Source organism: Pleurodeles waltl, chromosome 9, assembly GCF_031143425.1.
Source record: "Pleurodeles waltl isolate 20211129_DDA chromosome 9, aPleWal1.hap1.20221129, whole genome shotgun sequence".
Taxonomy (NCBI): domain Eukaryota; kingdom Metazoa; phylum Chordata; class Amphibia; order Caudata; family Salamandridae; genus Pleurodeles; species Pleurodeles waltl.
Window position 1 is genome coordinate 1030955733 of NC_090448.1, and position 72089 is coordinate 1031027821.

Sequence of the window (72089 nt, forward strand, 5' to 3'; positions counted from 1 at the left end):
GATGCAAGTCATTGTGGAAATGAGCGAGGGCATGTGTTAGTCATAAATGTAACAACACCCGTAAAGTGGACTTCCAAGATTTAGGGTCACGTAGACACCACATGTGACATAGCATGCACCAGATGGATGGCAGACGCTTGTTCATGTCAATGGTCCACATTTTCTACATCCTATGTCCTAGAGTATTGGTAAGAGCTTCCTAGGCACTAGTTGGTGAATCCCACAGTGAGTCATACACATGCATTGAGGAAGTGGGTACCATGTTGTTTGCACAGACAGACAAGGGTGAATCTCAAATGTATGATGACACCACAGTTGAGGCCATAGAAGTGAGCCCCAACTATCAAGTGGCTGTGGTGGACCAGCATACAAGACAGCATGTGTCCACATATTTCCAGTGATCAATTGCACATAGGTGTCTTGTTCATGTGTGTGGTCCAATGATGATCCTGTATATTGTTTGGGGTGTAATTTGTCACAGTTCGGTCCAGGACTCATCATGAGTCAGTGGCAGCTATTCCTGTATCTACTGAGTATCCTGGTTGATCAATGTGAGTAAAGTGGATGTGGACATGTGAACCAACATTTGGATGGTCCCACCCTGTCACTAAAGACGTGTAATGAGACAGTCAACAGGGCAACCTTGGTGTGCTGAGTGAGATAATGTCTCAGGTGTCATGTTCCGGCAGGTGTCATTACAACATTTGTACACAGATTGGCCTCTGCACTTCCCACTGCATCTGGGAACATCATAGCCCCTGTGCTGATTATTCTCGCAGCTATTCACCACACACGGCCCATCACTATGTTGTGAGCACTGTGATTCTGAGTGTGAACTGTCATGGTCCTGACATTTGTGTATTTTTCATGGACATTATCAGAGGTTGCTTGTTGTGCTGAAAGCCCCGTACCCAATCCCTGCCTATGGCCCTGGGAAACTGTCACACTTTGTCATTCATGCATAAATGCAACCCAGACAAGGGATGGGCCATGAATTTTGCTTTTCCCAGAGGATTTAACTCAAATGGTACAGTTAAAAGGCAGATGATGCTATACAATATATTTGTATATGCATTGAAGAAGCCCATGCCCAATACCCCCTGATGAATGAGAGGTTTGCTAACGCAAGTGTGGTACATATGTAGACACAGGGATACTTTAGTGTGGCGCACAGACAGTTGCCAGTCAGGCTGACAGAATGCAAGGTGTTTCAGGATCTAGCTACTTGACAAGTTACATAATCAGTGGTCTGACTAAGACTGTTTGGAGGACAAACTAGAGAGGTGACATGTCAAACTGTGTATGTCCTGTGTTTTTGAAGGTGACAAATGAACCCAATGGCTGTGTTACACGGCTTAATTAGTATCAATGCTTAATGGTGTATTTGACATAATGGCAACTCCTATGCTGTTCCAGGCATCAGCAGGGGCAGTGCTTTTTGAAATGGGTAGTGTGCATGGAGGTGATCACAGGTGTGGGCTGCATCTGTTTCTCACCAGTCCTGTAGGTGAGACTTGCATTCTAAGGGCCAACAGACATTTTCACAGGGGAAGCAATCTACATGTGCTAACAGGGCTTTGAAACTAGAAGACAGTGTATAAATTAACCTGGTGTCCATGCAGTCAGATGTTCTATGACAATGGCATACCATAGGAAATGGCGTAGCACACTGGTTTGCTAATGTTGGTCTGTGTGTGTAGAGGAGGGAATATCAGGGTACACATCTTAGTATTCCAGGGGCCTCTTCCGACAGGTGGGTTGTGACCAGGTGCATGGGTGTGTCAGGAGTTAGGAAATGGTCTGACATGTACATGGAATGTCATGTGTGCAATGCTGCTCATGTGTGTGGCACTTGTGCTGTCTATGTTCTGCTTCTATGGGACTCTGGTCACAGATATTCCTTGCAAATATTGGATGCAGTTGGACTTACTGCTGTCAAGGGTCTTGTCAGGCATTCCTGTTACTGATGCCAAAGCACATTGACTGCCTTATGTATGAGGCTTGTTTTCCCCTTATTGAGTGATGGTGTCTTAGTTGTGTACCATATGCTGCGTTGGACCTTATTTTCAACATGTATGTGTGAAATAGTTGTGGTCCTCTGCTATAGGCCTTCAAAGGAGAAATGTACATGATATATGTCATTAAGAGTGTGTGTGTATGTGACTTTTGTATGTTAGGCATCATATTAGCTCTGGGATGTTCTGTGTCCTACTCAGTATATCAGCAATGCTCCATGAGGCAACACTTTTATTCTGATAAGTAGAGATGAAGGTGTGCAAAAAGGAATAGCCAGACCATTATATGGTGATTAGAATAGGTGTTTATTTAAATTTTTTAACTAAAGTGGTGAAGGTGATCATATTCAAAAGAAATTGTTGACGATCTGTTGCCGCCTGCGTATACCAGCGGCCGTGTTCTGTAGTTCCCCCTCATGTTGCAGGCCAGCATCCTCCTCTTCGTCCTCTTCAGGCATGTGTGGCTCTGGTTCCAGGAGGGGAATGTTCCTTTTGATGCAAATGTTGTGCAATATTGCCCATGTTGGGATGATCGTACAGACCATCTCCAGGGAATATAGGAGGCTACCACCAGTGATGTCGAGGCACCGGAACCTTGACTTGAGGATGCCAAAGGTCCTCTCGACAATGCTGCGTGTCCTCCTATGTGCATCATTGTAGGCACGCTCTGCAGCAGTACTTGGGTTGCCAAATGCTGTCATAATCCATGGCTGGATGCCATACCCCTGATCAGCTGCAAGAGAAAATGATTGAGGTCATGTTGATGTAGCTGGCACTATTGAAAGGACTTTTCACGGCAGTAGTTGTCTTGTGTTGTCTGTGACTCTTTTGTGTAATAATGTAGCATCCTATGCTTGTAGGATGTACCATCCTGTTTTGTTTCTTGCTGCTTCTGCAGTGTGTTAGGGAAGCAGATGTGGCGGGGTGTCAGTCCAATGATGGCATCCAGTACTTTGGGCAAAAAGGCAGAGAATGATGGTTGTGATATTCCGCCAACCAGGGTACCAGTTGTTTGGAAAGAGCCACTTGCCAGCATATGAAGTACGGCAAGGAGCTTGGTTTCTGTTGGGATGGTGTGGGGTGTCACCAAAGTGGGGGCCAACTGCGGTTCAATGTTGCGCAGCAGTTGCTGAATGGCCTGCCAGTTCAACCGGTACCTCTGGATGATGTTGTGTTCCCTGAGGCCCTGAAGGGTGGTTCTGGGGTGGAATATCCTCTCCTGCCTTCTGCGCTGCCTTTGGGGTCCCAGCTGGTGTTGCTGTAGCTGCTGTTGTTGCTGCTGGGCTCTGCGTCTGCGTGCACGCTGGATTAGAATCACCTCCATGGCTCCCTGTTGCTGTTCTGCTGCTCTGCTGCTCTGCTGTTTGTTCTTTGTGTTCTGATTAAATACAGGTGTTTTTGCCCCATTTTAATGCCTGCCCTGAACCAGGCGTTAAATTTTGACGCAAATCGGGCTGTGCGTCATTTTCGGGCTCCGCCTCCCGGCTGTGCGTCATTTTTGCCCGAAAGCATAAATACGACACACAGCCGTTTAAGCCATTTTTGGGACAGGAACGCTTACCTTGCATATAAATAACCCAAGGCGGGTTGCCGCATTCAAAAAATGACGCACACGGCAGAATTTTGTCATCCGCGGGCTTGGGCATCAAAGTTTAAATACGGGGCAACGTTTGCGCTGATTGTGCATCAACATTTTTGACACACAATTGGCGCAGACGGAGTATAAATATACCCCTTAGTGCTCCAAGGATACCATCATCTGTGGAAACCAGAGAGTCAGCTCTTTAATCCATCCTATGTCCTATTTGAATGCTAGAGTACTAACGTCAAGATTAACACTACAAGAGGAATCTTATTTTCTTATACTTTCCAAAATGCAATGCACCAGAGCCCAAAGATGTCTAGCACGTTAGATGAAAGATCAACAAAAAGATGTCTTAAAAAATGTCAGGAAGGATCCAAATCGATACATTTTTCCCAAGAGGAAGATACAATTCTACTGTGCATGGAAAAAAGACATCTAATTGATTACCTGTAAAAACAAATCTCCTGAGGTGTCCACTCCCATATATAAGTACCGTCAGATCAAAGAAAAGTGTTAAACAACCATCACTGGCTCAAACAAAATAAGCAGAGAAAGCCAAAGGAACAACAAAGAAAAGGTGTGGCCTTTTAATAGAAGAGAAAACACTCCACTAGGCCTAAACTGGACAGTCACAAAGGACGGTGGAGCCAGATCGTGAGTTACCTTCGTTCTGCACACAAGGACAGGAGTTGTTCCACAGGCACAGCAGAGTGCAAAGCAAATAAAGTCATACCAGACTGACATTTAAACTCTTCAGGCTAAGGAGAGCAAGCTCTCAGGATTCTGTGGAAAAAACAACAATCCTTGGCCGGAATGTATAAAGCAAAAATGAAGGATATCTAGTTACTGTTTAAGAAAGCAAAAAATATTGGTGCAGCTAGAAAAGTGGATTGCAACTTCATGGAATATATAAACGTTTCAAAATCTGTAGATGCACAACTAGGAGCCAATTATTACTGTATTGAAAGACAGTGTCCTATAGACAGATTTGAAAGGGAAATGGCTCAATTCTTTTTTTTTTAAGAGAAGAGCTTGGGTCTGCATGAAATTCATATGAGGACGATGGGTCAACAGTCCTAACATACAACGTCCATGTGGCTTCAACTGTGAATTACTCCTTCCGCTGAGAACAGATTATTGATACACATTTAAAACCTTTCAGTTGTTTTGGAAATTGAAAACTGTTGGTCTTCACTTGGATATGAAACGGAACATGGCAGAGAAATGCCTGAAGAATGGACAACACCTAGTAGTCATCCTTTAGAGTGAGACTAGGCTGGCACAGTAATCCTGAACAATATTCATAAATGGCTGGAAGATGAGGAATCAAAAAGAATGAATATTTAATCCCTAGCAATTTGAGAGCAAAAAGAAAATCACACAGACCTTTAAGTTAGAAGAAAAAGAATCCGCACATTTGTTTAAGGTAGCAAACTTTTGCATTTACTTACATTGAAGGTGTACCCTACGATTCTGGAAAACAAAATGCATAAGGGCTAGGCTGCTTCAGATATGACCCAAAAGCTAATATCACAAGAGATTAATGAGTAATCTTTTTTTTCTCTTAAATTAAATCATTAATGCTCCTGGACTGATATAAAAGGAAGTGATGGAAGACAAGAGGTCAGTCCTGTTAGGGACAAATAAGAGCCTAGTGTGGAATAGAAGGCACGCTGATAAAATGAATGGATTATTTTTTAGGCAATAACCGACTTGTCGAAGGAAAAGGCTCAAGGACTAAATATGAGAATGTCTAAGCTTTACAAATGTCTTGTCCTAAATTTGATTGGGACCATCACTCGCTAAAAGAAAAGCAGAAATATTAGAATCTCAAAGGTGTCTACCCTCTTGCTTCAATAGTATAATAATTTCTCTGTGGAGATAAAACGAGTGAAAATAAAAGTAGGCCTATTTTTCTCATCAATATTGCATTTAATTTCTGCTCCAGAATGCTTCACGAAACGTTAGAACATTTGGGTTTGAGAAGCAGGATGTGTTCAAATGATCCAACATGATTTCCAGACCAACCTGCACAAGATTAGGTCTGTATTTGTTCTGTATATCCTGCACAGTTTAGGTACCATTTTTGGATTTTACATCAGTTTTATCTGGTACCCAGAGAAAGATAGTGGTGGAGGTTGGAAGCCATGCTAAGATAAAATGGTAAATTAAGTAGTCCATTTACAATGACTTGAAGTGTGTAATAGGGATGTTTTCTGACCTCTTCCTTTGAACACACACAGCCGGATTTATATATTGGAGGTATGCACACTCCATCGCAACGGTCATAGGATATACATACCGCCAATATGAAGGTCTGCATGCCCGATGTAAATGCGGGCAGACCTTCAGTTTGGCCACGGCGGAGACAGCTCTGAACTGTGCACACTGTTTCAGTCCAGAAACTACTCAGTCAGCTCAATATGCAAAGTGAAGAAGCCACTTTTAAGCGCCAACTAGTAAGTTGAATTTTATTAACAAAGCACTGTAAGTGTCACAATATGTACAGAAAACATAACATAAAGATCAGATATTTCATTCTTACAACAAACTGTTTGCAAAGGAGCCCTCCTTGTCTAAAGCATTGTTTGAGAGATTAATTTCACACACCTTCAACCAATGCTACAAAGTCATAAATGCTATGAGTTATGTTTTAGTGTCAAGAATTATAAATATAATTTAAATGTGTATAATGCACCATCCTTGAAACTGCAAGTACTGAAGAATACCTAGCCTTGCAATGTGCCATTGCATCATTGTCATTTTGACTATTTTCTCACAAAATAAAATCAGTGAAAGCAGTAACACAGACGTCTCCTCCTTCATCTAATTTTCAGCATCCAATGCCTTACAAAGAGCCTCTGACAAGTTGTCATATATATATATATAAATAAATATATATATATATATATATATATATATATATATATATATATATATATATATATATATATATATATATATTAAGCTAAAATGCCACACGTTCCATAGACTACTCTTTATTGATGGTAAAGCAGAGCAAATGATTATGATCACTACTAGAAACTTGCCCAGAAGTGATCTTTAAACTATTGCCTGTATGATGTTAAACCTAACTACACAGAGGCTGATTAATGCAATTCATGACTGTCCTGAATCCCCTAAATAGGCAATAGTAAAGCCCCTTCTTAAAATGCCCAGTTGGACCCATCTGACTTGAACAGCTAATTAACTATTTTATACGTACAGTACTTCTGAAAGGTGTGCTCACTTCTCTGCAGGTTACAGATTAAAGGTGCATGTAGAGAGAATCAGGACAACTGTTAATAATTGGTAGATTCCTCAACCATCCATCTCTGATTTCCTACCCTATTTACAGGGGGTATTTACTATGGGACCTTATTTAGGTTTTGGCAGAATGAGAAGAGGGATGAGAACTGGCTCTACTCTTCCCCGACCAAACCTATTGTTTCTTTACTATATTTATAGATGGGGGAAACTGCAGGAATAATAACCCATAAATCATAGCTCGTTCTCCCACAGGGCTTTTCCCACAGTGCTGCTTAGTTACAGTGACAGCAATCTGTCCAATTGAGGATGGTATCACCATCATTTATTTTTCACTTGCCTTCAGAAATCAGGGGCACGGTGGAAACAAGCACTGAAAATGTTAAGTGGCCCTAATGTGCAGCAAAAAGGCTCCCTGAATGATTCAGCCATTTATATTTTGTTCAGCGAAAACAAGCTCCTACTTTGCAACAAAATATTTTGCAGAGCGAGTAGTGGGAACGTTAAACATGGTGTCCACTCTGCAATCTTCATCACTGTGAATGAAGCCACTACATTGGCAGCTCCTTCCACAGCAGAGAAATGATAGGCAGGCATATGTATCTAGATAGGATGGATGGTCCTCTTTAAGGGGAGCAAAGGACATCCTACCAGAGAACCATCTGGTGAACTGCGTCGGAAGAATTTTTTGATTTAGTGCAAAGCTTGAAACATTTGCAAGGCTTTGCAGTCCCAAGGAGGAAAAAGAGGCAACAATGTCCCACAAGCAATTGAAAAGAACTCCTAGCAGCTCAGGGACATGTTGTTCATTTTACAGAACTAAACTCCCACTGCAGACCAGATGTAGATGATGTGTGCATTTTTTTAAAGACCTTCCAACTGTGTGGGTAGAAACACTTTTGGGAAAATTCACTACCAACACAGTGAAGAACACTACAGACATATTTCTAAGATGTTTCTGCAGCTATTGAACCAAACTTTTTGCCACAACTGCGGATGAAGCACTATTCCAGATCTACGAAATGACGCATTTGCCCAAATGTGCCATTTGTTTAGGCTTTTGCCAGCAAAAGATGTGCCTTAACCAGCTGCACCACGCACACATTAAAATATGCAAGGTACTCATTCCCTTGTACAATATCACCCAAAACTAAGCAGTGATATTTTTGTGTTTGGCAATGTGTGATGCATCGATTGGATGTGGCACACAGAGCCTGAAATGCACCAGAAAATCTGCACATTGATAACAAAACCATAGGAAATGACTCAATGGCTATGGTATAAAACCCTGTGATGAACCCTTAAGAGAGATGGGGAGGTTGTTTAGGCCCCCCTACATCATTCCAGGTCATAACATCCCTATCACATCAAGTATGGTAGCTCTTCAAATACTACAGACTATTGCCCAGGAATGGGTCAACAGTGATGCAGTACTGTGCTGATAAGTGACTCGCTGCACTATACAGTGTCACATTTCTAAATACCTGGGCCCTTGTATACTGTCCATATAGTGGGCCCAATGCACTGTAACATGTACACAATGATTTTCCACATTGACATGCACTCACTAATCTATCAATGTCAGTAGTTACAGAACATCAGTGACTACTGTGGACACATTTCAATTAGCCTGAATGCATTGAACCACATTACCTGCACTTGGTAACAAATTAAAAATAAAACGTGTTGTAGGCAAGAAAAGCCAATGTGAGTAACAAGCCAGAAAACTCGGGACTGTGCTGTATGGCCTAAAATATGTTCTACACTGCCCTTTCTCAGTACTGCAGTGCTGTGTGGATAAGTGACTTGCTGCCCTGTACGGTGCCACATTTCTACATATCTGGGCCCTTGTGTCCTGTCAACATAGTGGACCTAGTGCACTGCAACATGTACACAAAGATGTTCCACATTGACATGCACTCACAAATCTATCAATGGCAGTAGTTACAGAACATCAGTGACTTCTACTGTCATATTTCAATCTGTCTGAATGCATGGGACCACGTCATCTGCACCTGGTAACAAATAAAAAATGAAAAATGTTGTAGGCCAGAAAAGCCAATGTGAGTACCAAGCCAACACAATTTAGAACTGTGAGATAAGTGTCTTCTCAATGGCATACCTATTCTCCTTATCAGTCTAGACACATCATTTTTAGGGTAGTTAGTGTTAGAAATGGGGTCTTTGGTTGACAGTCAGGGTACCCCCTGCCCAAGCAAGGACCCTCACTCTAGTCAGGGTAAGTAACACACAATCCAAATTATCTGGTAGCTTGGCACTGAGAGGTCAGGCTTAACTTAGAAGGCAATGTGTAAAGTATCTGTGCAATAAATCATACAATAACACCATATAGTACTACCAAAAACACACCACACAGTGTTTGTAAAAATATAGAATCTTTATCTGAATAATTGTAGGTCAAAAACAATCAGAATGCAATAAGTATACTTTGAAATATTACTGGAAAAGTAATATAAAATGTTTTAGAATTGTAATTTTACTGCAAAAGTAATATAAAGTGTATTAAAGTCTTCCAGAAACAACAAGTGTCTCTTGCAGGGTAAAGTACCTGGTTTGCGTTGAAAAATCCTTGCAAGGGGCCGCAGAGGAGGAGATGCATGGAAAGCAGGTAGGAGTTCGTCGGTTTCGCCCCTTCTCACACTGACTTGCATCGATATTTTCCACGCGGGAAGCCGTGCGTTGATTTCTGGCGTGCAGACTCGGGTCCTCTTTGGATTGCAGGGTTTTTGGACGCCCCGGGGTCGATGCGTGGAAAATTCTGGGCTTGCGTCGAAGTCACAAGCGCTGCGTCGATTCCAGTGGGCAATGCGTGGAAATTTCTCCCGCACGGCATGCCCGGCCTCGATTCCTCTCTGGAAGTCGGGCTGTGTCGTTCCGGGTCGGCTGTGCATCGATCAAGTGGACCGTGCTTTGAAGTTCCGGTCACGGCGCAGACGCTGCATCGATCTTCCTGTTGTGGAGTCAGGCAGCGCCATTCCGGATTCGGCGTGCAGTGATTTTTCACCGCGGTGCAAGTTGTGCGTTGTTTTCCACAGGCTGTGCGTAGTTTTTCGTCCAGAAGTCTTTTCTGGTCCTGAGACTTCAGGAAACAGGAGGCAAGCTCAATCCAAGCCCTTGGAGAGCACTTCTGCACCACAGCAAGAGAGTAGCAAGACAGCAGGGCAACAGCAAGGCAGCAGTCCTTCACAGAAAGCAGTCAGGTGAGTCCTTTGGGCAGCCAGGCAGGTCTTCTTGCCAGGATGCAGGTTCTGGTTCAGGTTTCTTCTCCAGGGAGTGTCTGTCTTGGTAGGGCAGGGGCCCTATTTTTATACCCAAAAGTGCCTTTGAAGTGGGGGAGACTACAAAGAGTGGCTCAGAAGTGCACAAGTTCCCCTTTCAGTTCAATCCTTTCTGCCAGGGTCCCAGTAGGGGGTGTGGCAGTCCTTTTTGTGAGGGCAGACTACTGTCCATTGTCATGTAAGTGTCAGGCCCTCCACCCTCCCAGCCCAGGAAGACCCATTCAAAATGCAGATGTATGCAAGTGAGGCTGAGTATCCTATGTTTGGGGTGTGTCTGAGTGAATACACAAGGAGCTGTTAACTAAACCCAGCCAGACATGGATTGTAAGACACAGAAAGATTTAAGTGCAGAGAAATGCTCACTTTCTAAAAGTGGCATTTCTCAAATAGTAATATTAAATCAACTTCACCAGTCAGCAGGATTTTATATTACCATTCTGGCCATACTAAATGTGACCTTCCTACCCCTTTCAGATCAGCAGCTGCCACTCAAACACTGTATGAGGGCAGCCCCAATGTTAGCCTAGGAAGGGAGCAGGCCTCACAGCAGTGTAAAAACAAATTTAGGAGTTTTACACTACCAGGACATGTAAACTAGGTACTTGTCCTGCCTTTTGCCTACACAGCACCCTGCCCTCTGAGTTACCTAGGGCATACCTTAGGGGTTTCTTATATGTAGAAAAAGAGGAGTTTTAGACTTGGCAAGTACTTTTAAATGTCAAGTCGAATTGGCAGTGAAACTGCACACACAGGCCTTGCAATGGCAGGCCGGAGACCAGGTTATGGGGCTACTTAAGTGGGTGGCACAATCAGTGCTGCAGCCCACTAGTAGTATTTAATCTACAGGCCTTGGGCACCTATAGTGCACTTTACTAGGGACTTATAAGTAAATTAAATAGTCCAATTGGGTATGATCCCATGTTGCCATGTTTAAGGGGAGAGAGCATATGCACTTCAGCACTGGTTAGCAGTAGTAAAGTGCACAGAGTCTAAAAACCAGCAAAAACAGTGTCTAAAAAGTGGAGGGAGGCAAGCAAAAAGTTAGGGATGACCACCCTAAGGCTGTCAGGTCTAACGTGTCCCCCCCAGGTGAAAGTCGGGAGAGCTACCCAACCGCCTGGGAGCTCTCATCGCTAAGGCGGAAGTATCTGGAGAGACCATCAGCATTGGCGTGGTCAGTCCCCGGGCGATGCTCCACCGCAAAGTCCATCCCCTGTAGGGAAATGGACCACCTCAAGAGTTTAGGATTTTCACCCCTCATCTGCATGAGCCATCTGAGGGGTCTGTGGTCTGTCTGAACCCGTAAGTGAGTCCCAAACAGGTATGGTCTCAGCTTCTTCAGTACCCAGACCACAGCAAATGCTTGTCTCTCAATAGCACTCCACCTCTGTTCCCATGGTAATAGTCTTCTGCTAATGAAGACTGCTGGTTGGTCTGAGCCCTCCTCATTTAGCTGTGCTAGAACAGCCCCTATGCCATGTTCTGAAGAGTCTGTCTGCACAATAAGGGTCATATGTACGAAAGCTTTTTCCCATAGACACAGAATGGGTAAAATCCTTTGGTACATCTGGCCCTAAATTCCTGGGAGTAGTCAGGGGCCTTGAGCATGGGGGCCATGCACATGGCTTCTTTAAGAGAATCAAACGCTTTCTGGCAAGCCTCTGCCCACCTTACCAACCTAGGTTGCTTTTTGGAGATAAGTTCTGTCAAAGGTGACACAATGGTACCATAGCCCTTGACAAACCTAAGGTAGTATCCAGTGAGGCCTAAAAAGGCTCTTACTTCAGTCTGTGTTCTAGGTGGTTCCCAGGCCTTGATAGTTTCAATCTTGGCCTGGAGTGGCTGCACCTTGACACCACCTACTAGGTGTCCCAAGTACACCACAGAACCCTGCCCAATATGGCACTTTCTGGCCTTGATGGTCAGGCCTGCCTGTTGCAGGGCCTGAAGCACCTCCTTGAGGTGGAGCAGGTGTTTCTCCCAGCTGGAACTATAGACAGCTATGTCATCTAGGTAGGCTGCGCAGTAGGCCTCCTTACTAGCTAGGACCCCGTTTACCAAACGTAGCGGGGTAATTTTTCAACCCAAACGGCATCACCCGGAACTAGTAATGGCCATCAGGTGTGGAAAATGCAGATCTCTCTTTAGCCCCCTCAGTCAGGGTGATCTGCCAGTATCCTGATGTGAGATCAAACGTACTCAGGAACTTGGCAGCGCCTACTCTGTCAACGAGCTCATCAGCTCGGGGATGGGGTGGGCGTTAGTCCGTGTGACTGAGTTGAGACCCCGGTAGTCCACACAGAACCAGAGTTCTGGCTTGGCACCGGGGGCAGCAGCCTTAGGGACCAGCACCACAGGGCTGGCCCAGGGACTACTGGATTTCTCAATAACCCCTACGGTCAACATCTTGCAGACCTCCTCCTTGATGCTGGCCTTGACCTTATCCGATAACCTGTAAATGTTGTTCTTTACAGGGGGACTGTCTCCTGTGTCAATATCATGAACACAGAAATGGGTAAGTCCAGGAGTAAGGGCGAACAGGGAAGATAACTGTTCTAAGAGCTCATTGCAGTTTCCTTTCTGGTTTAGAGTCAGGGAGTCAGATAGAATGACACCCCCTACTGACCCATCACCTTCTTTTGCAGAGAGGAGGTCCGGGAGAGGTTCACGCTCCTCTTCCATGCCCTCATCTGTGACCAGGAGCATACTGACCTCAGACCTCTAAAAGGGGAGGTTTGAGTCGGTTGTGATGGAGAACCCTTAGGGGTGTCTAGGGTTCTTGAGATCCACTAGGTAAGTGGCCTCACCCTTCCGCTCCTTAATTTCAAAAGGGCCAGTCCAGCGGTCCTGGAGAGCCCTAGGCTTTACTGGCTCCATCACCCAAACCTTGTCTCCAGGTGAGTACTCAACCAGAGTGGCCTTCCGGTCATACCACTCCTTCATTACCTCTTGACTGGCCTCAAGGTTATCTTTGGCCTGCTTCCTGAAGCGTTGGGTTTGGTTGCGGAGTGCCAGCATGTAGCTGACCACATCCTGGGGAGGGGTCTTGGGAGCTTTCTTCCAGCCCTCTTTCTCTATGCTGAGAGATCCCCTGACAGGGTGACCATAGAGAAGTTCAAAGGGGCTGAGCCCCACCCCCTTCTGGGGCACCTCTCTGTAAGCAAATAACAGGCATGGTAAGAGGACGTCTCACTTACACCTCATGTCTTCAGTCAGGCCACTGATCATGCCTTTAATGGTCTTGTTGAATCTCTCAACAAGCCCATTGGATTGAGGATTATAAGGGGTGGTAAAACGGTAGGTCACCCCACTCTCATCCCAGATGGACTTCATGTACGCAGACATGAAGTTTGTGCCTCTGTCAAACACAACTTCCTTAGGGAATCCCACATGGGTAAATATTCCCAGCAGGGCTCTGGTCACCAGCGGTGCAGTCACTGTCCTCAGAGGGATGGCCTCTGCATAGCGGGTGGCATGGTCCACCAAAAACAGGATAAACCTGTTGCCCAAGGCAGTTTTGAGGTCCAAGGGACCAACAATGTCGATGCCCACCGGTTCAAAGGGGGTGCCAACGACGTGGAGTGGGACCAGGGGAGCTTTAAGCGTTGTCCCTGTTTTCCCACTAGCATGGCAGGTGTGGCAAGCTCTGCAGAAATGATCTGAGGCTACCCTCATTCTGGGCCAATGGAAGTGGGTAACAAGCCTGTTAAAGGTCTTGTCTTGGCCCAGATGTCCTGCCAGGGGAATGTCGTGAGCCAGACCAGGTAGAAAGGCCCGGTAACACTGGGGGAGCACCAGCACACGTGCTGCCCCAGAGGCCAGAACCTTAGGCTAGCTGTAAAGGAGATCATTCTCCAAGTAAATATGGTGAGTGCCAGAGGCGTCACCTGCTGCTTGGGCTGTGGCCTGTTGCCTCAGACCCTCCAGTTTGGGGCATTCCTTCTGCGCTGTGCAGAATTCGGTCCTGGTTGGCCCACCCTCTACTTTCCAGCTAGCAAGTTCAGGCAGGTTGCCTAGGTCAGCTATGTCCTCCCCAGTTAGCTCAGGGGCCTCTTCTTCCTCAGGGGCCCCGTCCACCACCGTGAGAACATTTGAAGCGGGATTCTCCCGCCTCTTGCCATTCCTTTTTGCAGCTGTCTGGGCCATTGCTCCAGGCTCCAGATGCCCTTGACTCCCTTCCCAGGCAGCCATGGACTGTGTGGTCATGCAGACCCACTCAGGCAAACCTAACATCTCCAGGTGGGATCTGAGCTCTACCTCTTTCCAGGAAGTATGCTCAAGATCATTGCCTAACAGACAATCTACAGGCATGGCAGGACTCACAGCTACTTTCAGAGTACCAGAGACCCCCCCCACTCAATGGGAACCAGAGCCACCGGTAGGTGACTCTTGTGATTGTCAGCGACTATGACCTGGTGGAATGTATTAGGGACTATCTGCTCTGTTGACACCAGCTGACTCTTGACAGTAGTCATATTGCCTCCTGTATCACGCAGAGCCTCCACCCTTTGCCCATCAATGGTGACCCACTGCCTATACTTGGAAGTATTTGGTGGCATGTGGGCTTTAGGCACCATTTCTCTTTCCTACAGGGACACTAGGGAAACGTCTGCCTGCACCCCAAAGCTATCTGGATCTGTATTCCCCCGAGCGCTACACTTGTCAACCCAGGTGTCTGTCCGGTGGTGGACTGTGCTCTCTTGGAACACTGGGAGTTGCCCTTAGACTGCCCATGCTGGTAGCACTCTAAGCCTTTGGGGATGAATTTCCCTATTGATTTATCGAAATACCCTGCCTTTTTCCCACATCTGGAAGAGGAATGGTTGCCGCCCCCTCCCTGGGAATTCTTTTGGGGGCCTTTGGAGAGTTCCTTATCTGTAAGTTTATCCCCCCTCTTTCTTCTGTTGGGAACCCTGCCCACCTTTGTGGGTGTCCCCCCCAGATACCCTTCTGGACACTATGGTGCTAACTCAGAGGTCTGCCTCCTCAGCAAGCTTCCTGGGATCAGTCAGCTTACTATCTACCAAGAGCTGGCACAACTCTGTAAATGAAATACTGAGCATATGCTCTCTCAGAATTAAGTCATATAACCCTTTGTAATCATCCACTTTGCTGCCCCGCACACAACCATTCAGTGCTTTATTGGAGAAATCAAAACAGTCAACGCAGGTCTTTGTGGAAAGTTTGGTACTGTCCCTAAACTTCTGACGGTATCTTTCAGGGGTCAGTCCAAAATTGGCCAGTAAAGCGGCTTTCATGAGAGGATAAGTATAGTGATCACGTGGGTCTAGTTTAAGGAGTGTGTCCCTCCCCTCTGGGGGTACATAAAACCACAAAGCCGCCCCCCCCATTGCCCTTCAGGGACCCCATGAGTCCTTAGTGCAACTTCATAGGCAGCCAGCCACTTGTCAATATAATCTCCCACCACAAAACTGGGCACCACACTCTTGGGTATACAAACCTTTTTCTCTCCAACAGGTCCTGTATGTATGCTGCCACCATCACTGCTGGACTCAGACTGTCTCGCCTTGACCTCCAGCTCCTTGAGACTCAGTTCATGAGCTAACAAAAGTTTTTTCTCAGCCAAGGCTCTCTCAGCTGCAGCTTCAGCTCTCTCAGCTTCAATCTGCTTGGCTGGTCTTTCAGCCTCAGCTTGTTTGGCTTCTCTTTCTGCCCTCCTTTCCTCCTGTTGAGCCTCAATTTTTTATTTTGCCATTTTCAATTGAAACTCTCTCTCCTCTCTCCTTTCCTCTGTGGTCAGGCTTTGATCAGAGACACAGCTCCCTGATTTGGCAGGGGGCACAATTGCAGTGGTAACATTATCCATTAATGGAAAGAAATCCTCTGAGGGGCCGTCCTCCGGACCCTCCTCCTCAGCATCCTCCTCTGAATGGGCTTCTGCCCAGGCCCTCAGCGCCATTTGAAATTCCTCCTTCCTGAAGGCACCTTGGGTGGATACTCCCATATCCCTGCAAAACCCTTTCATCTGTTTGACAGTATGGGCCAGATGTAGGTAGGTAAAATTTTGCGAATCGGAAATAGCGACTCCATGCGAATCGCTATTTCCGACTCGCAAAGTCAAATTCAAGAAATATTTGCGATACCAATTTGCGAGTCGCATCGCAATTTGAGACCTTCACTTTTAGCGAGGTCTCAATTTGTGACCTCGTTAAAAGCGAGATCGCAATTTGCGAGAAGGGTGATGACATCAGAACCAGGAAGTCATCAAATACACCTGGGAGGAGGGAGGACCACACCCATTTCAAACTGCTGTGCCACTCCCAGGAGAGAGGAGCTGCAGCAACAATGGAGGAGACAGGCAGTGCTGGCAGGAGGAGGAAAGTGAAGTTTTCCGACAGAGTTGGAGGTGCTGACTGAAGAATGCTGCCTGCACCACGATGAACTTTTTGGGAAGGCAGCAATGAGTGTCCCAGACACTCAAAAGAAAAGGATATGGCAGCAGATCCAAGACAAGATCAATGCCATAGGGGTGAGCCACGCACCCTTGAGGAAATTCGGAAACTGTGGTACGACTTGCGCTCCAGGACAAAGGAGAGGGTTGCGGAGCACATGAGGGAGATGAGGGGCACCTGAGGAGGCCCATCCACCGTCCCACCACCCACAGCCCTGGAAAGCATGGTTGAGCAGACCCTGGAGCCAGAGGCTGTCATTGGCATGGTAGAACTGGACAGTTCACCGCCAGGGACATCCAAAAGTGAGTACCATGAGATATGCTTTCACACCCACAAATGCATTATACACACTATCCCAGTACACAGCAGGCACCACCAAACTAGCTCCATTCCAGTCTAGCAACCTCTAGAATAGTGCATTATGGGCAATGTAGTACAGTAGTCAGAATATAGGCAAATGTTTATTATAAGGCATAAAACAGATGTGAGACACTGACAATGTATCCCCTATGTCCCACAGGTCTCCCACAAGACACCCCCAGCAGCGACATCAGGCAGGGAGCATAACATGGGCCAGACACACTGCAGGAGGCTGCTGGTGAAATTGCAGGGGCCAGCAGGACACCACCAGGGTCCATAGAGGAACAACCGCAGGACATGGGGGCAGTTGAACAAAACACCAGGGCACAGCCCCACAGAGAGGCGCATAGAGCCAGCAACTGGACGAATGCACAGACGCCGGCGCAGAGTTCAGTCGGTTCCCCAGGAGGAGGTAGGGGAAGCAGTCTTCGCAGGCTTGGAGGCATCGCTCATCCATGGTCCGCGCCTGCAAAACAGACAATTAAGGACCATCACCAGAACCCTCAATAGAATGCAGAGCAGCATGACACATGGACTGGCGAATGTGAAAAGTCAGTTCAACCGAATGAATGAACATCTGGGGGATTTAACACAGGCCATCCGACATCTAGGGACTGAACTAGTGGCAGACCGAGGACATGCAAGGCGCAGGGAGTGCCACATAGCGGCATGTTTTGACCACCTGGCTGCATCTATTGGGCGTCTTGCCACAAATACTACAGGCCTCTCAAGACGGACAGTCAGCCTACAGGTGGAACTTGGGCACTTCGCTGGCGATGTGGCGCGAGGACTTGGCCGCATCAGCCATGCAGTGGACCTTATGGAGAGTAGGCAGGCTGCAAGGGGCACAGGGGAGACCCCTCAGGACAGCGAGGAGGGGTCAACCATCAGTAGTGTGTATGTTAGCAAGTCCCGTGTGCTACGAAGTGGCTAGTGATGAGCCATGGTGGCTGCTCTAGGAGGAGGGTGTGAGCCACCAGACAGCATTGTACATGAGGCACATTAATTATAATGTGTCTTCATTGCAATTGGACAATTACAGACTGTGACATACAGCATTATTCCTTTTCCATATAGTTTAACAATAAAAAGATTTTGTTTTTTTACACTACACAACTGGGCTATGTGTGTCTGACGTTAGTGAATGTGGTGACAGTTGCCACGTACCTTCCAAAGTATTGGGTTGCAATGTGGTTCCGTCTCTGTCTGCCTTCATTTGCGATGCTTCTATCCCCAGGCTGTCGGTGTGGTAGCTCTTGCTCCTCATCCTCTGTGTCTGTGTCTTCAGGGGTGAGATGTAGCCCACGTCTGGTGGCAATGTTGTGTAGGATTGCACAGGCGGCGACAATCTTTCATGCTGTTTCTGGGGCATACTGGAGTGCACCTCCACTTTTGTGGAGGCACCTGAATCTTGCCTTTAACAAGCCAAAGGTCCTCTCAATGACAGTTCTGGTCTGCCGATGTGCACTGTTATATCGCCTCTCGTTCTCATTGCCAGGTGTTAGGTAAGGGGTAAGTATCCATGGTCTCAGGCCATATGCACATATGCACTGTCACCTGTTTGACAAAAATAAGCAATTTTAGGAGGGCATGAATGGTTTCCACAGTGACCTGTATGTAAGGCTTCAGGGTGCAGTCAGCAATACCTAATAGATATCCGTCTCCAATCTCCCCACGTTCTAGGCGTTGGTGTATCCGACTGTGCCTGAATATGTAGAAGTCATGTGTACTCCCTGGATATTTAGCTACAATGTCAGTAATGACATTATGTGCATCACATACCACCTGGATGTTGAGAGAGTGAGTACATTTCCTATTGCGGAACACATATTCCAGATTTGCAGGAGGGCAGATTTGTATATGTGTCCAGTCCACACACCCTATAACATGGGGGAAGTTGGCAATTCTGTAGAAGTCCAACTTGGTGCTGTTAATTTCTGCCTCATTCCTGGGTAAGTATATATATCTGGACACGTGTTTGAGTATGGCATCTAGGAATGATCTGAAGAATTGTGGGAGTGAACTTTGGGATACCCCACCTGCCACAGCAATCACCCCCTGATAGCTACCCGAGGCCAAGAGGTGCAGTGAGCATAGCATTTGCTCATGTGCAGGGAGGGCGATGCCGCTGAGGATTAAGTAGTTCAATTAATTCTAAAATTTCAGCACTGCTCAGTCTATATTTGTCATAAATCTCCTCCTCAGTTTGTTGAAATAGTGTCTGCCTGGTTCAGTATAGCCTCTCCTGTCTCTAGCTCCTCCTCCTCTGCTGGCGGCCTGGACTCTCCTCCTCCATGCTATCACATACAGTTCAGCCATCTTGAGTCACCCAGATGCCTTCTGGGTCTCCTTTTATACTTTGGTTCTGGTTACCACCTGCTCTGAATCAGTGGTATCTGTATGTGCAAAATGGGCTTTTTGCGACTAGTCGCAATTTGCGACTGGCTTTTGCATATGGTTTGCGACTTGCAATTTGCGACTTCCTATTTGCAGGTCGCAAAATCAGGTCACAAATTTTGCGAGTCGGTAATGTCTCGCATCGCTATTTGCATTTCAGAAATGGGATTTTTGCATCCCATTTTGGATTTTGCGAGGTCGCAAATAGCGAATAGGGCCATTTGGGACTCGCAAATTTTGCTACATCTAGCCCTATATGTCTCCAACAGGGCTAGGTCAAAACCTCCTGCTTGAGACCCAGCCTGAGACATGTTGAGTGTGGATTTCAGTCAAAAATTGACAGGAAGAACGAAGTTGCAAAAAGAGATAAAAAATCAAGTTGACCTTCAACTGTAGGTAGGTAGTGGAATACTTAGCTACTGTATGTCACTGCACAAATACAAGTCCTATCCTCACCGCTGATCACCAATGTTAGAAATGAGGTCTTTGGTTGGCAGTCAGGTTACCCCATGCCCAAATAAAGACCCTCACTCTAGTCAGGGTAAGTCACACCCAATCCAAATTATCCTGTGCCCACCCTCTGGTAGCTTGGCACTGAGCAGTCAGGCTTAACTTAGAAGGCAATGTGTAAAATAACACCATATAGTACTACCAAAAACACACAGGCCCTCATTCTAACCCCGGCGGTCTCAGACCGCCGGGGCCAGGGTCGGCGGGAGCACCGCTGACAGACCGGCGGTGCCCCGCAGGGCATTCTGACCGCGGCGGTTTGGCCGCGGTCAGAAAGGGTAAACCGGCGGTCTCCCGCCGGTTTACCGCTGCCCTTAAAATCCCCCATGGCGGCGCAGCTTGCTGCGCCGCCATGGGGGATTCTGACACCCCCTACCGCCATCCTGTTCCTGGCGGTTCGCCCGCCAGGAACAGGATGGCGGTAGGGGGTGCCGCGGGGCCCCGGGGCCCCTGGGGGCCCCTGCCGTGCCCATGCCAATGGCATGGGCACGGCAGGGGCCCCCGTAAGAGGGCCCCACAAAGTATTTCAGTGTCTGCCTAGCAGACACTGAAATACGCGATGGGTGCAACTGCACCCGTCGCACCTTCCCACTCCGCCGGCTCAATTCTGAGCCGGCATCTTAGTGGGAAGGTTGATTTGCCCTGGGCTGGCGGGCGGCCTTTTGGCGGCCGCCCGCCAGCCCAGGGCAAATCCCAAAATACCCTCAGCGGTCTTTCAACCGCGGAGCGGTATTTTGGTTGGGGAACTTCGGCGGGCGGCCTCCGCCGCCCGCCGAAGTTAGAATCACCCCCACAGTGTTTGTGAAAATATAGAATCTTTATCTGAATAACTGTAGGTCAAAAACTATTAGAATGCAATAAGTATGCGTTGAAATATTACTGGAAAAGTAACATAAAATGTTTTTAGAATTGTAATTTTACTGCAAAAGCAATATAAAGTGTCGGTTTTGCCCCTTCGCACACGGACTTGCGTTGATATTTTCCACGTGGGGAAGCTGTGCGTCGATTTTTGGCACGTGGACTCGGATCCTCTTTGGGTTGCGGGGTTTTCGGACGACCTGGGGTCGATGCGCTGAAAATCCTGGGCTTGCGTCGAAGTCACAAGTGATGCGTCGATTCCAGTGGGCGATGTGTGGAAATTTCTCACGCACAGCAGGCGTGGCGTCGATTCCTCTCTGGAAGTTGGCTGAGCGTCGATCCAGTGGGCCATGCGTTAAAGTTCTGGTCACGTCACAGGCGCTGCGTCGATCTTCCTGATGCGGAGTCGGGCAGTGTCGTTCCAGATTTGGCGTGAGGTGATTTTTCACTGCGGTGCAGGCTGTGAGTCGTTTTTCACAGGCTTTGCATCGTTTTTCGGCGCACAAGGAATTTCTTTCAGAGATGAAGTCTTTTCTGGTCCTGAGACTTCAGGGAGCAGGAGGCAAGCTCAATCCAAGCCCTTGGAGAACACTTCTGCCGCGCAGCAAGAGAGCAGCAAGACAGCAGGGCAACAGCAAGGCAGCAGTCCTTCACAGAAAGCAGTCAGGTGAGTCCTTTGGGCAGCCAGGCAGTTCTTCTTTCCAGGATGCAGGTTCTGGTTCAGGTTTCTTCTCCAGGGAGTGTCTGTCTTGGTAGGGCAGGGGCAATGCTTTTATTCCCAAAAGGGCCTTTGAAGTGGGGGAGACTACAAAGAGTGTCTCAGAAGTGCACAAGTTCCCCTTTCAGTTCAATCCTGTCTGCCAGGGTCCCAGTAAGGGGTGTGGCAGTCCTTTGTGTGAGGGCAGGTTACTGTCAATTGTCATGTAAGTGTCAGGCCCTCCACCCTCCCAGCCCAGGAAGACCCATTCAAACTGCAGATGTATGCAAGTGATGCTGAGTATCCTGCGTTTGGTGTGTGTCTGAGTGAATGCACAAGGTGCTGTTAACTAAACCCCACCAGACGTGGATTGTAAGACACAGAAAGATTTAAGTGCAGAGAAATGCTCACTTTCTAAAAGTGGCATTTCTAAAATAGTAATATTAAATCCAACTTCATCAGTTAGCAGGATTTTCTATTACCATTCTGGCCATACTAAATATGACCTTCCTACCCCTTTCAGATCAGCAGCTACCACTCAAACACTGTATGAGGGCAGCCCCAATGTTAGCCTAGGACGGGAGCAGGCCTCACAGCAGTGTAAAAATGAATTTAGGAGTTTTACACTACCAGGACATGTAAACTACACAGGTACATGTCCTGCCTTTTGCCTACACAGCACCCTGCCCTCTGGGTTACCTAGGGCATACCTTAGGGGTGTCTTATATGTAGAAAAAGGGGAGTTTTAGACTTGGCAAGTACTTTTAAATGCCAAGTCGAATTGGCAGTGAAACTGCACACACAGGCCTTGCAATGGCAGGCCGGAGACCAGGTTAAGGGGCTACTTAAGTGGGTGGCACAATCAGTGCTGCAGCCCACCAGTAGTATTTTATATACAGGCCCTGGGCACCTATAGTGCACTTTACTAGGGACTTATAAGTAAATTAAATAGTCCAATTGGGTATGATCCCATGTTACCATGTTTTAAAGGGAGAGAGCATATGCACTTCAGCACTGGTTAGCAGTGGTAAAGTGCGCAGAGTCTAAAAAACAGCAAAAACAGTGTCTAAAAAGTGGAGGGAGGCAGGCAAAAAGTTAGGGGTGACCACCCTAAGGCTGTCAGGTTTCAGTTAGAAAATGTATTTTGTAAATTAGTAAGTATTTCACACGTGCCAGTACACTATGATATGGATTAAAGCGTTAGTAACAACATAGGATTAATAATTTAAAAAGGCCAAGTGTGCCATTCAATGTCAGTGTAGGCCCCAGACATGGGTAAATGTCTATATTGGTTCATAAAGTGACATCAGGAGTACAAGAAACACATACCTCTCAGCCATACTGACAGTCCACGTATTGACACTCAGGTATACATCCATATTTACAGATGCAAACAATGTGATGGTTCACCTGTACTGGGCATCCATTATCCAAAGCAAACCCAGATGAATTCTGCAATTTACAAGTCACAAACACAAACAAAATGTTGCCAAACATGGCAATAAGCAATCATTCACATAAATTATAATGCAACCTGGACAAGAGACCAACGTGTACTCAGGTTACCAATCTCAACATTCCTTTGACACATCAATGGTATAGAAATACTGAAAATAGACACACAGTCCACAGCAAGTACAACACATGTGTGAAGACCAATGCATTGTGTCCAGGTGTGTGGTAGACAGATATCAGTTACACCATCAGTGTGTGCCACCCATTGCATACCTATGTGTCGAACCCAATGCACAATGACATTTTAACTGATGAAAAGCAGCGGCTGAAGGCTGGCAATAAATCATAAAACTAGGCATGGAACAAGGTTAGAATTCCCCACATGTACTAACCAAAGTCACTTGCTACTGTGAGAGAACAATTTAAAGATGTTCTCATTGTCAGGTAGTGCAGGATCAGGGCATGCACATCTTTCGATAAGACACAGAGAACAGGAAGAGACGTGGAAAAAATCTATACATAATATTGTCAAATACTGTAGAAATATATATGAGTCAATTAGTACACATAATAGACATTTACTTGAATGTGGCTGGATCAGTCACCATGATCATTGACTGATTTTTGTTTCTTTGAATTTTCAGCTGACCAAGGATATGGTCTGCTGTTATGGGTCATGATCCCCATTGCACATCCCTAGACAGAGGCAGAACGAAACTACAACTAGGCACAGGTATCATAGAGCGGATGCTTGGGGTCCTGAATTCTCACTTTCGGTGATTAGATATGTCCAGGGAGAGATTGCTATACTCCCCCTGTAGTGTGCAAAATGACACTAGTCTGTTGTATACTCCACAACATCTGTGTGAGGGCAAATGTCCCATGGGACTGGTCGATGAAGAGGAGGAAGTACAGGATGAGGATGAGGACAGAAGTGGAAATGTAGCAACAATTGTGGGTACCGATTACACAATCACACTGTCTAGAACTTCTTCTCATAAATGTGTTGTAGCTTGATGGCTATATACAGTTTATTTTGAATTATTCTTTCAAAATGTACATAACTGTATTGACACTACCTTTGTCATGCAACAGTCACTGTAAACATCAACACACTCACATCTCATCACCTTGAATTTGGCCCATCTCAGAGGTCTGTAGCTAGGTGTTACACTCACCCCAGGACAACATCATGTAGAACAAAATATGTGAGCATACTACTGTTCATTACAGACACATACGGGTATATTTAGACTCTGTTTTCACCGATTTAGCATCATTTAACTCCAAACTTAACTCTATATTTATATTTTGGCACTAGACACGTCTAGTGTCAAAATATTGGAGTTAGCGCCATTTCTCGGATGTGCGTGAACCCACCGTGCATCAATGAGATGCAAGGCAGGCATTCCCGTCCAAAAAAATGACTCTAATCCCATAGTGCCATATTTATTCCCCCTTGCAAAAATGGTGCTCAGGTCGGAGGCGGGCATAAATAGTGGCGCTAAGCCTGCTTAGCGCTATTATTTAACACCTGGTCAGACCAAGCGTTAAGGTACATGTGGACCCACCTCCATGACACTGGTCCCCTAGTCATGGCCATTGGGGTGGTGGGCATGACTCCTGTCTTTACTTAGACAGGAGTTATTTTTGGGTGCTATTGCATCAACATATGGAGCTAGGCTGGTTAATGCCACACATATAACGCCATATTTCCCTACACCACCCTCCCCCGGCTAGCGCCTTTTCTTTTGACGCTAGCCAATCCTTAGCACCGATTTGCGCCATTCCATAAATATGGCACCTGGCTTGCGCTCAGGAATGCGCAGTTTTGCCTTAAAAAGTATTATTATGCCCCACAGAGACAAAGTTACAGCTTCATGCACAATTCTCAGTTCAACACTTAATGTATCAAGAAGGGACAGAGCAGGAACTGACATGGAGTGCAGTATAAAATCCCGAAGAGGTACAGGAGACTAGTGAATAGGTCTGGAGGAAGCTGATAATCAGTCCTGCTATGACTATAGAAGGAGTAGTGCACAGTTATATGATATCAAGTGGTAAGCCCAGTTCTTACACCTGTCTGAAGTTTGGTGAAGATCTTGAGGCCTTGACTCAGGGATATGCAGGGGTCTTTGAGTAGCTGTGCAGGAGGCAGAACCGGAGCCAGTGTTCAGTGATCAGGACCCAAAGCAATCACTGGTTCTACTAAACTGTTGAAAACTAGATTGCTGTATTGATCTGGATGATTCATCATGTGGGTGGGCCCTGTCAAGTGTGTGCCACGGGGAGTGTAGGCCAAGCAAGATTCACAGGTTTTGGACTGAAGCTGATACACATTCCATAGTCCAAAATATTTTTTTTGAAACAGAAACCTAAGTGCACGTGTAACACATATATTTGCAGACATAAAGGCCAGTGAGAAGATGCATCTGTTCCATGAAATTCCATGGTAGAAGTTGACTAGTCTATTGTGCTAACTGTTGTTGGTTCAACAATAAAAGGATTCAAAAAGCATTGCACTGACCAGCTAGCGCTACTCATTGCAACCGTTGCATTGGTTGTAAGGTGTGCATGTGTGCCAATTTGTTTCAAAATGCTTTGGGGTCAATGCGTCGTGCGTCAATCACGTATTGGAAATTTAACTACCAATGAGTCAGAAACAATGATGCATTTGTAAACAAACAGGTGCAATACAGGCAGGACTCATTAGGTGTGGCATGCTGCAAAGTAAGAAGTGTGAAGTTACTTTTGCTTTCTTTTATTTTTGGTTAGCATGTGCTTGGTGGAGGAGGTTGCATGAGAGTGTCCGAGCAAGAGTTATGTCTAGTGATATTGTGAGCATGTGTTTTGTCTATATCTTGTCCCTGTCTATGTCCTATGTTACATTTTGTCATTGTGTTGTATTATTGGTTTACTTGTACTGTTGCAAGTTTGTCTTTTTTGGAATTAGTATTTGGGGTAGGTATAGTGTTTAGGGTTTTTTATTTTTCCTTATGTTTTGTTTATGGATTGTCTGGGGTGTGCAGTATATCTAGGAGGTGGAGTAATTTTAGTGAGTCACAGCTGGGATGGGTGATATGGTTGATTGCCAACTACCTAACACAGATGCTAGAGGTGGGTGGCAGGGTGAACAAAAGATACCCTGCAAAGGACAAGCAAGTGGGAGTGGGTGCTCTGGCACCATAAGAACATTTTTGAAATGCTTTGAACAACACACCCATCAAAGCACCAATGGGCAGCCATCATATCCCAGGAGGGTGAAATTATTGACTTCCTGTGGCTGGTGGTTTGTGGACAGGTCAGTATGTATCTCATGTATGCATATAGTGTTGTATCTGATATGTTAATGGAAAAGATGATTTGTACTTCATTTGTTTTTTCAATAAAATTAGTGGATGTGAAACAGTTATATCTGTATGATATGATACTAAGAGATGATGTAACTTACGTCCTCAAAAACGTTGATTTGGTGTAGGCCAGCACAGCAAACAGGCTTGCTGTGCTGCCCAAAACAAAGCTTACGGGTAGGATTCACCATACTCATCCCAGACATTGAATTCCTGCTCATTTACCGTTGGCTGGTGCAGGATTGACATACAAGCCCCATTGCAGGCACTTTTGTGCCATGGTGCAAGGGTACCTTTGTTGCTGCTAGGATACATTGTATGCAGGAATGTGCAACTTCCTGCACAAAATGGAATGCTAAGAGCCTTTCTCCTTTATTTATGTGTGTTTCAGAATGCAGACCACATGCAAACATGAGAACTCGAGGAGAACTCAGATGATGTCTCCTCCTTGTGCTACCCCTGGGGAGCCATATAGTCTTTGCGCATCCACATTCCACATGTTTATGATTCTGGTTATGCGTCATTTTACATGGGTATTGGTTAGGTTCAGCTCCCATAAGGCCCATAGAAGGCATCCTGATCGTTGAGTAAGGCTACGCTGCAATTTGTGCTGCATTGTTATACTACATTTCTATGAGGCCATACTAAGCCAACAAAAGTGACTTTGTGTCACCTCATGTATAGGTATACATAGAAGCCCCATAAACATTCTTCAGGGCTAAGAGATGTAGATAGCTGTTGCTTTACCCACGTAAAAGAGATCCAGTGTGCAGTGATGCACACGTAATCAGTCGCCTGACGACTGGTACACATATCTGTTGTCAACTGGATAGTGGGAGCAGCACTTTTCCTGAAAGCTTGTCCAACCAATTGTAGCACATTGTGATGGATCACAGGAAAAGCAACTCTTGCAAAATAGGTCTGACTTGGAAACTTCCATTTTAAGCAGATGAATGCCACAAATTCAAAAAATCTCACTCTTTCTACAAAAGAAAAAGAGGGGAGGTCCAGCTCTAAGGTTTTTGCCAGCTTACCATTGTCCAAACGTGCTGTTGGGTGGTTGTGGTCATAGGTCCCCTCCTGCCTAAACATGCCCATAATAGTAGACTGGATATTTATCTTTTCTGGAACCACTGACGCAGATGACTTTAAAAAAATAGGTGGTGGACTCAATGTGTGTCTTGGGACAGAAACTGTATGCTGTAATGTCTCCATCTGATGCTGAGTCTTGTGCCATTCTGAGGTCACTGAGGCGGGAGTTTCTGGTGCACTTCTGGAGACATGGCTGCTTTGCGTGAAAATGTCTTCCCCATGACCTCCCAACATGATTGGACTTGTAGCTGATGTTTCCCGGCTCTCCTTACCTTCACCCCAACCACATTCAGCAGTATTTTTAAGGTGCTTCTCCCACCAGATTTTGTGTTTTTTTTTTAAATGGGTCTGTTGGACTCCAGTACCATAATGTGAACCAGGTTTACCTCGACAAACACTTGTGTGGCAAATGGAGCATATTACCATGTTCTCCTCCTGTTTGCTAAGTGTAAAAAAGTCACAAACTGAGGAGGAGTACTTTCTTAGTGGGCCAATGCCTGGATAAGAACTGGAGGTAGGTGGGTGTGTCAGTGATTGCTTCTGCAGTGCATATTTCTACTGAGGTAGGGGTTGGTGAAGGTCTCAGCTGGGGCTTTACGAATATGGGAGCTGGTGGTGCTACCTGTGCCACATCCCTTTGTGCAGGTTGAATAGGAGCGGTAATGTTAGACTCCTCTGTGTCAGCTTCCACAATCACAGACTCGTCATCCCCTTCCATAAATCTAAGGATTCCAGGAACTTTTCCTTTTCCTTGCCTCTCCTAGCATCTCATGGACTCTGCCGGGGTCCAAACCATGTCCAGATCATCATTATCATTATCAAAAAGGATGCTTGGAGAAGATAGTGGAGTAGTACCCTTCTTTTTTCTTGTGGAACATCTGGGAGCCAATGAATCTAAAATCAGAGGTTCTTGCTCTGCAGAAAGTGTAACCTCCTGTTCTGCTCCTACATAAGGAAGATCTACTATTGCTGGATGTGGATGCTGTTCACCTTGCTCTGTTTCCTGAGACTATTGGGTGCTACTTTGAGAAAGGAACAAATCCAACTCACCATCACCGCTCATTGGCATCTCCATGATTGCATTGTCTGCCTTGCTGACAGACATGGCCTTGGGCTTAGGTTGGGGTGATGCTGTTAATGCAGGAGTGCTGCTCCAAGATTTCATTCGCTCTCCAGAAACTAATGCGGCAGGCACACATCTCTCGAAAAAGGATGTGGTCGGCACAGCAGTGGTGGTAAGCTGCTTCTTCTCACTAGCCACATTCTTGGTAGCAATGTTTTTTGGGGACATCTTAAAGCTCTCTGTTGGCAGTGGCACTAAGCTGTACAAACAGAGGAGATTGGAGGACGGATGTAAAAAAATTTGTGCAGGCCTTCTGTTTGGCAGTACTGTGGGTGATGCACCTAAAAGCAAATAGGCAAGAAATACATTTAATGAAATGTGGCATTGTTGCAGTTTGAATTAGTACAGATAAAGGCAATAACATTAGTGTGGTTGGTTACGTAGGTAATAATGTATCCAACCATTTTAAAGTTAAACCACATCACCATGCTATAAACTTTGATTTCCAACCAGGATAACTGTAACACAACATGGAGATACAGCTCTTTACTTCATGTGAACCCATTCTAAATGAGGCAACTGTGGCAGTCAGGAAGGTGCATGGGTAAATGGATTAATCTTTAAAGAAATGAAGGTCATTGTGTACCTATGGAAGGTCCAGGAGGAAATGGAATAATAATTGAAAAAAAGAATGATACTGATTGCTGATGTGTCTGTAGTGCTCCTACCATTTGGCAGGCAGGGTGTCCAGGAGGAAGTGAAATTATACCTAAAACAATGAATGCTGTTGTGTGGTTGTGCGCCTATAGTAGATGAATCGAGGCAAAATGCAAAAAAATAAGAATAGGAAAAAAAAAAATAATAACATTTACAAAATAAATTAAAAAATAAAATAGAATAGTTTAAAAAAAATACAAATAAAAAAAAAGATAATGAATCACCGATGTTTGTATGGGAAACCTATTGTGAGTTAGGGAGGTACAGATAAAAAAATGTAAATAGAAAAAATATATATTATAAAGCACTGTTCAGCATATTAATATTCATAATATAGATATACTAATGATCAAGCATATTATTTAACTGATATCATATCTATGCAAGTCTACGAAAAAACACACTTCCTGGGTGCACAAAATGGCTGCCAGACACATGGTCAAACAACAACAGCAAGCAAGGAGGCATGGAGAACAAAAAAAGAACAAAAAACACATGCAAGCCCATGGCCAAAGTTCACTGGCTGGATGCACAAAATGGTCGCCAGCCACATGGTCAAACAACAACAGCGAGCAAGGAGGCATGGAGAACATAGAACACATGAAGCCTCTGGCAAATACACACTGGCTGGGCTGCACAAAATGGTTGCCAGCCACATGGTCATACCAAAACTACAAACAAGGAGGCATGGAGAACAGAGACACATGCAAGCCTCTGACAAAGGCACACTAGCTGAGTACAGAAAATGTCCTCGGACCTCATTATAAAACAACAAAAGTGAGCAAGGAGGCATGGAGGACAAAGAACATATGGAAGCCTATGGCAAAAGCACACTGGCTGGATGTACAAAATGGCAACCATCCTCATGGTCAAACAGAATAAAGTGTGCAAGAAAGCATGAGGAACAAAGACCACATGCAAGCCATGATAAAAGCACTTTCTGGCTGCACAAAGTGGCCACCAGCCACATGGTCAAACAACAGCAGTGAGCAAGGAAGCACGGAGATCAAAGAACACATGCAGGTCTATGACAAAAGTTAACTGGCTGAGTATACAAAATGAAATCCGACCAAATGGTCAAACAAGAACAGGAAGCCATGGTGGCTGATGGAAAACACACTCATTAACACACTGGCCAGACAAAGGAGGCATAGTAACACTGAAGAAAACACCACCATTAATTCAGCAATGCAAAACACGGAAATTAACTGAGCTATAAAAATTGTACAAATACACACATGACATCAAATATTACCCCTCATATTCACTATTTTGCTGAAACAAACATAAACATGAAATGTAAACAATAACAAACATTTTTAATTTAATGTAATGCCATCACTGTCCTAAATTATGTTCAATACATATACCACAAAAACAGTTCTGGTCCAACTGGCTGGATTGCCCCTTGGAAGTCTAGGCCATATGGTGAAATAAATTAATATTGTGAATGCAACAAAAATGGAGAATACTGAACTGTGCAACATTTTCCCTTCACAAAAGGTGAAACATGAAATGCAAAAAAAATATCAGGGCCCCACTGAAACTCCAGGCCGCCCACCACAATGAAATATAACCATAAAATAAAAGTGCAAAGAAATGTTAACACCAATATACAATAACCTAAACTTACTTGTGTAATATCACAAAAATAAAGTCCTTAAATCCAAAGGTATATATCCAGCAGACAAAGAGAATGATCCTTCCCCATTTAAATCCAAGTGAAAAGTAACCAGGAGATGGACAAAGCACTGGAAAGAGTCTGCTGACAGGACCAGGAAGTTGGAGTCTCTGGGGCACTTCATGTTGAAAAAAAAGGCTTCTTTCACTAAAAAACAACCTGAATGGTCTGTTGGAGAAGAAAATCCCCTGAAAAACTATTTTCGAGTAGATTTAGCTGCTTCTCGAGTAGAGAATCTACTTTAAGTATGATTGCACTCTTGAGCGACACTGTAATGATGCCAGAAGCCACGTGAGCAGGTACAACATTTAGGCACATATTTATACTTTTTTAGCACTGCATTTGTGTCATTTTTTTACACAAAATCAGGCGCAAATTTACAAAATACAATTGTATTTTGAAAGTTTGCGCTCCTTTTGTGTAAAAAAATTACACAAATGCGGTGCTAAAAAACTATAAATATGGGCCGTAGTGGCCTGAGAATATCGTGGCACTCATGAGGGAGTGCAAAAAACAAATCTGGTGCGTGTGAACAGAAACAAAGAATTCCAGTTCAGATCGGATGGCAGAATTTAGGAACTCCATGCTACTCCACATAGCTTTGAGTGCCCGAATTCCGAAAACTCTGTGAGCAGAGTGGAGTTTACCACCCGGGCCTACCATTTATGTGAAATCCTCCATGTGTGCCGGATTGTGCTCCACATGTATATTACATCATATAAATATCGACATTTGCAGAACTGTGTATTTTTCAGGGCAACACCAGAATATTATACCTGCTAACAAATCATGCATACTTGCACAAAGTTAAATGGTACTAATATTTAACACTATTAATACCTACACAGATGCCACCTGCCTCAGTTGTCCGTGCTCAAGTAGGGGATGTCTTTGTAGTGACAGTATATTGTCCATATATCCATCCCTATTTCTGGAGTTGGTCTGATCAGGCACATATGATTGTGTTACAAGGTCAGCCTCTTTTCATACACATCATGCACATGTAGAGCTTGTGCTAAAATGTTTTTCCACTACCACCCAAGATAGCATAACATCAGAAGAGGCCAGGACATTTGACATGAGACTGGACAAATACAGGCACATACAAAATGTTTCAAAGGCCTATTGCAAGATGGCAAAACTCTAAGAGCATGCTAAGGCAGCGAGGTCTTGGAATGTCCTTCAGACCACAACACTTTCTGCAGCAACAATTGCCCCAACCACAGCTGGAACAAGCCAACAACAGTTACCCCCAATTTCAGGTACCAGCGGCTACACCTGCAGCAACCCAGCCCACAACCACATGGGCCGTGAGGCCCAGAAGAAGCCACAACTCCCTTTTCAGGTACTGTTTATTGAAGTAATTGAAGAAAATTAACGGGAGGCTAGATGGTATTCCGAGGGAGCAGTCCAGCTTCCGGCAATGAGCAAAGACAATGGAGGAGACCCTGGTGCAGGTGTCCCAACTCATCTGAACTCTGTCATGTACAATGTTGTTATTTGTTTACATTTATGGTTTGGAGTTTTTAATAGTTAGGCATACAGATAATTCATGATTAGGATAGCTTCAGTGCAGTTAGTTTTTAGCTTTTACATGTTTTATAGGTACATGTTTTTATATTTGTTTCTCTGTTTTTAAGGTTTTTAGTGGGTGGTGGCTTAATGTTTAGTATTTGTATTAAGATATTTTAAAACTATATATTTGTTCAGGTTTACTTATGTTGATAGTTTGTATTCAGGTACAGTTGCTTTTTGTGTTGTCTCAATCTATGTGTGTTAAAGGGGTGGGGGTTGATGTTTAACTTGTTATTTCTGTTTAGTGTTTAAGATAGGTTAGGATAAGTTAAGTTAGTGTAAGGTAGTATTAAGGTTAATTAGGGTAGGATAAGTAGATATAGGTAGTTTATGATAAGTTTAGATAGTATAAGGTCATTTTTAGGTTAGTTAGTGTAGGATATTTAGTTGCAGTTTGTTTACATAGATTTCTTATAAGAAAAACTTTTTATACTTTCATAACATTGCAATCATTGCATCATTGATAGTTTATGACACTGAGTATGTTGAGTTGGGTACAAGATGTTGCTAGTGCCCTGCAGTCTTTAAAAGTATATAAAACGTTTTTGCAAGAGGCCTACGGTCGACAGTTAGTGTACCTCACATTTGAGTCACTTAAAGACTAGTTCACATTCTTAATGCATTTTAGGTGGGCATCTTAGTGTGATTTGACACACAGCCCAACACAGATAGTCACCTACTGTAGCACTGTGTGTGGAAGAGATACAGCATATATAATTTGGATGGTTTTGTCACTACAGATTACAGATTCTGGTATATCTGGGAAAAACAGTGATGCCTGCCACTAACGCACACACTCTTTTACGATTATGCAAGTAGGTCATTGTTGTTAGCTGGTTACAAATCGTGAATGTGGTCCCCACATGCCTGGACAACCTCAATCATCTTTGGCATTGAGTACTTTCTAAGTGTGCGACTATATGCATGTAACTTTGTGCAACTATTTTCAAAGTTTGAAAACCATACGTCTTAAATTTAATCTTACCCTGGGGAGGTGCTGCTTTGTTGCTGGGTCTGTGCTCTGGCCCGTAATCAGTAATATGTGTGCATATTGTACAATTGATGTCATTTGTGATTATACTCACACTCAATCCATGTAAGGCCTCTCAGGGGCAGAGGAACATATTTATCCTACGTATCCAAGTGTACATTTTAACCCCATTTATCATTTGAAGCAGAACCCAAAAAATAATGAGTTGCATTTCATGCATATGACATCCAAGGTGTTGGCCTGACCTTGTAAATAATTGTGCGGCATACGTATGATGCAAATTCAGGAGGAGTCTGGGTAAAAGTATCTGTATATTATCAGTGCAAGCATACTTTAAGAACTTAGGGCCAGATGGAGCAAAGGTTTAGCGACTCGCAAACAGCGAAAAACGCCGTTTGCGAGTCGCTAAAGCCACTTTGCTATGTTGAAATGCATTTTGCGAGTCGGAACCGACTCGCAAAATGCATTTCTGAGTTGCAAATAGGAAGGGGTGTTCCCTTCCTATTTGTGAGTCGCAATGCGATGTAATTCCATTTGCGACCACGAATGCGGTCGCAAATGGACTCGCAGTTACCATCCACTTGAAGTGGATGGTAACCCAGTCGCAAACGGGAAGGGGTCCCCATGGGACCCCTTCCCCTTTGTGTCTGGTATAAAAAATAATTTTTCAGAGCAGGAAGTGGTCCAATGGACCACTACCTGCCCTGAAAAATACTGAAACTAAAGGTTTCGGTTTATTTTTCAAAGTGCAGCTCGTTTTCCTTTAAGGAAAACGGGTTGCACTTTGAAAAAAAAAAACTGCTTTATTTAAAAGCAGTCACGGACATGGAGGTCTGCTGACTACAGCAGGCCTCCATCCCCGTGAGTGCCCTGAATCGCTATGGGGTCGCAAATTGCGACCCACCTCATTAATATTAATGAGGTGGGTCTTTGCGACCCCATAGCGACTCGCAGACGGTGTCTGAGACACCGTTCTGCATAGCAAATTGCGAGTTGCAATTTGCGAGTCGGAAGGACTCGTAAATTGCAACTCGCAATTTGCCTTCTTGCTACATCTGGCCCCTAGGGATCTCATTAGCATAAGCTTTGAGGCTATCATATGTGCTTGATTAATTTGCCATGTTCACTGAGCTAGATATTTGTGAGTGAGTGAAACAGTGTTATTGGATCACTTGCCTCACATGTCCCATTTTGAGCAGGTAGGCATGTGTGCATTTAGTAAGGCCTGTTCACTGAGTGCCAGTCAAGTAACTGAACCTTATTGTCACACCGTGATGTTCAACTGATAGGCAAGGCAGTCCAAATAACGCCACAGCAGTTGATGTACATGATGTTTGGGCATATACAACAAGAGCATGTGATAGTGGCCTTAGCTCAATTCCCTTGAGGTGCTAAAAAGTGAGTTTTTGTATACACACATCCACCATGGTATAAGTAGTCCTTTCTGCAATAGACATACAACACAGATTTTTAGGAGTGAAATTATATACAGGTGTGAGTTTGGGGCAACAACACCAAAATTGAAAGTGAGCAAAGGATGTCAAGACAGAGTCCATTTGGGAAGCATGCAATGTGACATGTAGAGGTGATGAAAATTCCAGCCCACTGGTCAGTGTTAAAGTGGCGGTCCAAGAACCCACACCGTTACACCAACAGAACAACGCCCATCACATTATGACCCACGAATTACCACGGCAGACATTCAATGGTGGTAAACCATTGGCAGGACATACCTCTGCACTCACAATGGACACACACGGACAAAATAACACTACATTGGACAATTCAAACAACACACACATGACACCTATTCACACACCACATCCACATCACTATAAAACACCCACCCACATTACCTACAACCCTTTACGAATACAAATCATTGCCACCAGACTGACACCAAGACCACTGTGACAACTAGACATGCATACCACTCACACCCATGCACCCCTCAAGCACTCCACATCACACACCCCAGCACATTAACCAACACACCCTCACTACACACATCACATAACACCCATGGCACCACAAAGGCACCCCTGTTTCACTGAGGAGGAGGTAAGGGACATGGTGGAGGAAATCGTCAGGGTAGAGCCACAGCTCTTTGGAGCACAAGTGCAGCAGATATCAATAGCAAGGAAGATGGAGCTATGGCAGAGAATCATGGACAGGGTCAACGCCGTGGGACAGCACCCCAGAACAAGGGATGACATCAGGAAGAGGTGGAACGACCTACAGGGGAAGGTACGTTCCATAGCAGCAATTCACCAGCTCGCTATACAGAGGACTGGCGGTGGACCCCCACCTCCCCCCCTCAACTCACAGCATGGGAGGAGCAGGTATTGGCAATACTGTATTCTGAGGGCTTGGCCGGAGATGGAGGAGGACTGGACACTAGTAAGTCAACTTTTAACAATTATCACCCCACATACCTGCCTGCCATCATACATCCTCACTCCCATCACTTCACCCCATCCCACACACTCCACCATCACATTACACTGATCCCAATGCCAAGCCCTGCATGCTGTACCAATGCATGGACACCTCTCACAGCCCTGCATGGACACTCATCACCAAAGTGTGCACAGCATAGGGATACTAACATAACCATTATACACCAACTTACACGAGCAAAAGCTGGCAGGGGAACAACAACCATAGAGGGGAAGCTACAGAAGTACAAATGTCAGACACCTGAAGCATAATACACCATTTACCACAAGTACCCCAGCCAATGTCTCTGGAGAGGAGGTGCCACCATTATCCAGTCCCCCAACAGAAGAGGCCCACAGTGATGACAGTAACTCTGGACTTCAGGATCTGGACGATCTACCTAGCTCATCAAGGACCACTGGACAGTTGGTCACCCAAGCACAGGCACAGACCACCACAGAGCCTCACCCATCAGGAACCAACACGACAGCACCCACCCAGCATCCCCACACCTCTGTCCCCAGGACACATCAATCAGCTGTGTGTCCACCTGTACAGGGACCCCAGGCCACACCTCATACCCAAGACAATCAGGGACCTGTGGTCAGTGGCAGTGGGCACACCGTTCAGGGGACAGAGGCACAGGCCAACAGGGACACTGGGAGGACTGCAGTGCACCCGGGGGAGGACAGGACCAGGGAACCAATTCTCCAGGAGGCACTCTCTGAGATCCTGGGAGCCTACCAATATTCCCAGGACACGATGGGCCAGATCCTTGACAACATGCAGGAGAACAGATGGCTGCAGGAGGGACAGCATCATGGGGATCAGGGAGGACTTGCAGGCCATCAACAACACCCTGATCTCCGTAGCAGACATGGTCAACATTATTAGGGAGGCAGTGTCACACCACCAGGCCCCTACCACTAGCCAGTCAACTGAACAGCCCTCCACTTCCACTGCCGCTAGTGGCCAGGAGGCCCCGTCACAGGACCAACAGGCCACCAGCACCCCTCCATCTACAGAAGGTAAACCACCCCGCTAACGTTCCCTACAAACCAGACACCAGAAGCCAGAGACACTTGCAAAGACACCCGCCAGGAAATGAGACTCTCCTGATTGTCCCTCTTGTGTCCCACTCAATCACCTTGTCCACCTTGAACTGACATAACTCCCCTTCCTATGTCCCCATTGACAATGCACCTGTGCTACAAACAGACTGGAACAATACCCTGGACTTTCCTCCATCATCACCCCATCCCATTGCACTTTACCCTCTAGATAGCACTACAATAAACGTCCTTGGATAAAAAAACGACTACGAGTAATTCACATATTGCAAATTTGTATTGATTGAAACAGCAACAACCATTGCAAATAAACTGTACATACACGTAGCATAGAAATAGTGACCTGTAGCTGGCTGTTGTGATCACACCAGGAGAATGTGTCATATCACCAACATCTGCAAAATCAATATCCAGAGGTGACAGTGAGTATGGGAAAGAAGTGGGTAATGCCAGCATGGCCATGACACACAGAATACAACAATAGTCATAGAAAGTTAAAATTGCACTGTCTCACCTGTGTTTCATTGGAATTACTGGCAGATCACTAATGTTCTGTTGTCCACATCCTCATCCTCTGCCTCATCATCCTCACTGTCCTCAGGGTCCACTGCTGCCACAGGAGCATCTCCAGTCTCCTCCTCCTGCAGAAAAGGTACATGGTGTCTATGAGCCAGGTTGTACATCATGCAGCATGCCACTACTTCCTGAGTGAGTAGCACAGGGATCCACCTGTCAGATGGAGGCACCTGAACCTGGCCTTCAGGAAGCCAAAGGTCCTTTCTATGATCCTTCTGGTTCGCCCAGGTGCCTCATTATAACGTTCATCTGCCCTTGTTCTGGCATTCCTCACAGCGGTCAGCAGCCATGATAAGTTTGGGTAACCAGAATTACTTGCAAATATTGGGGAACAACATTTAGCCACACACTGTCCTATATGGCCAAGAGCATAGGCATGCACCAACATATAATGGGTGGGAACCAAGGCTCACCTATTAGCCACACCCTGTGCCTCTGTAGTTGGGCCACCACACTTGGGATGCTGTTATTCCTCAGGACAAAGGCATCATGCACCATCCCAGGATACCTAGCATTGATGTGGGAGATGTACTGGTCCGCCAGGCACACCATCCGCACATTCATGAAGTGGAAACTCTTCCGATTCCTGAAAACCTGTTTAGTCTGGCAGGGGTGGATACACATACAATATGTGTACCGTCAATCGCACCAATTATCTTGGGGGTAAGTCCCATTGCATAGAATCCGACCTTCACAGTGGTCAAATCCTCAACCTAGGGGAATGCAATGTAGCTGTACAGGTGTTTCATCAGGGCAGACAACACTCTGATTAGTACGTTTGAGAACATTGGCTGTGACATTCCTGCTGTTAAGCCCACTGTCACTTGGAAAGAACCAGTTGCCAGGAAATGGAGAACTGATAGCACTTGCACAAGAGGGGAGATCCCAGTGGGTTTACGGATAGCAGCTATCAGGTCAGGCTCCAATTGGGCACACAGCTCTGTGATTGTGGCCCTGTCCAGTCCGCAGGTGAGTATTATGTGCCTGTCCTCCACTGTAGCCAATTCCATCAGGGGTATGTACATGGGGGTATGTCTCCATCTCCTATTCATTCGCAGAAGGAGGGATCTAAGGGACACAAGAGTGAGTAGGCTGTCACAAAATGAACAATGGAGCCCCAACAGGACACTGGGCAGGGAAGACCGCGGAGGCCCTGCTGGGGATGGCCTCCCAATGAGAAAGGGGTGCCCGTTGGACCCTGACCTCCCTGATGGCCCGCATACTGGTGGTGGCCTACCCTGAGCTGGATGGGTGCTTGAGGGCATCACAGCAGCCACAAGGGGGTGAGTACACTGGGTATAAATAGATATGTGGGTTGTTGGTGGTTATATGTCCTTGGGTTCCCCTAGGCCAGGCCAGACATAGCAGCGTGCGTCCTTGGGTGCCTAAGGGTCTGAATGGGAAATACTGCTTACCTAGCTTGGTAGAACTCACTCCTGGGCAGGGCTGCGTGGGTCCCAAGTGTGCTGCAGTTGGCGGTGTGTGCCCCTCTACATTCCATAGTGACTAGCCATTTCACTGGTAGTGCAATTTATATTATGTAGTCTTTTTCCCTGTGTGAGGGTGATGTGTACGCCAACGGTGGAGTTGGTGCAGCCATTGACACCGTGTATCCGTTGTCCCTCTCCCCCTTTCTTGTTTTGTCATCCTGTACTTATGTGCATTAGCATCATCTGGCGGAGGAGCAGAGGCATCGACGACAGAGGGAGCTGCATCCCACAGGACCCTGGAGGCTGAGTCCACTGAAGCTGAGGGCACCAGTGGGATGGAGGGCAAGGGGAGCACAATGGCGGAGACTGGAGGGAACAATACAGACTCAGATATCTCATCTGATGGGAGCTCCCTGGTGATGGCGGACACTTCTGTGACCACCCCAGCTACAACTGCCACCCCCTGTACCATCACCGCCCTCCCAGTAGCCCCTCAGCAAGGTACCCGTGCACACTCACCCAGGAGGGTGGGCATCTCCTTCACCCCAGGCACCTCACGCCCTGCCCCATTTAGCCCATCTGCCCTGAGTGAGGAGGCTATTGACCTCCTGAGATCCATCTCTGTAGGGCAAACAACCATTGTGAATGCCATCCAGGGGCTGGCAGCCCGGATGCAGCAATCTAATGTGTTCATGGAGGGCATTCACTGTGGATTGGCAGCCCAACAGAGATCGATCAGGCGCTGGCCTCCTCTCTGATCGCAGTCATTGTCCCTGTTTCAACCGCCCCCCCCCTCCAACCTCCACTTCCCAGTCCCATTCTCCTCAACCCCAACCCACCCCAAGCACACAGGCAGACGAGCATGCACACAAGACAAATCCCAAGAGTGTCACAGGCAAACACAAGCACCACACTTCATCCCACAGGCACTACACAAACACCATTCAGTTGCAGACTCAACAACATCCACCACCTCCACTGTCTCACCCTCCTCCTCCTCCTCCACCTCCTACCCAATTGCATGTACACTCACACCTGCATGCACTACATCAATATCCACTGCCAGCATCATCACCACAGCCAGCAGAACACACGCCTCACTGGCAGACACCTCCACAACATCCATGCACACGTCCTCTGTGTCCTCTCCCACCGTGTCTGCCCCCCTTTCCTAAAGTATACAAATGCAAGCACTCAGACGCCCAACAGCCATCCACCTCACAACATCATACAGCCCATGCACCTGCACCCAAATCCAGCAGACAAACACCTCCAACAACCACTCCCTTATCCTCCACTCCCATTACCCTCCCTCTTCCCACCCCAACATCCCTAAAGAGGTTTTCCTTTCCCAGATTGACCTCTTCCCTACCCCTCTCCTCGTTCTGCACGTATGGGCTGGGTAGCAAGGATCCAGCCAAGCACCTCAGCCAAACAGTCCACAGGCCCAGTGGTTGCACCACCTACTCGTAGTGACAAGGATTCCCGGAACACAGTACTGAAGTGGAAGGAGCCTGCACCAGCTGCTAAAAAGGGGAAGGAGCCTGCAGCAGCTGCTAAGAAGGGGAAGAAGCCTGCACCAGCTGCTAAGAAGGGGAAGGACCCTGCAGCAGCTGATAAGAAGGGGAAGGAGCCAGCACCAGCGAGCAGAGGGGGGAAGGGCCCATCCACCAGTGCCAGGAAGGGTAAGCGATCCCCAAACCATGAGCAGGAGGAGAGGAGGCACTCTACTGCCAGCGGACGACATATAGTCCAGCCTCCTTGGGCTACTGTACAGGCTGCCCCCCCAAAACCAATGGGAAAGACACCCACTCGAGGGACTGTGGCCTTGCACTCCCCAGGACAAAGCACAGGGTATGTTACCCCCTCCAGAACCAGTTGGGAACACACCCACTACGGAGACTGTCGCCTTGCACTCCCCAGGACAAAGCACAGGGCATGTCGCCCGCCCCAGAACCAGTGGGGAAGACACCCACCCAAAAGACTGTGGCCTTGCACCCCCCAGGACAAAGCAATGTTCATGTTGTCCACTCCAGAACCAGTGGGGAAGACACCAACTCCAGAGACTCTGGCCTTGCACTCCCCAGGACAAAGCACAGGGCATATTTCCCCCTCCAGAACCAGTGGGAAGACACCCACTCCAGAGACTGTGGCCTTGCACTCCCCAGGACAAAGCACAAGGCATGTTTCCCCCTCCAGAACCAGTGGGGAAGACACCCACTCCAGATAATGTGGCCTTTCACTCCCCAGGACAAAGCAATGGGCATGTTGCCCCCTCCAGAATCAGTTATTCCCGCATCTGGCTGAAGTGCCACCCCGAGGTGCCTGCCTAATTGACAACTGATGCCCCTGCAGTATTCTCTCCAGATTGGTGCAGGTTTTGGATGGGGCCTTGGACTGTGCCCTGTGGCCATGTGGGCCGTTTGCGTTAAGGACTTGGCAGTGTCCCTTTGTTACATATATACACAGACCTGTATCATGGCCAAATCGGAATTATCATTTTATTGTTGGACAGATTACAATCATTTTCTTCAATTCCTGTTGTCCTTGCATTATTCAGCAAATTTTCGTGAAATGATTGTTTTTGTAATGCATCTGGTTGTGTGTATGGCGTTTGAGTGTGTGTGTTGGGTGTATGTGGTGCGTGTGTGTGTCACTCTCTTTTTCCTCCCCCCCCCCTTTCTTGTGTGCTAGGCAGCTGTACTCACCGTCATCGTCTTCACAGGCGTTGGTGTTCCAGGTGGAGCATAATGTAGAATATCATCAGCAAAACTTGCAGTTCTGGTTCCATGGTGGTGTGGTTCTTCCCTGTGTCTCCAATGGTAAGTCCTTTCACTTTTGTGCTCTGTTTCTGCCAGGCTTTGGATGGCGTTGGTACCGCCCCGGAAAAGGTGGCGGAATGTGGTGTCATGATATGATGGGCGGAACTTTGTCTTCCGCCTGGCTGTAGGCGGCTACTGCCGTGGTGACTGTTGTTTACGCCATGGCGGTCGCTATTGTACATTGGCTGTCTTTTGGAGATAACACCGCCGTGGTCATAATTTGGAAATATTTACCGCCAGCCTGTTGGCAGTATTACCGCCACTTTATCACCGACTGCCAGGGTCGTAATGAGGGGCTTAATCTAAAATCTTCACATCCGACAATAACCACAGCTGGGCAACTGTGTCTTGATTTCCATAATCATAGTACTTCTCATGATTCCTGTAACTCAGAATACAACTTATTGTATATGGCCCCATAACGCAGTTGTAACTCCTTCTGGTGATCTGACTACTTCAAAGCTCACTTACATGAGAATTTAGCAGGAGTACATGGAGAATATAATAAAAGTGATAAATTTAAAATCATCATTATTTTGGCTTTGAAAATGTTGAATTAAACTATTGCCCCAAACTCTTCCCCACCATAGATTTATGAGCTGCTGCTGCTGCTGAACACTTCAATTAGGCTAGTTCTAGGTTGTTAAAACACACCACTAAGTGGGATAAAAACCTTAGAGGCAGATTTGCTAACATACTACCAGAAACCCATCACCAAATAATTATATTAGGTTTGCTTTCCAGCACAAAAACATTGTTTGCACTAAAAAGTATCCCGATAGTGATGTGAAATAGCTCTAACTCTGCTTTCATTCCTTTGTATCAAGGGGCACACCTTGGGTGTGAAATGGGCATTCTTATGCAACCACCAATGTTTTTGATGCAAAGTCATACCTACTAACAGTTATAAAAAGGGCTCTACAACAAAAAATAATGCCCCTCTGAGGTTGGTGTTAAAAAAGAGAAATGTTTACTTTTATTGAAACCTTTCTGACTTTGCATGTGTGCTGTCTTGCACATTACACACCCAAACTAGGAAAATATTAAAGTTTGTTCAGGCATGGCATAAGCTGGACATGATGCAGACACCTTTGCATTGTGGTGCTTTAGTACAGTTCATATTATGAAATAGGGCTGCATGTATGGGACTGCAGAATCTCAGAATGTGGGGGACTGAATCCTTCCACACCATCAGAAAATGTTGGCCCAGTTTCTGGCTAGCTCACAGCACCTCACCTGAGCCAGTAACTTTATAGGTAAAAGGTGATTTGTGGCAACCTGAAACATGGCACTCCGACTCCCTTAGGGAAGCTGTGGAGACAGATCTGACCCTTTTGTCATACTAGTCATGCATGCCAAGGCAAACACACAAAGAAGTATGTGATAAGTTTTCAATGCATTTATTGAAACTAACCTGATCCTGTATAGAGAAAATGAGCTGTGATAATTAGGCAGATGAAATAGAGCAAAATAAAAAGCGTTATGAACTGGGTGAAAACAATGTATATTCTTGCAATTGTTAGCCGGTCCTATAAATTCCAGAGATCCCTACTTCGCCCTAATACCCCAAAGGGAACATATTTGGGTGTACCCTTCTCTCTGTCCAAGGGATTAGCCTTGGTGTCACACCTAAAGTGTCAATGCAGATAGAAGTTCAGCCACCATACATCTATATACGGTGGTCGCAACCTCATCAGATTGATTCAATTAGACTCCAGAACTCCAGCCAAGCTCTAAATCAGGCCCTTAAACTTTCATGTTCCTGTCCATTTTTTAAAGCAGACCATTTAGTTTGGTATGCAGCAAAGGACAACATACTGGAGGTTACTTTACAGGAGATTGGTGATAAACCTGAGGACGCAGAACAGAGGGATGGATGTGCCGATAAAGCAAAAACATATGCTTGATGCACATCAGGGAATGGAGGCACGTGCAGGATGGATGAGGAAGGCACATAAAGGGAAATGTAGTGGGTGCATTATGGAGAAATGCTGAACCTTAAGCGTGAGAGGAAAGATATATGCCCAGACATGGCCCAATAGACAAGAATAGAAAACACATTTAAATGGCTGGTCTTTTGGATACGTTTGTTGAAAACTAAACATAATTTAACATCTTATTCAATTACATTCGGTTCACTTCTTGAAGCCTGTCCCACTGTCAGGTGTTCATGCTAGCCTGTGGAGGCAGAATGGTACAGGACTGGTGGCTCAGTGGATTGAAGCATCCACTCCAGTGATCAGGAGCTTACCCCAGTAGATCTACTCAGCCTTTCATCCTTCCAAGGTTGATAAAATGAGTAACATTGACTTTAATAACCCCTTAGCTGCTGGGCCGTTTCCCCCCCCCCCCCAGTGCTGAACAATTTTTTGGCTATTTGGTGTAGTTCGAGCTTAGGCCTTCATAACTTTTTGTCCACATAAGCTATCCACGCCAAATTTGCGTCCTTTTTTTCCAACATCCTAGGGATTCTAATGGTACCCAGAGTTTGTGGTTTCCCCTGGAGGAGACCAAGAAATTACCTAAAATACAGTGAAAATTTCGTTTTTTCCAAAAAAATGGGAAAAAAGGGCTGCCGAAGAAGGCTTGTGGTTTTTTCCCTGAAACGGCATCAACAAAGGGTTTCTGGTGCTAAAATCACCATCTTCCCACCTTTCAGGAACGGGCAGACTTGAATCAGAAAAACACATTTTTCAACACAAATTTGGCATTTTACTGGAACATACCCCATTTTTACTATTTTTGGTGCTTTCAGCCTCCTTCCAGTTAGTGACAGGAATGGGTGTGAAACCAATGCTGGATCCCGGACAGCTAAACATTTCTGAAAAGTAGACAAAATTCTGAATTCAGCAAGGGGTCATTTGTGTAGATCCTACAAGTTTTCCTGCAGAAAATAACAGCTGAAATAAAAAAAATTGAAATTGAGGTGACAACAACAGCCATTTTTCTTTATGTTTTACTCTGTAACTTGTTCCTGCGATATCAGATTTTTGAAAGCAATATACCGTTATGTCTGCTGGACTCTTCTGGTTGCGGGGATATATAGGGTTTGTAGGTTCATCAGGAACCCTAGGTACCCAGAGCCAATAGATGAGCTGCACCCTGCAGTTGGTTTTCATTCTATACTGGGTATACAGCAATTCATTTGCTGAAATATGAAGAGTGAAAAATAGGTATCAAGAAAACCTTTGCATTTCCAAAATGGGCTCAAGATAAGGTTTTGAGGAGCAGTGGTTATTTGCACTTCTCTGAATTCCGGGGTGCCCATACTAGCATGTGAATTGCAGGGCATTTCTCAAATAGACGTCTTTTTTACACACTTTCTTATATTTGGAAGGAAAAAATGTAGAGACAGATAAGGGGCAATAACACTTGTTTTGCTATTCTATGTTCCCCAAAGTCTCCCGATAAAAATGATACCTCACTTGTGTGGGTAGGCCTAGCACCCGCGACAGGAAAGGCGTTACCCAGAATCCTTTGCAAACCTCAAAATGCGGCTAAAAAAACACGTTTTCCTCACATTTCGGTGACAGAAAGTTCTGGAATCTGAGAGGAGCCACAAATTTCCTTCCACTCAGCGTTCCCCCAAGTCTCCCGATAAAAATGATACCTCACTTGTGTGGGTAGGCCTAGCGCCTGCGACAGGAAATGCCCCAAAACACAACGTGGACACATCCCATTTTTTGACAGAAAACAGAGCTGTTTCTTGCAAAGTGCCTACCTGTAGATTTTGCCCTCTAGCTCAGCCGGCACCTAGGTAAACCTACCAAACCTGTGCATTTTTGAAAACTAGAGACCTAGGGGAATCCAAGATGGGGTGACTTGTGGGGCTCTGACCAGGTTCTATTACCCAGAATCCTTTGTAAACCTCAAAATGTGGCTAAAAAAACACGTTTTCCACACATTTCGGTGACAGAAAGTTTTGGAATCTGAGAGGAGCCACAAATTTCCTTCCACCCGGCGTTCCCCAAAGTCTCCCGATAAAAATGATACCTCACTTGTGTGGGTAGGCCTAGCACCCGCGACAGGAAAGGCGTTACCCAGAATCCTTTGCAAACCTCAAAATGCGGCTAAAAAAACACGTTTTCCTCACATTTCGGTGACAGAAAGTTCTGGAATCTGAGAGGAGCCACAAATTTCCTTCCACTCAGCGTTCCCCCAAGTCTCCCGATAAAAATGATACCTCACTTGTGTGGGTAGGCCTAGCGCCTGCGACAGGAAATGCCCCAAAACACAACGTGGACACATCCCATTTTTTGACAGAAAACAGAGCTGTTTCTTGCAAAGTGCCTACCTGTAGATTTTGCCCTCTAGCTCAGCCGGCACCTAGGTAAACCTACCAAACCTGTGCATTTTTGAAAACTAGAGACCTAGGGGAATCCAAGATGGGGTGACTTGTGGGGCTCTGACCAGGTTCTATTACCCAGAATCCTTTGTAAACCTCAAAATGTGGCTAAAAAAACACGTTTTCCACACATTTCGGTGACAGAAAGTTTTGGAATCTGAGAGGAGCCACAAATTTCCTTCCACCCGGCGTTCCCCCAAGTCTCCCGATAAATATGATACCTCACTTGTGTGGGTAGGCCTAGCGCCCGCGACAGGAAATGCCCCAAAACACAACGTGGACACATCACATTTTTTCATGGAAAACAGTGCCTACCTGTGGATTTTGGCCTCTAGCTCAGCCGGCACCTGGGGAAACCTACCAAACCTGTGCATTTCTGAAAACTAGAAACCCTGGGGAATCCAAGATGGGGTGACTTGTGGGGCTCTGACCAGGTTCTGTTACCCAGAATCCTTTGCAAACATCAACATTTGGCCAAAAAAACACTTTTTCCTCTCCTTTCGGTGACAGAAAGTTCTGGAATTTGAGAGGAGCCACAAATTTCCTTCCACCCAGCATTCCCCCAAGTCTCCCGATAAAAATGGTACCTCACTTGTGTGGGTAGGCCTGGTGCCCGCAACAGGAATAGATCCCACAACGGTCAATGTTGGTCCTTACATGAGGCAGCTGTTGACCCTGGGGTGATCCATTATTGACGCAGGCACTAGGTGTAGGCACTCAAGTGGGGTAGTGTTTTTATCAGGACAGGTGAGGAATCACCGGGTGGTAGGAATTTTGTGGATCCCAGCATATTCCTGTAGTTTGTGTGACAGAAATGCGAGAAAAATAGAGTTTTTATTCAACATTTCAGCTTTGCAGGGTATTCTGGGTAAGAAAACTTTGGGGAATCCACACAAGTCACACCTCTGTGGACCCCCCCGAATGTAAGTTTCCAGAAATGTTTGGGTTTAGTGTGTTTCTCTATATGGCCGCCGAACCCAGGACCAAAAACACAGGTGCCTGCCTTACAAAACCAGTTTGTTTTGCGACAGATAATTTTGATGTCTCCACAATACGATTTGGCGGTGGAATTTGGGGCTGAACTAAATTGGGGAGATCCAAAGAGAGCACTCTCTCGCTCTGCTTGCCGCCGCATTCACCTGCACTCTGGGTTGGGCTAACCCACTATTACCCAGTTGCACAGACTGCTTGCGAAGGGACAGCAGGATTGTCCTCATCACCTCCCTCATAATGTACTGGAAGAGGAGTTATCGAATGGGACTCCTCCGACTGAAAAATCACTCCCAGAGTCTGCGCCATTGTCCTATCCCTCAGATGCTGTCTCAGTATCTGATGTCTCAGTCCCTGATCCTATGTCAGAGCTGTCCTATATAACCCGAGTGACGGCAGCAGTCATCCATCAAGATGCCATCTCTGCTATTGGCTAAACTGTTGCTCTAAAACACTAGCCTATGTAGACAGTCACAAAATTGATGGTGTGTGTGAGATACGTGCAACAGTAGAGGCCACCTTACCTGCGCTTCTTCCCTCAATCAGCACGTTCTTTCAAGACACTCAAAAAACACCTTGTCACATACCATTTGTCACAGTCTTTAGCACCTCCTGCGCCCAGTCCAACAATCATTATTGGTGCTCCCACTCCCTCCTCCTCGGATTCCCTCATTACAACCCAGCAAAAGTGCCCTTCATCTCTTCATAGCCACCCTCCACCTGCACATACATTTCATTTGTATTATAGCGCAGGTAATGGCTGACTTTACTAATGTACTCAGCTATTTACATAAAATACAGATTTGCTCTTTGCAGTAGGCATATAAACCTTCTGCGGTTCTTTATGGCACTAAAACTGCCACTAGACAAGTCTGACCCTTTTGTAGCAGAAACATAATCACAATACTTACTTGAATTTTTATTGCTGCCTAAAAGAGTTGAAAAGCGTCAGTTGAAGTATGTGCATTGCTTTGAAGACGCAAGCTGCAACTGCAAGATAACTGGTGGCAAATCTCTATATATATATATATATATATATATATATATATATATCACTTTTATAGGTGGGTCTGGTTTTCCTGGGGGCCGATCGCAGCCCCCAAGTAAACCACACACATATTGACAAAAGTGATATATATATATATATATATAGATCTATCTCTATGTATATATCTATATCTACATAGATATATCTACATAGATAGATCTATATATATAGATCTATATATATATATATATATTTTTTTTTGTTGTATGGTTTCCTTGGGGGACAAAATGGCCCCCAGGGAAACCCTACAACAACTAAAACAACATATTGCCCCCACAGGGGGTCGCCCTGCCCACGGGCGACCCCCTGTCCATTTTTTTTTTTTTTTTTAATTGTAGCCCCTGGGGGGGGGGGGGGGCACCTACCTTTTAAAAATAAAAATAAAATTCCCCCGGGGGTGGGGGCAGCCCGTTTTCCGATGGGGCCGACCCCCCCAAGTGAAATCCCTGGTGTCTAGTGGTGTTTCCTGGCCCCCGATCGCAGCTGTGCTGCAATCGGGAGCCAGGAAACACTTTCAGAAGGCCTCGTAAGAAAGGGGACTTCCCTTTCTTACGAGGCCTTCCTGAATCTGATCGGGGGCCAGGAAACACTTTCAGAAGGCCTCGTAAGAAAGGGGAGACTCTCCCCTTTCTTACGAGGCCTTCCCGAACGTGGGGAAGGCCGTTTGATGCAGTTTTCCCCATCGGAGCAGGAAGTTGCCGCAAGGCCGCTTCCTTCTCCGATGGGGAAATCCACATAGTAACGTCAGCGCGCCTTGCGGTGCGCTGACGTCACAAAGGGGTGGGTGGGGGGTGGGGGGAGACACGGAAGAGCTTCCGTGTCTCCCAGGGATAAAAAAAAAATCCTCGGGTGCGACTCACCCGAGGATTTATTAACCCCCTCCCTGGTGTCGGCCACTGGTCGTGACCCGCACCAGGGAGGTAGTGTGGGCGTCGGCCAGTGGCCGACGCCCGCACTTAAGAGGTTAACAATAAATATCTCTTATGTGTGAAAAGTACCAACATGACTGGGTTGAACCTGCACTCGACAAGTACACCATTTTCATTTGTTGATTCCCATAGCAACACTTCATTGTAGACCAGATCAACATGCCACATTCACCGCAGTTACCTTGTACTAAAGATATTATTATTAACCTGGCAAACGGCTTGAAAAAGTAAAATATCACTTTGGACATCTTTGGGTGACCCAGTGCAACAATTGTTCTTCTAGGAACTCCCCAAAGCAATTTCTTTGATCCGTTCTGACCTTCTATTTTATGATGAACATAGGAACTAGCAGCACATACAGCAAGCAACCTTAAAACTGTCTGTATTAAGGCACACACATCAAGATTGCATGCATTTACTCATCAAGGAGTTGTAACCTTGTTCCTCCCCTCTTTCTTACAAATCGGACTGTATGGCTTTTGCAAAAGTTTACAATTAATGAAGGAGCCCAGGAGGACCATAAAGTCAACAATGAATACAATTAGTGAGCTAGAGAGATCACTGTGTCACAAGGCAGTTTGAATTTTACAAGCCCAAACATAGCAAATGAATGAGACATAGGTTTATAGTCTTGCTTTCTCATTTGAACCAATCAAAGTAACAAACTAAATAGCAATAACTTGTGAATGGAAAGCCTGATTCGCAAATGTGATGTTATATCAACATGAAGTTCTGCAATTCTAGCATTTTAATGTGGCTTTAAATTATTGTTTTATCAATAATGTTCACTGTTGGTTATTTTCCTGTAGCTGCACATCACCCGAATAAAAAAAGCATAAGGATTGAGTGGAAGGGAAACTCACACATCAATAGCAACTAAATATAATTGGCATATTTACAAATCTTAAAGCCAAATGATTATACATAGTGTTCAAAGAACAATAAAGATTGGTGAGGAGAGCACCAGCTCATGTGGACCTTAACCATCTCCAATCTATGGTTCCAGTAGCCTGGTTCCTCAAAGCTCATCAAATCCCCGCTGTTTGTGTGGCCAAATGCTGTATGCCCAACTTTGCTAGAAATGTGATTTCATTCAACACTGAATACAAATTGGGTAGGTCTCTGTAGTGGCTGTTCAGCTGACTGAAATATCATACAGGCAAACCAGCAATTGGAAATGTTACTTGACTCTCAAGAGACCTGTGTTCTGTGTTCCACCTTAATGATCTTTGGGATGTTTCACCATCATCACTTGGCCATATTTGAAAATTCATAGTGGTCAACAGGTTTAGGCTAGCAAAAGGTGTGGAAAGCAGGAAGTAGAAAAAGCTGGTGCCAGGGTATCTTTGTTTTGTTTGTTATGTATTCCCTGAGGGTAAGAACAGTGTCCTGGCTAAATCCAAGTAATTTGGAATTAGGTATAAATTTGGATTAGAATCCAACTAGGGGTTAGGACTGGAATACAACTAGGTTCATGGCTTTGAACCAAGCGTGTTCTGCCTGTTGTCATTATCTGCTGGCTAGAAGCAAGAATTGTGTTTGCCAGGCTAAAGCCTCAGGTAGGTTCTGGACTGCCAGATTTTGATGACTTCAGGTAGTGTATGAAGAACCTAGGCCCATATTTATACTATTCTAGTGCCGCATTTGCATCATTGTTTGACGCAAAAACAGTGCAAACTTACAAAATACAATTGTATTTTGTACATTTGTGCCGATTTTGCGGCAAAAAACAACGCAAACGCGGCGCTAAAAAAGTATAAATTTGGGCCCTAATGTCTGGAGCAATTGAGACTTTCAAATATTGTAATGTGTCTTAAGCATATCCATGAAACTTGATGTTATTTGTAGGTTGAACCCCAAAGGGCTACAAAAGGGGCTCAAGCTTGAAGTTGTTTTTAATTACATTTCATTATGCATCATAACAAACTGACAAACCTCTCATACAAAGTCAATAGACTTACATCATCATCTGCATGTTAAAGTACTCAAATGCACACCTAAAAATATTTGCATGCATGCTTCCCTAAGTTGAGATAATTCTCAACGACTAGCATCATCTAATGGTAGAATTCAGTAGTGTCTATATCCCATGTCAGACTTATAAAGTTAATTTGTGCATTCAAGTTTGTCGTCTTTGGCTTTCTAGTTTCAATTTCAGTTTCAAATCAGGGTGTAAATCGTCCAGCAAATGTTAATCAGTTGGTGTGTATGGTAAGGGAACCTGTAAAAGAACAACACAAGGGAAGGGGGCAGGATTTTCTCTCACTACACTAGCTATGTAGTGGTAACTGTGTTTCCTGGTCATCTATGGATTGTTTGCAGAGGCATCTGTGTTCTTCTATTTGTAATACAGCCACCTTTGCTACTTTCCATTTCTCCACTTCCCTTTACATATATTATGCAGTGGGCTGCCTGTTGATCACGAATACATTTCTAAAGGTCTTCTAGCAAGGACTAAGACTAGGTCTGCCCAGCCTGTTTTTTATGCACAGCTAGTCCCAAAAGACAATGTAGGTTGGTTATCCCTGCTCAATATTTATGTATTAACCTCTCACCAAAAATGGGTGACTATAATGCAGCCCCGGAATATGTGTAGGAACTTAGGGCCTTATTTATACTTTTTGGTGCAAAACTGCACTAAGGCAGTTTTGCCCCAAAATGTTTTGCACCGGCTTGCACCATTTTTTAGCACCAGCTGGGCACCATATTTATGGAATGGTGCAAGCCGGTGCAAAGGGTAGGCTAGCTTAACAAAAAATTACGTTAGGCAGTTTTGAGTCAAAATAAATGATTCTGACCAGATTAGCATCATTTTTTGACGCTAAGGGGCGTATTTATACTCTGTTTGCAATGAATTAGCGTCATTTTTTTTACTCTAATTCAGTGCAAAACTAACTCCATATTTATACTTTGGTGCTAGACCCGTCTAGCACCAAATTTATGGAGTTAAAGTCATTTTTTGGAAGTGGAAACCTACCTTGCCTTAATGAGATGCAAGGTAGGCGTTCCCGTGCAAAAAAATGACTCTATGGCCTTAACACCATATTTATACTCCCATGTAAAAATGGTGCAAGGGAGGGAGGAAGGGTCAAAAAATGGGGCAAAGCTTGCTTTGCCCCATTTTTTAAGACCTGGGTCAGGGCAGGTCTTAGGGGACCTGTGGCCCTATTTCCATGGTGGAACACCATGGAATAAGCCCAGAGGTGCCCTCCCTAGGCCCTAGGGGCACCCCCGCCCACACTAGAGGGACTGTGAGGATGGGGGACCCCATCCCAGGTAAGTACAGGTAAGTGCATTTTATTTTTGAAAGTGCCATAGGGGGCCCTGAAATGGGCCCCCATATATGGCACCGGGTGCAATGGCCATGCCCAGGGGACCCCTGTCCTCTGTGTTGGCCACTGGGGTGGTGGGCATGACTCCTGCCTTTCCTAAGGCAGGAGTCATGTGGCATGGTAGGTTTAGCACCATAAAATGACGCTAATCTGGTTAGAGTCATTTCTTTTTACTCTAACCTGCCTAAAGCCATTTTTTGGTGCTAAACCCTCTTCTTCTATACTGCCAGCCCCACCCGACTAAAGTCATTTTTTTAAACTCTAGCCTACCCTTTGCACCGGCTTGCACCATTCCATAAATATGGTGCCCGGCTGGTGCACAGAAATGGTGCAAGCCGGTGCTCAACTTTTTGGTGCAAAACTGAGTTAGTGCAGTTTTGCAGCAAAAAGTATTAATAAGGGCCAATATTTTGTAAGTTTGCGCCACTTTCGTGTCATAAAATGACGTTAATGCGGTGCAAAAAAATTTAAATCAGGGCCTTGGTGCTAGATGGGTCTAGCACCAAAGTATAAATATGGAGTTAGTTTTGCACTGAATTAGAGTTAAAAAAAATGACACTAATTCGGTGCAAACAGAGTATAAATACGCCGCAGAGTATAAATATGCCCCTAAATATGGTGTTAAGGCCATAGAGTCATTTTTTGCACAGGAACGCCTACCTTGCATCTCATTAAGGCAAAGTAGGACTCCACTTTCAAAAAATGACTTTAACTCCATAAATTTGGTGCTAGAGGGGTCTAGCACCAAAGTATAAATATGGAGTTAGTTTTGCACCGAATTAGAGTTAAAAAAAATGACACTAATTTGGTGCAAACAGAGTATAAATATGCCCCCTAGCATCATTCCACAAGTGATTTGGGCATTTTTAATCAGTGGCAGCTATGTCTCTTTATAGTTTGTGGAGTACAAGATGAGTGGAATGCAAAAAATCAAACTACATATTTTTCAATCTAGTGTTTCTAGACAGTTTATTAGATTGCTCAAGTACCCAGTTCTATTACGTATCTCAAAATGGTCTATTAAGCCAATGGGTTTGTGGCTCAAATGCATATTTTACCTTAAAGAACAAAAAGACAAGAGGTGACTGGCAAAGCAGTAACGGTTTGTTTTATTAAAATTTACGGCCTGGTAGAGCAGTTACAGAAGAGGAGTCTGAGGACTGTCTCTCAAAATACATCAGCAAGGTTTTTATAAATTTCCCTGAGTACCATAAAACAATAAAAAACGTTCCTATCTTGGTGACGAAGGCAAACAGTTGTTATGGAGTTATAAATACAGTTCCAGATATTTAATACAGGTGGGCCCCTACCTTGTGAGGACACAATGTGGGCCAGCAAGTATGTGTTCAGATGCCCGGCCTGAGGAGTGTGCGGTTGCTTCATGTACTGTTATTGTTGTGCTCTGATTGAATGTATGATCCTAACAACATGTGGCATCTAACTTTATGGTGTTTTGGAAATGCATGTACCCCTCTGGCCATGTGTGTTTGCGCATTTGTCTGCCGGCTAAGTGTTACATCACCTGTGACCTGTCAGTCATTAACCTCAGGCCGAGGTTTAAAACCATGCCTGAAAACATACCTAAGTGCTGAGGTTGATGGGGAATTCACAACAGAGAAATCTAATAATGATGATGTGATTTCATTCATGTATTTGAGTCTATCGCTGTGCGCACCAACATCAATTAATCCAATGTTAACAGGTTCATAAGGTAGGTAATGCATTGATACTCATGGACAGGTGCACTCAGTGAAGACATGATATGAGTTTATGTCCCTTATCAGAGCTGAGGTGGCCCTGCATTTGTGGCTCTAGCCTCTGTCCCACCACAACGGTCACATCACCTGTGTCGCTACCTTGTTTTTAATGAATGTGATACCCCCCATGCAGTTATCAAGCCCTCTTGTAGAGTCTATAAATAATGCATGAACATATAATTTCAGAAATCCTTTCTGCAATACTTTATCTAATAGATCAATACATCATAAAATCAATGATGGTGTATCTGGGGAATTTGCCAAATGAGCTCTCCTCTACTGGAGCATGCACTTTAATTTGTCTCATGTGAGTGTCTCTTCCATTCTGGTGATTGGTCAAAACTGCTAGTGATATTGCGGTTGCATACTTTAGACTTTTTCCCACTTTCTGAAGTGTTTTCGAGCACTGGAATGTTATGTGAACAAGTTTAGATGAACACAATATTCTTATTTGTGCTCCTAACAGTTCTGTTACAAGTGCCCCATCTTCCTTTGATCACCTAAGTTCACCCATTTCTTTGAGGCTCCTTACTGCAGGCAATCATGCTAGCCATTACAACTGCATACTAAAACATATTTTTGATAATGTGGTACTCACAGTCCACTCTATAGATTTCGGTGCTGGCACAATTGAAGTAATACCCTTTATCACCCACTACTCCATATCACTTTTCTGAGAAGTGTGTTCAGTGCTTCAGACAAATGCTGGGGTATCTAAATGAGAAGATTTGCAAAATAGATAAAGTTAAATTTGATATAGGGTAAGATGGAACTATGGGAAACATCACAGATGTTTGGGATCTTGTGGGAGGTGGAGGTGGAGGTACCCACAAAAATGACATGCTATTAGTTGGATAGGTGGAAGGACAACCACTGAAAGATGATTCTAGTGATTCCTATGCAAAACTTCAGGCTGTGGATGAGGGCATTGAGGACTATGATGTCGAAGGCATCTGTGAAGTCCAATTATATCATGACACAGTAGTCATGATCTGTGGTCAGGTGGGTGTTGTCTATGATTTCTAAGGAAGTTAAGTATATGCTGCACCATGGTCTGAAGTCTGAAGCTGAATTGGTACCTATGCAGGAGACAGTTGGTCTTAAAGTTGTGTATAAACTGCTTTTTCAAATATGTTGCTGGTGGAATTTAGATGAGTGAATAGCCAGTGGTTGGTGGGTCTTCAGGGTTTAGTGAAGATTTCTTCAGGACCGGAAGGATCTTGTCTGTCTTGATAAGTTCACTGAACATGGCTTGAGTGATGGAGATATTGACAATGGCTAGTAGTAGGAAAGATCTTTTCCAGAGGAGGCTTTGATGAAGGATGAAAGAAAATCTTCATCTACGTATGGTCTGGCACTGAGGGAGTTGAAGCGGATGTCTCTGAGGTCTTTAGGAGAGAGTGTTTAAAAGTACGACCCTTGTGAGATACAGTGTGGAGAAGGAAATGTAAGAGAAGCACGTTTGGTCTTTTTGATGTGCTATCAGGCGTCTTCAAAGAAATATTTGTGGAGTGTGGTGTTGAGATGACAGGCAGAGGAATGATACAGTGCCTGCTTAAATAGTGTTCTGCTTCTATTGGAAGCGTCACTGCGGTATTGATATGGTTCTTGGCTTGTGTGATGAGATGTCTGAAGGGAATTTAGGAGTGTGATATCAGAAGGGATTCTGTTTTTCTTCCATTTTCTTACTCATCTATAGATGGAAAGTTTATTGTTGAGCAGGTCTTGGATTTAGTGGGATGCTGAAGGATTTGCCTTGTACTTTCATATGGTTTTCAGAGATGAGTTGAAGTATTTTAGAAGAATGCTGACATTAGACAAGAACTTGGCAAGTCGAGAGATGAGTTTTAGATTGTCTATGGAGTAGCCTTCATTTAGTTGGCTGAATGCCAGTGCATGCAGCATTAGGGGGTAGCAACAAGGTTTATGATATGAAGCGTCTTGAGGTGTGTGCCATTCATCATATTGGTACATGCCAAAGGTTGTGTGTGTAGGTGTCATGTAGAATCACAATAGTCAATTAGCCTCTGCAGATTACCATAATTCACAGCATTCAAGTGAATAGCAAAGGCCAATTTACAGAAGATGAAGCTATTGTTTGCTGCACCAGAAAAAACTGATATACATGTGTGAAATAGCTCCTGGAATCACAGAATGCTGGCATATTGAACATATGGCAGTGGTAATGAGTGCATAAAAATGCAGTGCCTCGTGGTCTGTCTTGCTATAAGAGCAACATAATGATAAATAACTACATGTAGTTGACGCATTTTAAAACCAGGGACAAGTGACTTCAGCTCTCAGACACCAACTGCAGTGCTGTTGGTGCTATCCAATGATGCAGTGATTAGGACATAGAATCCTAGAGCATGACTTTGAGTATTCACAACAATCCAACATAAAGTTACAAGTGAATATTATTTGATCAGACAGCATATTCAGTAACCTGCTTCCTTACGTTGCACGTCACACTACTTTTTAATTTAATTTACACTCTTTTTTATGTTGAGGAGCTGTCCTATCTCCTCATGGCTACTTTAGTCATTTGTTTTAAATTAGCTGCATTTCCTTTTTAATTTTAATTTGCTTTTACTTTGCCTTAAATAATTATTTTGTTCTTCCACAGCAACATCTTTAGGAACGGAAGCATTCCTTAATGTCCCTAATGGGCAGAAGTGACTGAGCACGAGTTTTGATTTCTTTTTTATGCTCTGGCTTCATATTTTTCTCCCAGCTTTACACTGTGCATGGCCATTTGACATAACAAACCACATTCAACCCCCCTTGCTTCTACTGGCGGCAGCGTTTAAAATTAGTGCACTGTATTTATTAGTAAGCTGTTGCCTAACTGTGTGGTCGAAACTCCTCTCATTTATATTGGATACCTTTCAATTGTTTCAGCTAATGCACTATTTATTATTATAACTTGATTTTCTTTTGCTGGCTTAGCTTAATTCTCCATCTTTTTTAATCTTTATCTTAAATTTTTTATTTCTCTGTATCTACTTAGTAAAAACAGATTTGTTGGGAAGCAGATGTGGCAGAGCTGTAGTTTGTGATCCTTTGCCCTGTCCTGTGCTATCTATTTTAGCTACTCTCTGTAAGTAGCAAATTGCTCTTATGGAGCCATTACCACTGTTGTAACTTCTGGCTCCGCCATGCCTCACTCTTGATAAATATGGTAGCAGTTTCACCTTTCACGATTCCTTTTTTCACCATCTGTTTAAACCTGCTTTGTCCCATATAATTTATACTTTACCTGAGCAACTCTTTCAAATTTCTCATCCTCCTTCCTATCCCATCATTCAATCAAGTATGTTATCAAGCAAATTCATACTACCAGCTCCATTGAAGTTACAGAGGGACTTATATTAAGGCTTGTTAGTATAAATACAACCATAACCGCAAAACCCTGCTAATGTACTTGCACATGATATTATAGATGACCTCACAGATGAGCTCATTTATAGCATCAATAAGGTTTTGTTGTGGATGAGCAATTATTGCTTGTTCTGCCTGAAAGCCAAGTGCTTTCCCGGAATAGACTGGGGATAGCCAAAGGATGAGCACAGAGAGCTGTGGAAGAGAAAATGTTGAATATCTGGATTGAATATATGGAATCTGTAGGAAAGTCCTACTTTTTGCCCTGGTGATCCCCACACTTTTTGGACAGGTACTGGTGGTTACTGACTCTTGGCTGTGCCATGGGTATTGCTTACCAGTCCCAGGGCCAGTAATCTGTGTGAAGTGGATATGCAAATTAGGCTAATTATAATTGGCTAAGTTAACCTACCTATAAGTCCCTAGTATATGGTATGGCATGTAGGTTTAGGGACCACAGCACAGGTAGTGCACCCATAGGTGCACTGCTGAGGTGCCCAGTGTCATTTTAAAGGCAGGCCTGCCTTGCTGGCTGCTTTTAAATAACAATTATATGCAAATTTCGACTTTGGAATTAAAAGTACTTCCAAAGTCCTAAACTACCTTATTGTTACATATAAGTCACCCCCAAGGTGTGCCCTATGTGTCCCTAGGGCTGGGTGCCACGTAACTATAAGCAGGGACCTTATAAAAATAGTTTTATAAGCCCTGGTGAGGTAAAAACAGCCAAATTCGCTTTTCCCTCATTGTAGTGAATGGCCTTCATAAGCTAGAATGGGGAGACTTTGGGCCTGATTCTAACTTTGGAGGACGGTGTTGAACCGTCCCGAAAGTGGCGGATATACCACCTACCGTATTACGAGTTCCATAGGATATAATGGACTCGTAATACGGTAGGTGGTATATTCGCCACTTTTGGGACGGTTTAACACCGTCCTCCAAAGTTAGAATCAGGCCCTTTGTTTTAATTTTAAAAGTCCCCTTAAATGACAGGTACAAAGAGCTTATTATCACATTAATTGTTATAATAAATCGCACAAATTCCAGTTGTTGGATTTAATATAACTTGTTCAGGTAAAGAGTTTTAAACTTTACCTGAAAAGTTGCCAATTTCAGCCTTGCATAATTTTTTCTGCTGTGCTCTGATTGGCCAGCCTCTGGCAGCCTGGCCAGGCTGCCATGATGAGGTGTGAAGTGGCCTGGCTTCACACAAAGAGATGTGCCTGTGGGAGGGAATCTCCCCTCAGCAGATGGTGAGGCAGGAAGGGGAAGGGCTGCCAAACTGGTCTTCAAAGGCATAGAAGGACATTTGGAGCAACCCAGCAACACCCCCACATCCTGCAACCCCAGACAACTAGGTGTCCCCTTGATTAGATTAGGAGAGGGCAGGAGAGGAGTGTGTTTATGATTTTTAGCCACACCAGTGGGTGGGCTCAGCCAGTTGTAACCTCCAAAAATAGTTTTCAGCCATGATGGATTTTTGAAGAATGTTGCCTCCTGGGATTGATTTTTGCCACACTTCCCAGGAAGTGGTCATCACAGGGGCAAGGACCCTGCACCTGATTGGAGAATCAAGACCCCCCTGTTTTTCACCCAGGAGCAAGGATAAAACTGGCAGACCTGTACCCTGAAGCGTGACCTTATCAAAACCGTAATGCACTGGACCATAATGACAGAATATCTTCGAGCCAATATAGCTCCTAATGGCCTACTCATGTCCAACATGCCCAGAACCTTTTTACAGGACCTAGCGTTCAGGAAAGATTGGGCCCAGATAGCCTGGAAATGCACATGGGACTGGCTAGTTCTGATTATCAACACTTCTAAGTCTACCCTCAGATTACGATGTAACTGCAGTTCACCGACGGCTTATGAGGTTCAAGCCAATGATCTTCAGACCAAACTACATGCACGTCAGTATCCACCACATATCGTGAAATTAGCTCGCAAGAGAGCCCGGAATAACAACCATGGAGCTCTTCTATGCAGTGAGAGCAAGGAGTGTACTCCACGCCTTACTTGTGTCTCAACCTTCACCCCATCGTCCAATGTTGTTAAGAAATTAATTAGCAAAAGGTGGGCAATTCTAACAAGTGGAGGAGAGACCATCCCTAGACCTCTCTTTGCATTTAAAAGGACTCAGAACATTAAGGATATAGTAGTACATACTTGACCCCGTAATAACCTGAGGGACAATTCACAATTGACACTCTGGAATCTTCCTCCAGTGAATGGCCACTATCCATGTGGGCAGTGCAATGTATGCCTGTTGACCAACACCTGTAATACCCTTGACTTAAAACCTTTTGGGCATTGGCGCCTTACAAAACACACAAACTGTAACACCAGACATGCATTTACATGATCACGTGCCCCTGCGGTTTACGCTATGTGGGCATGACAACTAGATCTGTGAAGTTAAGAATAAATGAGCACCGCAGTAATATCAGGTGTAGGCGTGCTACTACGAAACTTTGTACTCATTTCCTGGAAGCCCCCCATGATACAGACAATTTGAAATGGGTGGTGCTCGATGCTCCTAATCGACAGGGCAATGCGACATGTTCACTGTTTAGACTTGAACAACGTTGGGTATATAGACTCCGGACACATGTCATAGGCCTTAATGACGACATACCCTGGATTAGCTTGTCTTAGAAGAATCATTAGTGTCTACCTTATTACCTTTGCTATTGTGAGGAACTATTGGCTCTTAGACTTTTGCTTTTCTTTTATTACATAGCTGTTAGAATGTCTTTTATACCTCTAGTCAATATATTCTCTCCCAGAGATTGAATTTGGGTACCTCCTCAATCCCCTTTATTAAGCTTACGATAGCTGGATAATTTCCATTGTACTCTGGCCCTTGTTTAGTGCTTGTTTATTTTCACTCATTTTTTGTTGTCCAATTTTTGTTGTCTAATTTATTCTTATTGAATTGGTCACGATTCTATTTTCATTAGAAATACTTTGACCTTCCAGAGTCCGATTTTCCCTCTCAAAGATGGCTCCCAAAACGGGAGTGTAGAGTCCTTTTTCAGTGTCAGTAAATTAGTTCTACTGAACAGTCCTTCCTCAACTTTTACTGTTCACGTCAGTGAAATGCTGTACTTCCGCGTTCCCCGACTTTAAAATGCCGATCCTACCCTCAGTGTGTATAGATTCAGGAGGACACGCTGGGGTAGGTGTGGAAGACGGGCTTGCCTCTACAATATGTAAGTACAACCGACCCTCTTTCCCCACTGTTTTTCTCGAGTTGAACTCGAGCGCGTTTTTGACGCTAGAGCGTCAGTGAGACCTTGTGTGTATTTGGCAGTCTACTTGTATTGATAGCCTAACCTGCCCCCTACCTAACAGGTTGATTCTGTTATTTCAATACCTCCGACGCTAAGATTTGTAGCGCCGGTTTTTCACTGAAGGTTCAGAGGGCTAACGATATTGCTTGATCTAGGGACCTTATTTTATAATCTGCTTTGCCATATTGTAGGTACAAATGCTTTAGCCTGGTCTATATCTATTACCTGCACATGACGATTAACTGTTTATTAAATATTGTTTACCTGACAGAGTTTGTTATTTGGCATGAAATGATCATTTTTAAACTGTCAGGAGTGTATGCAATTGTGGTATTTTCCCTTTTTCTACCTAGTCGGGACAACCTCATGCATGTGCCTCCTATGGAGCCCTTCCTACAATAGGGGATGGTAAGCTCTTTTTTCATTTTCACATTGTGCTATTCGGTTTGTCACACAGTGTGCGCACTAATCCAGCACTTATCACTGTTATTATTATTACTTATGCTGTCTAACTTTTTCCAGGGCGACCTTAATGTGTTTAGTTGACTGGACGGGCAGTACGCTTTATTGTAAGTGACTGCGACGTTTGGTTTGGTTTATTAGATTCTGGATAAACTACTCTATAATGATTTTTGTGATACAGGAGAAGTATCTATCTATGGTGTATGGTCCTGAAGAAGCGTCAGTGGATCTTTTAGACCGTGAGACGCGAAACATGTAGACCTATATACAGGTGGCTTTGAGATAATTTCTTGCCCCTATTATTTCTGGAAAGTGTTTGAGCATTACCTCATCCTACCACTTTCATTGCGTTTTTAACCTTGATCTTATCCCCTTACTACCCATTAAACGTGAATTTTTCCTGTTGGGGTATAGAACCAATTTTAAACTCTCTCCTGCTTTGAAACACGACCTGCCTGTAGTTCATCATGGCAGCTACTCAAAAGATCTCTGGCAAAGAGCCCCCTCACGGGGAGCCTGTCAGACATTGCAGCGCCGGTCTGACGAGGAGCACCCCAATGATGAAGCATGACATCCAATTGGATGTGTGAGGGCTCTTGCTCCTAAACCTTAGGGTTTCCCTTCCTTTCTGCCAGGAACAGTGTATTTATTTTGTTTACAGACCTGTACCCACACCTCAGATCCCCATCAGATTCCAACAAGGAAGAACCAAAGGAGAAGAAGGACTGCCCTGCTGGACCCATGGCCTGCACCTGGAACTAGCACTCTTAAGGACTGCACCAGCTGCACACTTGGGCTTCACCACAAGAAGGACTTTGCCTGGCTTCAACTGGTTCAAGAAGGGATTCTCTGTTTGCTACAGGTGAAAAATTGCTATCCAGAGTCCCCTGCACCAACTCCTGAAGAAATCAACCAGCTGACCACTGCCCAGTGGCCAAAATGGAGTTTGCGCCAGGTGCATTCTGGGAATTGTAGTCCACACCCCCAATGATCATCTCAGAGCTTCTGGACCCTTGGGGTGAGCTGTGGACCCCAAAAGAACCTTAAAGGAACATCTGGGAAAGGATCCAGAAGTTTAGAGAACTTTTGGAAAAAAGCTCCATAGAGGGACCGATCCGCCGCGGCAACTCTAGCCGGCTTGCCTCAACCGCGACCCGGCCTGATTTGCAGGTTCTTCCCAGTGAAGAAAATCTCCAAAAAAGAGACTAAGGCCCTCATTCTGACCCTGGCGGTCGGTGATAAAGCGGCGGCCAAGCCGCCAACAGGCCGGCGGTCTAAAATATGCAATTCTGACCCTGGCGGGAACCGCCAACACAGCCCGCCGTATTAACACTCCGCCCGCCACGGCGGTACAAACAAACAGCGCGGCGGTCCCCGCCAACAGCCAGGCGGCAGACAATGTACCGCCCACCATATCACGACCCACCAATCCGCCACCTTTTCCGGGGCGGGAGCACCGCCGATAAGAACACGGCGGAAACAGAATATGAACGGGAAAACGCTCACCTCTACGCACTCCACGCGAGATTCCGGCAGTATGGAACCAGAGTTGCAGGTCATCCCCGCACTCCTATACCTGCTCATATACCAGGAGCACGCCCGGCGGCGCGGAAGACATCGGTGAGTACTGCACCTACGACACAGGGGAGGGAAAAGATTACGGGCACACACCCTCCCACCCATACCCACTACAACACACACATCAATGCATTCCCACAGATCACTGTCACAACCCACAAACCCCCCCCCCCGAAATAATGCAAAGACCAAAAGAAGAGATCATAAACGGGCAGATATATTGAAATATGTACACCAGTAATCCCAATAAATAAATAAACTATGTACAAAATATACACAGCTACTAAATGTAGTCCAACCACTGTCCGTGGATCACAGGGGTCCTGTGCAAAGGGGCAAGGCCCAGTCCCACGACAAGAACTCCACGGAGAGAACACTGCAGGGGCATCAGAAAGAAAATAGGACAGGCACCTCAGGGGGAAGGGAAGGGGGGGCACCTCAGCCACTTGAGTACACGACGCCAGATCCACGAGGGGACTCCATGACCACTGGGCCATCCTGGGGAGTGCTAAGCCACAGTCCAAACAGTCCATACAGTGGGTGGCCTGCCCACTGGGCCATCCTGGGGAGTGCAAAGCCACAGTCCATACAGTCCATACAGTGGGTGGCCTGCCCACTGGGCCATTCTGGGGAGTGCAAAGCCACTGTCCATACAGTCCATACAGTGGGTGGCCAGTCCATACAGTGGGTGGCCTGCCCACTGGGCCATCCTGGGGAGAGCAAAGCCACAGTCCAAACAGTCCATACAGTGGGTGGCCTGCCCACTGGGCCATCCTGGGGAGTGCAAAGCCACGGTCCATACAGTCCATAACAGACCCCACTGCCACTGGAGGAGGCAAGTTGGCCAGAGGACATCCTGCAGCCCTGCCCGTGATAGATCCTGCCCTGCCACGTCTGCCAAAGGGCCAGCGGTTCTTGCCTTGAAGGGCCCAGTTCAGCGGTTCTTGAGACGGCGGGGCCCAGCGGAGCGGTTCTTGAGACGGCGGGGCCCAGTTCAGCGCTCCTTGCCTTGAAGGGCCCAGTTCAGCGGTTCTTGAGACGGCGGGGCCCAGTTCAGCGCTCCTTGCCTTGAAGGGCCCAGTTCAGCGGTTCTTGAGACGGCGGGGCCCAGTTCAGCGGTTCTTGAGACGGCGGGGCCCAGCGGAGCGGTGCTTGAGACGGCGGGGCCCAGTTCAGCGGTTCTTGAGACGGCGGGGCCCAGCGGAGCGGTTCTTGAGATGGCGGGGCCCAGTTCAGCGGTTCTTGAGACGGCGGGGCCCAGTTCAGCGCTCCTTGCCTTGAAGGGCCCAGTTCAGTGGTTCTTGAGACGGCGGGGCCCAGCGGAGCGGTTCTTGAGACGGCGGGGCCCAGTTCAGCGGTTCTTGAGACGGCGGGGCCCAGTTCAGCGCTCCTTGCCTTGAAGGGCCCAGTTCAGCGGTTCTTGAGACGGCGGGGCCCAGCGGAGCGGTTCTTGAGACGGCGGGGCCCAGTTCAGCGGTTCTTGAGACGGCGGGGCCCAGTTCAGCGCTCCTTGCCTTCAAGGGCCCAGTTCAGCGGTTCTTGAGACGGCGGGGCCAAGCGGAGCGGTTCTTGAGACGGCGGGGCCCAGTTCAGCGGTTCTTCAGACGGCGGGGCCCAGTTCAGCGCTCCTTGCCTTGAAGGGCCCAGTTCAGCGGTTCTTGAGACGGCGGGGCCCAGCGGAGCGGTTCTTGAGACGGCGGGGCCCAGTTCAGCGGTTCTTGAGACGGTGGGGCCCAGTTCAGCGCTCCTTGCCTTGAAGGGCCCAGTTCAGCGGTTCTTGAGACGGCGGGGCCCAGCGGAGCGGTTCTTGAGACGGCGGGGCCCAGTTCAGCGGTTCTTGAGACGGCGGGGCCCAGTTCAGCGCTCCTTGCCTTGAAGGGCCCAGTTCAGCGGTTCTTGAGACGGCGGGGCCCAGCGGAGCGGTTCTTGAGACGGCGGGGCCCAGTTCAGCGGTTCTTGAGACGGCGGGGCCCAGCGGAGCGGTGCTTGAGACGGCGGGGCCCAGTTCAGCGGTTCTTGAGACGGCGGGGCCCAGCGGAGCGGTTCTTGAGACGGCGGGGCCCAGCGGAGCGGTGCTTGAGACGGCGGGGCCCAGTTCAGCGGTTCTGGAGACGGCGGCCGGTCTATGGCCAACTGCTCATTGCCTGGTGGTGCCCTCCTGGGCAGCGGGGATGGTGCTCCTTCAATGCCCACCTGGGCTGTGGGTGGTGGGGCCCTCCTGGCCAGCTGGGCTGGGTCCTCCCTGGGCAGCGGCTATGGGGGTGGTGGGCTCTCCCGGGGCAGCTGTGCCGGTTCCTCCCGGGGCAGCGGCTATGGGGGTTGTGGGCTCCTCCTGGGCAGCAGGCCTGCTGCCTGACCTCTCCGACTTGCTGCCCTTGCCCTCCTTAGTCGTGGGCCTGTGGCCCTTTCCTCCCTTTGGAGCTGTGGCTGGTGACTGTCTCTGGGTGGTGTCCGGGGGGGATGTTGAAGGCGGGCTCCTGCGGCGCCCCTTCCGCCTTCTGCTCCTCTTCCCAGGGGGTGGGCTGGCTGTCCCCTTGCTGCTGGGTGAAGATCCAGACATGCGGGCTGGCGGGCTCCAATACCCCTGCACCCTTGTCAAGGGGGCTGCAGGGCTGGTGGTGGCTGAGGTGCTCTTCTTACCCCGACGAGAAGGAGGGGGGGGCTCAGGGTCAGGAAAGAAGTTAGTAGTGGCGAGGAAGAGTTTCTTGGGACAATGGAGAGTGGTAGGTACAGTGGGAATGGGAGTGGAGGGAGAGGATGTGGTTGTAGGTGAGTCACGTTTGCTGTCTTTGGGTGCAGGTGCAGGAGGGATAGGCTGTCGTGAGGTGGATGGCTGTTGGGTGGGTGGGTGGCTGCGTTTGTGTGGTGTGGAAGAGGGGGTGACAGACACAGTGGGAGAGGACACAGGGGACGTGTAAATGGCAGTGGGGGTGGTGACTGCACGTGTGCGGACTGTAGTGGAGGGTGTGCTGGTGATGGAAACACTGGCTGATGGTGAGGTGAATGGAGGTGTGAGTGTAGACGTCACAGGGAGGGAGGAGGGAGACGAGGAGGTGGGGGTCACAGAGGTGGTAGTGACTGTTGGCATGTCTGCATCGGAATGTTGCGTGTGTGAATGTCTGCGTGATCTGTGGTGCTTATGTTTGGATGAGCTTCTCTTGGGTGTTGAGGTGTGTGCAGGCTGGTCTGATGGTGTGGGTGGGACAGGCAGAGGAACAGGAGACTGGGAGGAGGGAGTTAGTAGAGGGAGGCAGGAGACAGGGACAATGGCTGCCGTCAGTGCTGAGGCCAGAGCCTGGAACGATCGCTGATGGGCAGCCTGACCCGAATGAATGCCCTCCAGGTACGCATTGCTGCGATGAACCTCCCTCTCCACCCCCTGGATGGCATTCAAAAGGGTAGTCTGCCCAACAATGAGCGTTCGGAGGAGGTCAATGACCTCCTCACTGAGGGCAGCGGGGGTAACAGGGGCAGGGCCTGAGGTGCCTGGGGCGAAGGAGATGCCCGGCTTCCTGGCAGAGCGGGCACGGGGCGAACGCTGAGGGGCTGCTGGGAGGGCGGAGATGGTGCGCTGGGTGGCGGCTGTACCTGTAATGGCGGGGGGCACGGATGGTGCCACCCCCGCAAGGGAGCCCCCTTCCGAGGACGTGTCCATGTCGCTGCAGGGTCCAGTCGTCCCCGTTGTGGAGCTCCCCTCGCCCTCCGTCTCACTGGTCCAGTCTGACTCTGTGGCATGGCCCTCCTGGGCCATGTGAGATGCAGCTCCCTCCTGCCCCGATGCCACTTCTCCTCCGCCTGATGATGCTGATGCACACAAGCACAGAAAGACAAACAAAAAGGGGGGGGGAGAGAGAAATAAAGGGATATTGAGTACATGGATCTCCGGTACAGTTAGCGGACATGACAGACACAGATGCCCCCTGCACTAAGTTGCGCACTTGGGGTCCGCTACGCATTCCGTGGAACATGCCCTACACGCCTAGAGTTGACAACTGCACCCATGGATGACACGGCCCAGGGATGGCTGTACTGACAAACTACTGAGGGTGGTGGCTGGGGACACAGGGGCTTACGGGGGTGCCCAGCCTACAGATATCGCCCTGGCCTAGGGGGACCCACAGCCCTCCTCCCCCACCCAGACACCTCCACTGCGCGACAACAGAGTAGATAATGCTTGTACTCACCCCCTTGTGTCTGCTGTGGTGCCCTCACGCGCCCATCCAAATCAGGGTAGGCCACCGCCAGGATCCGGAACATCAGGGGGCTCAGTTGACGGCAGGCACCCCGCCTACGTTGGGAGGCCATCCCCAGGAGAGACTCGGCGGTCTTCTTGGTCCCGCGGGGGATGTCCTCCCACCTCTTGCGGCAGTGGGTGCCCCGTCGATGGTGGACCCCCAGGGTCCGGACTTCCTTGGCGATGGCACGCCAAATCCCGATCTTCTCATGGGCGCGGACCTATGTGACACGTACAGGGAGGGAGAAATACCACGTTCAAGTTTGTCCGCATTTTCCTTGCCAGTGGCCCAACGCCCCCCATCCCCGCCAGGCCCCCCGCCATGCCCCCCGCCAGGCCCAACATGCCCCCCATCCCCGCCAGGCCCCCCGCCATGCCCCCCGCCAGGCCCAACATGCCCCCCATCCCCGCCAGGCCCCCCGCCATGCCCCACGCCAGGCCCAACATGCCCCCCATCCCCGCCAGGCCCCCCGCCATTCCCCCCGCCAGGCCCAACATGCCCCCCATCCCCGCCAGGCCCCCCGCCATGCCCCCCGCCAGGCCCAACATGCCCCCCATCCCCGCCATGCCCCCCGCCAGGCCCAACATGCCCCCCATCCCCGCCAGGCCCCCCGCCATGCCCCCCGCCAGGCCCAACATGCCCCCCATCCCCGCCAGGCCCCCCGCCAGGCCCAACATGCCCCCCATCCCCGCCAGGCCACCCGCCATGCCCCCGCCAGGCCCAACATGCCCCCCATCCCCGCCAGGCCCCCCGCCAGGCCCCCCGCCAGGCCCAACATGCCCCCCATCCCCGCCAGGCCCCCCGCCATGCCCCCCGCCAGGCCCAACATGCCCCCCATCCCCGCCAGGCCCCCCGCCATGCCCCCCGCCAGGCCCAACATGCCCCCCATCCCCGCCAGGCCCCCCGCCAGGCCCAACATGCCCCCCTCCCCCGCCAGGCCCCCCGCCAGGCCCCCAAGCCAGCCAGTGGCCCCAAATCCAGATTGAATTAAACTCACTTGTTGGTCTGGAGGACCGTAGAGTAGCGCATACTGGGGGAGGACCCCATCCACAAGTTTCTCCAACTCCTCTCCAGTGAAGGCAGGGGCCCTTTCCCCAGGCGCAGCAGCCATTGTCCCTTCCAGACCGAGGTCACAGCAACACTTGCAGTATAGGTCCTCTCCTGTGAAAGTTCAAGTCGCAAGTGGATAAGTAGATAGAAAATGGCGGTCACGTCCGCGGCGGTGCGTACCGCGGCGGTGCGTCCCGCCACCGCCGGCGCCCTTCGCCATTGGCTCCTGAAACCCATAGGCTTCAATGTTAACCAATGCGGCTTCGCGCCGCGGTCTTCGTCCGCCGCCCGCCGCGGTGTGCCACGCCAGCGCATTGACCTCACATCCCATTGTCACACTTCACAGGTCAGGCAGCCGCCATTTCCAGGGCCCACATGGCTCAATTTCAACTGCGTCACACAGGCCTAGGCCTTGCATAGCCACTCAGACACGCCATTCACTGCATAGAGAATCGTTTACTGTGCTAGCTGTGAGTACGTACCTGTGGGTTGCTTGACTGTGTGCTCCATGTTGTCCTTCCTAGGCACCGTCCGCTGGGTTGGGCGAGGAGACGGATGAATCCTCCCGTGTACCGACCGCTGGTGGACCTGTCGACAATGGAAGAACGCCACATTATCCTGACCTACCGTCTTAACCGTGCCACTATCCATGAACTGTGTGCCCAGCTGGAGCCCGACCGGATGTCCCCCATCCGCCAACCCACAGGGATTCCCCCTCTGGTGCAGGTCATGTCAGTACTCCATTTCTTGGCAAGTGGGTCATTTCAGACAACAGTGGGAATTGCTTCTGGGATGTCTCAGCCCATGTTTTCGAAGGTGTTATCCAGAGTGTTGTCTGCCCTGATGAAATCCGTGAGGAGCTACATCATTTTCCCTGAGGTGGGCGAATTGGCTACAGTGAAGGGTGATTTCTACGCCCTTGGACATATTCCCAACGTCATTGGTGCCATTGATGGGACCCATGTGGCTTTGGTTCCCCCAAGAGACAGGGAGCAGGTGTACAGGAACAGAAAAAATTACCATTCAATGAACATCCAGGTGGTGTGTTTGGCTGACCAGTACATCTCGCATGTAAATGCCAAATTCCCAGGGTCAGTGCATGACGCCTACATCCTAAGGAATAGCAGCATCCCTTACGTGATGGAACAGCTACAGAGACACCGTGTATGGCTAGTGGGGGACTCTGGGTACCCCAACCTGTCGTGGCTACTGACCCCAGTAAGGAATCCCCGGACCAGGGCAGAGGAACGGTACAATGAGGCCCATGGGCGTACTAGGAGGGTGATCGAACGCACCTTTGGCCTCCTAAAGGCCAGGTTTAGGTGCCTGCATATGACAGGTGGATCCCTAATGTACTCACCTAAGAAGGTGTGTCACATCATCGTGGCCTGCTGCATGCTTCACAACCTGGCTTTGCGCCGCCAGGTGCCTTTCCTGCAGGAGGATGGTCGAGACGGTGGTGTTGTGGCAGCTGTGGAACCTGAGGAGAGTGACGAGGAGGAAGACGACGGGGCTGAAACAGACAACAGGGACAGAATCATTGAACAGTACTTCCAATAGGACACAGGTAACATTTCAAAGATAATTTAGTAAATGTGAACTACTCTCCTGCATCTCTGCTGCCTGTCTATTTGCCCCAGTGTATGATGACTGAGTTGTGGCTTTTCCCTCCCTATTTCAGATCTGGGGTCCCCACTACGAGTCCTGTGCTTCGTTTCCCCATGGACTACAGCTTTGTGGCAGCTGTTTGTTGACTTCACCATGTACAAGGACATATTTGCACTGTCATGTCAATTACAATATATTGAAATCACAGCCAGACTCCAGATAGTTTTGTGCAAAATAGGTGTTTATTTAAGTGCTCAAAATGGGATGGGTGGTTTCAAGTGGGTGGGGGCTATGGTGAAGGAATGTCCATGGCAGAGTCCAGAGTAACAGTCACACAGGTGCATTGTCCAGAGGCCTGTGGAGAGATGGAGCATGGGCAGTTCAAGGATGGACAGGGTGACAATGTGGGACAGTGGGATGACATCAGGTGGTATCCATTGCTGGCGGGGGTCTTGACATCCTACTCTGTCTTCTTGCGAGATCTCAGGGCCCTCTTGCGGGGTGGTTCTTCTCCTGCAGGAGGTGGGGGTCTGGTGGGCTGCTGCTGTGCGGGGGCCTCCTGTCCACTAGCGCCGGCGGAGGTGGTTGGCTGTTCTTGGTCCAGGCTAGTGGCAGGGGCCCTTGGGTGTTGTTGAGTGTCCGCCCTGGTGTTGACGAGGTCCTACAGCAGCCCTACCATGGTAACCAGGGTGGTGTTGATGGCTCTGATGTCCTCCCTGTACCCCCGATAGTGTTCCTCCTGCAGTACCTGGATCTCCTGGAACCGGGCCAGTACCGTCGCCATCGTCTCCTGGGAGCGGTTGTATGCTCCCATGATGGTGGTGAGGACCTCGTGGAGAGTGGGTTCCCTGGGCCCGTCCCCCCCCTGTCGCACAGCTGCCCTCCGAGTTGCCCTGTTTCCCTGGGCCTCTGCCCCCTGGCCGGTGTGCCCACTACCACTGCCCCCAGGTCCCTGTTGTTGTTGGGGTGGTGGGTTATCCTGGGTGCCCTGTAGTGGTAGACACACCGCAGATTGACGCGCCCTGGAGACAGAGGCATGGGCCCGCTGGGTGGGAGCTGTGCTGGTGTTCCCAGAGGGGTTTGGGTCTGTAGTGGCCTGGGCCTGTGTGAGGGGAACCGACTGTCCAGAGGTCCCCGATGGTCCGGGCTGGTCATCGGTGTACAGGTCGACAGAGCTGCTGTCATCGCTGACGGCCTCTTGGGTGGGGGGTGTGGAGAATTCTGGCCCCTCCGCCGCGGTGTGTTGACGGTCGGGTCCTGCAGGGGTATAGAGGTATGGTTATAGTTTCAATGTGTGGCATATGGGTGTATCTATGGGTTCTCGTGTCCCCAAGTGCTGGCATTCGTGTGTGGGGGCTTTGGTGAGGGTGGCTTGTGGGGGGGATGTGTATATGCATTGGGCATGCTTTGGTGATGGGTGTTCATGCTTAGTGGACGCATGCAGGCCTAGGTTTTGGGATGTGTGGGTTGTGATGGTGAGACATTGGCGGGGAATAGGTGTGCTGGGGGTGGGGGTGAGGATGGTGGTGGGGGTGAGGATGGTGGTGGGGGTGAGGGTGGGGTTCGAGGATGGGGGTGAGGGTTGGGGTATGATTTGGCATGCAGGTGGGGGGGAAGCAGTAGTGAAGCTTCAACTTACCAGTATCCATTCCTCCGCCGACTCCTGCGAGGCCGTCAGGATGCAGGATGTTCAAGACTTCCTCCTCCCATGATGTGAATTGTGGGGGTTGAGGTGGGGGTCCTCCGCCAGTCTTCTGCACGGCGATGTTGTGCCTGGATACCATGGAACGCACCTTCCCCCGTAGGTCGTTCCATCGCTTCCTGATGTCTTCCCGATTTCTGGGGTGCTGTCCCACAGCGTTGACCCTGTCGACAATCCTCTGCCATAGCTCCGTCCTCCGGGCAATGCTGGTGTATTGTATCTGTGTGCCGAACAGCTGGGGCTCTACCCGAACGATTTCCTCCACCATGACCCTGAGTTCTTCGTCTGTGAAGCGGGGTTGTCTTTGGGGTGCCATGGGGTGGTGTGTATGATGTGTGGGGTGGAGTATGTGTAGTTAAGTGTGTTGAGTGTGGTGGTGTGTGTTGTTTTGTGTGTGGATAGTGTGTGGGTGATGGTGTTGAGTGGCTGTGGCTGTTAGTTTGTGGATGCTGGTGTCTCGCTCTGGCCTTCTTTCAGAATTTTTTTGCGTAGGGGTTTGTGGGTGATGTGGGTGGGTGTTTTATATTGTATTGTGTGTGTGGGAGTGGTGTGTGTATGTGTATCAGGTGTGTGGGATTCAAATCGTCCAATGTGGCTGAGTTTTGTTCGTTTGTGTGTATTCTGACCGCGGCGGTGTGTCCCGCCAATGGAATACCGCGTTTGAATGACCGCCGCGTGGATTCGTGGGTCGTAATGGCATGGGCGTATTTCTGT